At 42.2% G+C, this 72,089-nt stretch overlaps 2 protein-coding genes and 1 long non-coding RNA gene across 3 annotated transcripts; 2 read left to right on the plus strand and 1 right to left on the minus strand.

The window, feature by feature from the left end:
* The first annotated feature begins 24,252 nt into the window (after positions 1-24,252).
* On the plus strand, positions 24,253-29,048 carry LOC116195540 (subtilisin-like protease SBT4.14). Its single transcript, XM_031524794.1, has 11 exons — positions 24,253-24,404; positions 24,549-24,643; positions 24,936-25,033; positions 25,151-25,294; positions 25,427-25,532; positions 26,485-26,998; positions 27,330-27,424; positions 27,564-27,788; positions 27,950-28,058; positions 28,152-28,365; positions 28,459-29,048. The coding sequence occupies exons 1-11, from the start codon at positions 24,291-24,293 to the stop codon at positions 28,986-28,988; spliced, it is 2,244 nt and encodes a 747-aa protein (XP_031380654.1). The 5' UTR covers positions 24,253-24,290; the 3' UTR covers positions 28,989-29,048.
* Positions 29,049-29,406: 358 nt separating this feature from the next.
* On the minus strand, positions 29,407-30,006 carry LOC116206063 (glycine-rich cell wall structural protein 2-like). Its single transcript, XM_031538804.1, has one exon. The coding sequence runs from the start codon at positions 30,004-30,006 to the stop codon at positions 29,407-29,409; it is 600 nt and encodes a 199-aa protein (XP_031394664.1).
* A 3,715-nt stretch (positions 30,007-33,721) lies between these two features.
* On the plus strand, positions 33,722-34,766 carry LOC116192618. The gene is made up of 3 exons (XR_004154113.1): positions 33,722-33,994; positions 34,309-34,405; positions 34,521-34,766. It is a non-coding gene; the product is annotated as an uncharacterized LOC116192618 (long non-coding RNA).
* The last annotated feature ends 37,323 nt before the right edge of the window (positions 34,767-72,089 follow it).

A 72,089-nucleotide genomic window follows, 5' to 3' on the forward strand; every position in this document is an offset into this window, starting at 1 on the left:
TGTTTCTGTTATTCTAACCCTAGGGGTGTCGCTAAGTTGCAAATAGACAATTTTGCCCTTGAGGTGAAAATTATTTTCGAAAAAAAGAAACTACACGGTGCGGGCCACCTCGGCCTGTGACCGGTGCTAACCGATCCCCTGGACCTTCCGGGATTGTCAAAAACCCTGAAAAGCCAAAAGATCGGTTAATCTATCCGGAAGTGATCTAAGAAGAACTTCCACGTCCCGACCTGAGTTTCATGACATCAGGTGAGGCCTCGAGTCAAGACGCGCAAGTCCTCCCTAGACATCCATGTCACATCGAACCACGTGTCTCGGGTTTTATAAAATTTGCAAGTTTTGAGAAGGACACCAATGCATGTTTGCTACCTATCGACGCGTGTTACCGGTTTATTACCAATTCGTGCAAAATTATTAGGGCAAGTGAATTAATTAATCGCATGAACGTCCCAATTACCCCGTTAGTAGAATTATTGATTAAATTAATTAATATTTTGCTAAATCCTCTAAATATGAGGGTTTTAAACCGTCGAGCCGATCATTGATGGACCGTCCGATGAGGATCCTAATTCCCGACCACCTTGGGATTTAAAAAATTAATTTTAGGTCGAGTTTGCATGATTAAACCGATTCGTGTGAGGTTTCGATTAAAACGAGAAAATAAAGAGTTTAAACACGAATCAAGAGCACATTATCACGTCAAGCACGACAAACATACATATTTTACACAATCGGTGCCGCCATGATCATGATAAACACATACAAACATACACAAACATAACATTAACGGAATCGATAAAACGACACCGACTCATGAAAGCGGAAAATCATGCAAAGAGCATGTATTATCATGTTGTATACATATAATTACAGAAAACAAAATATTTAAACGGGGCACACACGTTGTCGATCGGGGATCCAAGTAGGAAAGGGTTAGGTATCTTTAGAAAATGTCCAGGGACTGATTAGAACAGTTTTAAAAAGAATAGGGACTGATTTGAAAATTCGGATAAAGTTTCAAGGGACTGATTTGAAAATTATGGAAAACTTGGGGACTGTGTAAGAATTACTGAAAATATCCCAGGACTTGTTTGAAACAAATTTGAAAATTCGGGCTGATCTGAAAAGTGAAAAAATGCCCGAGGACCAAACTAAAATAACTTTAAAAGTTTCCGGAACTGGTTTAAAAATCCTGAAAAATTCAGGGACTGATTGGAACGAGATAAAAATGGCCGGGACTCGACTGAAACGAATTTTAAAATTCGGGGCAGATCTGAAAAGGGTGGAAAATAGCCCCGGGACTAAACTGAAACAACTTGAAAAGTTCCTTGGAGTGGTTGGAAAATTCTGAAAAATTCAAGGACGGATTGGAAAATGGTAAAAATGGCTGGGACTTGGCTGAAACGAATTATAAAATTAGGGGCAGATCTGAAAAGGGTGGAAAATAGCTCCGGGACTAAACTAAAACAGCTTGAAAAGTTCCTTGGAGTGGTTGGAAAATTTTGAAACATTCAAGGACTGATTGTTAAATGATAAAAATGGCTGGGACTTGAATGAAACGAATTTTAAAATTCGGGGCAGATCTAAAAATAATAATAATAAAAATGCATCCTCAGGACTGAAATGAGACAAAGCGGAAAGTTCGTTAAATCGAATTCGGAACAAATCCGACCACCCACACAACTCAAGAACGCTCATTTCACATCATATCCATCCAAGTAAACATTAATATTCAGAAATGGAGCCCTAAACATTCCACTAAGTCGGGAATTTACCTAGTTCGGGAAGTGGAGTGGTGATTCTGTAAATAAAAAAAAGATAAAAATGCTGGACTAGTTGGGCTGGGCCGAGATCCGGTGGGATGGGCCGAACTCGGCAGAGTGGGCCGGACTGGCTATTGGGCTGAATGAATTCGGACGGGCGCATGGCTGCTGGGCCGCGGCTGCTGGACCCAACTGGGCCTCTACTGGACGGACCGGACCGAGGCTAGTGGGCCGGTGGACGGACTGGGCTGGGCCGCGGAGATCTGGACTAGGCCACTGGATCCGGACCGGGCTGCTACCTGCGCTGGCCCGGAGAGGAGGAGTTGACTCGGTTAGCAAAAAAAAAAAAAACGAAACAAAGGAGAAGAAGGGAGACGGTTTGAGGCGGCCAAGCGGCTCGGGTGGCGGTGGTGACTGGTCGCGGTGACTCCCGGCTCCCGAGAGGCTTGGTGGTCCACTGGAGGAGGCTCACTTGATCGGGGGGTGCTCGGGTCTGCCCGCGTGACGGAGGAACCGGGATGAGTAGTCGGATCCTGTGGTTCTATCCGAGATCCGAACCGAGGGAGGCAAATGATTTTCGGAGTCTGAGCTGGGGATACCGCGAGTTCGGCTGAAGAAAAAAAGTGGGTTCCGAGCTGGGGGTGTCTGGACCGTGGAAGCTGAGGGCGAATGGGAGCTGCGGACCCGAAAAACTCGAGCTGAGGGTCGTGATTTTTTTGAAAGAAAATGTCGGAGCTAACGGCTCAAAATCGTCAGAGCTGAGGGTCGCGGGTGAGCTGAGGGGCGAGAGAATCGTGAGGGAGAGAGAGCATGGGGGGGCCGAGAGGTTTGAGAGTGAGCTGACGGTTTTTTTTTTTTTCGAGTGTCCAAGAGCTGAGGGATCCCCACAAAATCGAGCTGCCGGTCCCCTTGTAAATCGTGTGAGCTGCGGGTATTTTCGAAAAAATCGAGAGAGAGAGCAAGTTGCGCGGACGATTCCATTGACGTGTGCAGAGGAAGACGTCCTTGCAAGGAGGAAGAAGAAGAAGAAAAAAGAAAATAAAAGAAAACAGGGAAGAAAAGAGGAAGAAGAAGAACAGGGAAAAAGAAAAGAAAAGTCAAGCCACGGTCAGAACTCAGACGACTTCTGACCGGTTCTGAATTATTTTTTTCAAATTCGAATTCGACGCGCGTACAAATTAAAAATTTCGTCTTCTTGATCGGACGTCAAAAAAATAATTTGAGACCGCTATCGTGCTCAGAAAAATTCTTTGATCGATATTATGCGATAAAATTGTTTTCAATCTCGAATTTTGTCCCGGATTTTGAAAATTGACGTCTATATACGCGAAATTCGAAAACGTCCCAAATAGTATTATTTTTTGAAAAATCATAAAATTGGTGTTAAATTAGGAAAATGTGCAATTTCCGAAATGTCGTGAATACTCGAGTAATTAATTGGAAATACTTCCCTCGCGGGTGACGAAATGACGATTTTGACCATGTGGAGCCGGTAGACCAAAATTGGGTGCTGACAGTGCTAATCACTGGATTAATTATGGGTACGTTTTTTATTCTTTCTCACCACATCATTATGAGATATAATCATTTAAAATTTTCTTGCTATGAAGAGTCTAGAAATCTTTTTGTATTTTACACAGTAGAAGGTTTATTAATGGAAAAAAGAGGATAAAAACTCTCGAGAGATAAATGAGGCATATAATTTTGTACTTGACATCAAAATTTTAAAAGGAGTGAAAATTGGGTATAGCATACGCACTCGCCCGTTGATCTAAACGTCGTATATTCAATACATAATAGGACTATCGTGCCGCATTATTAGTCAACTTTGTTTATTTTTTTGGATAATAATCTAAATCTACCAGATTAACTCTATTATTTCCCAAATTTAATAATATAATAATTATTATTTTGTCTTTTTCTTTCATTTATTGATATTTTCTCACTCATACTTTTTTCTGATCATTTTTACACTTCCATTTAATAATTCTTTCTCACTCATACTTTTTTCTAATCATTTTTAAAATTATTTTTTAATAATATATTTTTCCATCTACTTTTGCATGCATACATACATACACATATATATATATATATATATATTCTCATGTTTCGATACATTTGTCAACACTTATAATCATTATACAAAATTAAGTTGCGTTGGATTACTTATCTAACTCGAAAACCAAACGCAAACTTAGGATTTCTCTTTTATTATACTATACTTTGGACCTCCTTTATAATCGAAAAATTTAAAAGGAAAAATTTAAAAGGAGTGAGAGGACTAGTGAAGTCCAATATTTATTTTACACCGTATTTATTTGAAGTACTAATTGAAGGGTCACGTACAAGCAATTAAAATTAATATTTCAAATGGAATTTTTTTCAAGGCTCTGGAATTTAGAAGTTCGATTTATTCCAATTAATTTAGTTGAACCAGGTCGGTCACTAATGAGTAAATATATCATAAGGTATTTGACACGTAGTACTCAAAGATGACATCTATTACAGTATACGGCTTAATATGAATAGACAGACTATCTCTTACATAAGAAGCACGTCTTTTATTGAGTCGACTTTATGGAAGACTGGATAGAAATAGAAAATTAAATTAAATTAGAGAAAATTGTTGTCTGATGAACAATCTTCACAAAGATCACTCGGTACGTAATATTGTTGCTTATATTGTACTATTGAGCTCTCAAGGTCCTCCATTGTTTTTGGTTTACGGATAGCAATAATACAAATAACAAAACAATTTCCGAAAGGTGAAATATCATGCAGTGTCATTTGTAATATTGGAAGTGCACAATTTGCTAGAAAGCCAATTTGCACTATACAATGTAAAGTTATAAGTTTTAACTAATTCGGAAGTGCTTAGCAAAAAAAACTAATTGGGAAGTGGGTAATGTGAAACCTAAAGATGAGATCAGCTATTACCCATAAAAAGTAAGAAAAGAAATGAAATAAGTAGCACATTTATGACTAATATTATTTTATAGTGCCTCCCACAATGCATGAGGTGGCACAAAGAGACGACAGCAACAAAAGTCTCTATAATAAGAACAAACAAGTTGTATGCAAAAGATCGAGCAAGTAAATCCTGGGATGAACAACAAAAGAAAGTGGAATTGCAACAAAGAAGACCAACTTAAACCTGGATCCCAAGAGGATGGTTCCAAAACAACAACCTACAAGCATACCCGATAATCAAGTATGCAGAAGAAATCTCCGAAAGGGAACTCTCTTGTTTCCTTTTCATTTTTTTTTTAAATTTGGGTAAGTAGTGGACACTTTCAATGATACTGAAGAGATTTAAATCAGTTTTACCCACTAATCTAAGTACAAGGCGAAGGCGCCATTAATTTAGAAAAGAAAAATCTTGCCAGAGAGAGAGAGACTCTTGCTTGCGTTCGGGATTAGGGTTTCCCTTTCCCGCGGATTCTCCGGCTCCATGCAGAGTTCTCTATCGGGATCTGGTGGGATGACGAAAGAAGAGAAGGATCTGTTAGATCGAAGCGTCAAATGTCAAATGAAACTGGAGATGAGGGGAAGCTCTGTAGAAATGGAGATCGAGCAGGTTGAGAAGCCTGAGGAAACTTCCGCAAGTCCTGCGATAGGGGCAGGTCCTCAGATTGCACAATACAGTGAGGCGTTGTTGGAGAATTCAACGGCTCCACCGGTGGAATTAGGTGATGTGTTTTTTAGCAAATGGGAGGAGGACTTAGCGATGATTGATTTCTCCAACGACATCCGGCCCAAGATCCTCACAACAGAGGAGGAAATATCTGCATGGAGTAGGGCTGTCAATATTTCACACGACACGATAACACGACACGGAGTTAAACGGGTTTGGGTTGGACATTTTTTATAATCGGTCTAAACGGTTTCAACCCGTTTAAACACGGTTAATAAGCATGTCTTACTGGGTTGAACCCGTATAACCCGATTATACACAATTAAACATGTTTATTTAGACATGTTTAATCGTGTTACTATAATCATGTAACCCGTTTATGTATTTGGATTTACCAAAATATCCTTATGTAATCCTAACTTCCTAAGTCCCTAACCTAATTTCATTTCCTTTCTTTCACCCAATCCAACACAGCACAACCGCACTTTCACTTCTACTTCTACTTCTCTACTACCCTCCCTCAGATCTCATCTACGATTTGATTTCATTCTTCTCATCCATCAATGACGAAATTCTGCTTCTTCGCTCTCATTACTCTCCTCTCTGTGCACCTCGCATTGTCTGCAGATCAGCCTCAGATCTCGCCCTCCCCTGCTCCCAAGCTCGCCGCCGACTCCACTCCCACCATCTCCCCTTCGAAGCCCACCACTTCGCTGGCTCTTGCTCTAGCCAATGCACCTCATGGCTCGATCTCATCCTCGTCGTCACTGCCTCCCTCGGATGCGGCTTCCGCCTCTTCCTCGTCCACATCCCCCTCCCCTCCATCTCAATCTCCGTGTTAACGTGTAAACATGTCATGTTAACGTGTTCGGGTAAACGAGTAAATCGGATAAACATGTCGTGTTAATGTATCCGGGTAATTGAGTTGATTGGATAAACAAGTTGTGTTAACGTGTCCGGATAGCGTTTATAATCGTGTCGTGTATACGTGTACCTATTATGACACGTTTCGATAAACGGATTTAAACGTGTCTAAACGGGTTGACACGGATATAAACGTGTCGTGTATGGGTTTCCAAAACCTGACCCGTTTAATAATCGTGTCGTGTACGAGTTATGACTTCGATAACACGAACCCATTTAGACATGACACGTATAAACACGACACGACACGACACGAATTGCCACCCCTAACATGGAGTTCCAATTGGAAGGGATGCTTGGTACTCCTAGGGAAGAGAGTGTCTTTCACGATTCCGAAGCAACGACTTAACCAGTTATGGAGCTCCGGTAGATCATACTCCATCACGGATCTCCCCAACGACCATTATCTCGCCCAGTTCTCCTCGGCAGAGGACAGGGAATGGGCCCTTACTGGAGGTCCTTGGTGATCCAGGGCTACTATCTCACCATACGCGAGTGGACACCGGACTTTGATCCATGGGCATCCAAAGTTGAGCGGACAGCGGTCTGGATTTGCATCCCCTCACTTCCCTTGCAGTACCATTGTGGATCCATGCTTCGAAGGATTGGCACTGCATTGGGACAACCATTGCAAGCCAATAAGTACACACAGACTGTAACAAGGGGGCATTCGCGAGAATTTGTGTTGAAATTGACTTGACCAAGTCTCTAAGGCCGAAATTTGAACTAAGGAGTCGGGTTTACGGGGTGGAGTATGAGGGGCTACACCTAATTTGCTTTGATTGTGGCCGATTTGGGCATTGGAAGGAGGAATGCTGTGTTGGCAATGAGTCGGTAGTGGTGGAAGGACAAGCGGGGGTGGCGCTTTTGGAGGAAGGAGTTAAGCAGGTTGAAAGGGTGCGGCCTAGCAGTGGGCAGCAAGAGGCCAGTGAGGAGCCTGCTCCGACAGGTGGCGAGATTTTCGGTCCTTGGATGCAGGTCCATAACCGACACCGAAATTTGCGCTCGCATCCAGCTATTCGTGGAGATAATGGAGGGAAGAAAGACATTATGGGTGCCCAAAAAGGAAGGAGTAGATTTGCGTTTACAATTCTCGGGGAGCTCGAGGGTGAGAACATCTCTGAGGAAATTGTGCCTGTGGGGGTAGAATTCAAGCCGTTAATGTAGGGCAAGCTGGTGGGCCGGCTGTGGTATTTTAAGCCCAGGTCCAGAAGGAACTAGGGGAGAGTTCAACGACTCGTTCCAATCCTCGACCTAAATCGTCAGCCACGCTAATCCGGGCTATGGATAGTAGTTCAGCTAAGAAGTCTACTGGGGACTAAACCCTCAAAGGCCTAAGCACATCCAATGTGAAGAAGGTCCCTGTGCCTAAGTTAATTAAAATCCTGAAGAGGCCAGATACTGCCCCAACGCGGACATCGGTCACCTCCATCAAATATCCCATCTCATCAGTAGGAGAAGGACCAAAGGTCCCACAGACCCAGGCTCTGATCTCGACGCGAGTCGAAGTGGCGCCCACTATCTCGGGAGCTGTAACCCATGAGGATAAATGACCACCTGAAGTAGTGCTGGCGTCACCTGTCAAGATAGCTGATAATTCTGAGCTCCCCAACATGGAGATCTCATCTGAGGTCAGCGTGACTCTACCAGGCAATGGGGGTGATGACATGCAATGTGAATCCAAGATTCTTGATGATACCGTAAATTCGGTACCCGGTCAACATGATATTTCCTCCCTCTATACTTAATTGGTTTATCAATGAAGTTATTCTCGTGGAATTGTCATGGTGTCGGTAGCATTAATTTTCTAGGATCGTTGAGAGATTACTTACGTCTGCATAGTTCGAATATTGTAGCCATTGTTGAACCTCGTATTTGTGATGCGCGAGCTAATAAGGTTTACAGGAAGTTTCGGGAGTTTGAGGTTGTCCGGGTGGAGGCTGAAGGATTCTCAGGCGGTGTCTGGGTATTTTGGAGGCCGGACCGTCTCAGGCTCACTATTCTACAACATCATAGGCAAGCTATCCATGTACAGGTGGAGAGGGAAGCCGCTCATGGCTCTTCACCACGGTTTACGAAAGCCCCAGTGCCGCAATCCGGGAGGATCTATGGGGCTTTCTTCACTGGGTAGCCCCAACAGGTGATGATGCGTGGTTACTTATGGGGGATTTCATTGCGATTGCCTCGGAGGTTGAAAAGTCTAGCGGAGCACCCTTCAATCCAAATGAGGCCTCTAAGTTCAATGAGGTGCTCCATCGGTGTGGCTTGTTGGACGTGGGTAGCACGGGGCCTTCGTTCACATGGAGGGGGTCGATCTATCGGGGACGCGAGATGATCTTTTGTCACTTGGACCGAGCTGTGTGTAATGCCCAGTGGCGGGTACTCTTCCCGGATGCTTCGGTGATAGTCTTGCCGTTTTCGAAATCGGACCACCATCCTTTGTTCACTTACTGCCAGAGTCGCCAGTCTTCGTCGCCCCATCGACGGCAGTTTCGCTACATGGCAGCGTGGCACACACACCTCAGGCAGCTCTTGGTGAAAATCTCAATGTGTTTCGATTTCGGGTACAACAATGGAATAAGAATATCTTCGAGAACATTCACTTCCGTAAGACCATGGCCCTATTGAGATTAGGGGCATCCAAAGGGCCTTGCAAATGGGACCGAATCTTTTCCTTGATCAACTGGAGAAGAAGATCAGAAGTGAGTTAGAGGAAATCCAAGTGCAGGAGGAATTGTTTTGGTATCAAAAATCGAGGAGCACTTGGGTTAAAGTCGGCGATTGCAATACTAAGTACTTCCATGCTCGAGCGGTTATTAGGAGGAAGAGATTGAAGGTAGAAGCGCTGCGAGGAGAGGATGGTGCGTGGGTGGATGACGATGCCTGTCTAAGCGAGATCGCGGTAAAGCACTTCCTGGCCTTGTACACCACTGTTGACATACCAGACGAGTTCCAAACAAATCATTGCTTTTCAGAGCTACCCAATGGGGCGGACAGCTTGCTCAGCGCAACTCCTACGACAGAGGAGATTTGTCGGGCTCTCTTCAGTATGTCTCCGCTTCGGGCGTCGGGACCCGATGGGTTCCAGGCCTTCTTTTATCAAAAGAATTGGGAGACTGTGCATTCCTCGTTGTTTGAATACGTTAAGGAAGTCTTTGAAGAAGGGAAGTTTGTGGCAGAGATGAACTCTACCTTACTTGTCCTAATTCCGAAAGTTTCGCTTCTGGAGACGATTCACCAATTTTGCCCGATTAGCTTGTGTAATGTCTTGTACAAGCTAATCACGAAGCTAGTGACAAACCGGCTTCAGCCTACATGCTCATCTCCCCGTATCAGTTGAGTTTTGTCCCGGGACGACACATTCAGGACAATGTGATCATTGCTTAGGAATTAATGCACTCCATACGAAAGATGAAGCGGCAGAAGAGTTTCATGGCCATCAAGATTGATTTGGAGAAAGCATATGATCGTGTGAATTGAGATTTTCTCTCGAGTACACTATCGTTGGCCAGGATTCCATTACGATTGAAGCAGATCATTATGGATTCTGTGTCTACCCCGTCTATGCAGGTGTTGTGGAACGGCGAACTCACTGAACCATTCTTTTCGAGGAGGGGTATCCGGCAAGGCTTTCCTTTGTCACCCTACTTGTTCGTCTTGTGCATCGAATGACTTGCTCACTTAATCTTTGATTCTGTCGAGGCGGGACGGTGGAAACCGATTCGCATTGGGGCTCGAGGCCCACCTATTTCCCAAATAATGTTCTCCGATGATCTCCTTCTATTTGCGGAGGCCTTGGTAGATCGGATTAAGGAGGTGATGTGTGTTCTAGAGACATTTTGTCAAGGTTCGGGACAGAAGGTGAGCATGGCTAAATCCATAATCCACTTTTCTGGCAATGTTTCAGGGAGCATTCGAGATCGCATTTGTGAGATCAACTCGCTCACACAGACAGAGGACTTGGGGAAGTATTTAGGGATCTCAATTGTTCATGGTCGAGTGCAGAGGACGCTCTTCCACAGCATGCTGGAACGAGTGAGGAATCGTCTTAACGGCTGGTCAGCTTCTTCTCTTACAATGGCGGGCCCAGTTACCTTAGTCCAGTCGGTTCTACAGTCCATCCCTACGTACCAAATGCAGGTTGTAAATCTTCCCCGTAGCATCTGTATGGAGCTCGAGAGACTATGTCGAAATTTCCTCTGTGGCCACTCAGAGAACTAGAGACGGCTTCATATGGTTCAGTGGGATGCAATCACTCGTCCGAAAGAGGAAGCGGGGCTGGGACTTCGATGCATGAGCGAGTTTAATTGCGCTCTGCTCGGAAAGATCGTGTGGGGAGTTGTCACTCGTCCTTCGGAGCTATGGGTGCAATTATTGACGAACAAGTACCCAAATCGAATGGGACCTGACTTGTCTTTATTGGCAAAGCTAGGAGATTCGTGGCTATGAAGAGGTATTACCTCCTCTTGGAACAGAGTCAAACAAGGCTTAGGCTGGCATATTCAATCGGGGTTTCGTGCTCGATTCTAGAATGATCAGTGGGTGCCGGGAAGCGGCCCTTTGGCTGACTATGCTGTGATTTTGTTGTCCGACGAGGAGGTGCAGGCCACGGTTCATAGCTATGTCACCGAATCGAGGAGATGGGATTGGGAACGGATTGCTCCCCGGCTGGACAATTCATCGCTGCTGCGCATTGCTAGTGTGATGGCCCCGACCTCGGGTGCCCAAGGAAATGACATTCCATTTTGGCGGTTGGCATTGTCTGGGAATTATACGGTCGCATCGGCATACGAACATTTAATTGAGGGCTCGGGGACTGATCACTTCTCCAAGCTATGGAAGAATATTTGGAGATGGGAGGGTCCGCAACGTATTCGATTCTTCCTTTGGTGCACAGCCCGGGAGAGCTTGCTCACGAACGAAGCTCGTTATCGAAGGAGCTTGTGCGACACCCCTAGTTGCCCCTACCGTGAGAGTGGGGCTGAATCTGCTTTACATGTTCTACGGGATTGTGCTCTGGCGAAGCAAGTTTGGTCGAGGCTTGTCCCCATCGATGCTCAACCGGAATTCTTCACTCTTGACCTATTGGATTGGCTTTGGCAAAATTTGTTTTACCCGCATCATCAACACCGGTCGACTACCTTTGTTACAGGTTGCTAGTTGTTGTGGACGTGGAGGAACAAGGAGCTTTTTGAGTCGGATTTCAGCTGTCCCACCTCGGCACGTCGAACTATCTTACAGACCGCTCGATCTTTCCGGGATGGGCGGGCATTGGTGGAAAATGCGATAGATACTATCTCCAAATGCTAGTTCAACATTAGTTGGATTCGGCCCCCCGAGGACTTCTTCAAATTTAACACGGACGGCTCTTCTAGAGGCAATCTCGGGGCAGTCGGAGCTGGTGGCCTCCTTCGCGATGTAGATGGCAGGTGGATCGTGGGATTTGCTCAAAACATTGGCATTGCTACGGTCACCATGGCGGAGCTTTGGGGGTACTCACGGGGATGGAGTTGGCTTGGAACGTGGGATGCCGAAGGTTAATTCTTGAAGTGGACTCATTAGCGGTCTTGCGGATTATTTAAGGGGACGGTCCTACTGCTCCTTGGCTACAGACTCTTCGAGGTCGAATTCTTGACCTTTGTCGTCGAGATTAGGAGGTCCGGATGCAACACACATATCGAGAGGGTAACTATTGTGCGGAAAAGTTTGCAAATATGGCTCTGGAGTACCCGCTCGGCACGCATATTTTTCACTTAGTTCCTAATGGGGTGTTGCAGCTGCTATTAGGCGACATTGTAGGGACCACCATGCCCCTGCCTTATTTTTGTTTCGTTGTAATTTGGGCTATGCCCCCGACTTTACCCAAAAAAAAAAGTACAAGGCAGAAGCTAACTCCCAAAAACCAAATGACAACCCAGCTAATATTTACATCACACCTGCCTAGTACATGTGCCTAGCTATAGAAGAATATACAAGTTTAAATGAGACACCGGGGAGAACAGGTATTTTCAATCTAACTTCATCAAAAATTCTCTGTATCAAAGCTACATCACACATATGGTATTTCTTGAAAATACTGGTGTTGCAATTCTTCCATATTCAATAAATGTAATTTGTCCAGAATAACTTCAAGAAAACATCATCCAACTTTCTACCTTTAAGGGAGGAAATCCAGCAAAGCTTTGATCTCCATTCTGCATTTTATCTGCACTTAATCTCTGTGCACATATTCGAGCCATTAAACTCTTCTACATACCTTGAATAACCAAGGTAGCATGCAGGTGAAAAATATGTGGTCTAAAGTTTCCATATAGGAGCTAAAAATCTCGCCTGAAAAGAAAGAAAACTTGCCTGCTTCAAAAATTTGATCAAATTGCAGAGAAGTCCCTGCATCCTGTTGGGAAGGGATATGCTCAACCAAACAACAACACAACGATTAATCTTCCTCCCCTACTAGTGTAATCGAGATAAGAACCAATCAAATCAACCAACAAGCAGTAAAGTAAAAGAACACCAAGAATTTTACGTGGAAAACCCCGATGTGGGGAAAAACCACGGGACCAACTCCGAATCAACGATCCACTATGAATAAGGTTATACAATGTCTTTCATCAAGGGTAAACCCTTGGATCACCAAACTCAAGAGAAACACTCTTTTGGATCACCTAAATACTAAATTCGTCACCCACACCGGGTGGTTCACAAAGTCAGCTGAAACAGCACCTACAGAGCTCGAATAGAAATTATGACCGTTCAGAACTTAGCTCCACACGTCATGAAGCTTCTGTCAAAATTTCGTCCCAATCGGAGTTCGTTTACGCTTCCGATCGAGATTTGATCTCCAGCTGCGCGCTGCTCTCTGTAACCCGAATTTCAGCTATGTTCCTCTCTATTATGTACTGCCTTTTGCTGATCTGATATCCTATTAGCTGCCGCCTCTTACCCAGCTAATTTAGCTGAAAATTAACCCTAACAAAAGTGGGTCATTGGGCCTATTAAAGTCCGATAAAAACCCAACACAATTTGAGTTCAACTTCCTCCAAATTGGAGGGATACCCAACACATCCTTTCCTCTGCGCATTGAAAGATCAGTTTCATATTGCATGATAAAATATGAAATAATAACCAACCAGTGATAGGCATCGCTCCACATCATTGCCAATATTCTCGACCCACATTTGCTCACTACAAGCAAAACAAGGAGAAATATCAGTTCTATTCTGCCAACTTTGATGTTGCCAGAAACTAAATCGACAGAAGCAACCAATTAATTACACATTCCCTATTGAAAGAAGAGAGAGAAAGTAGAAGTTCTAATTGATCTTTGCGCTTTCTTTTTCTGTATGGGAGCTCTCTGTAAGATGAGTGCTTCCTCTTCTTCTTGCACAACTCTCCTCGATGCTTCTGAAGCTCGACTATCTTCCTTAGGCCCAAAAAAGAGCTGTTACTCCTATTTCTACAAGACCAATTTGTAGAGGAAAAATAAGCCTCAGACTTCAAATCTTTTATAATAGCACTAAGTCAACAAAGCAAATATACGAGGATTACAAAATTGTACCCTAAGATTCACACCGCTAACAGTAATGACATCAATAAGTTGTTCAATATGCTGATCTGCAAAGGCTCTAGATACTTTTTGCTTCTTACTGAGCAAGTTGAAGATTATATTGAAATGCACTAATTATTACATTATAGAATCAGATCAAACTAATCAACTACAACGCAGCAAAGTAATCACCATGAGGGTGGTGAAGAACTAAGTGATTTAGGTGGCTTTTTTTGGCTAATAGAAGCCTTTTTTGGAAGGTGTTCTCCAATTTCCTCTGGGTGAAGATGTTAACTGGGACCCTACTTAACAGAACAAAGACAAGTAACCACTTAATGGAGAGAGGATTGTGCGCACCCGAATTTCGTCTCGTCGGGGCACGCATGCGCGCGCCTAAATGCAACGCGGCTTGGGAGTGTCCACCTTCCCGGGGACGCGCGACGGACGCACGTGAAAAGGAGTCGCCACTACCTGTTTACGACCAGAAGGTCGAGGGCCGGTGAGTTGCCCGGGTCTAGGAGTACGGGGTACACCTAATTGCTAAGGCATATGGTCTGCGAAACCCGAGGTTCCGAATTCGGGGGTTCTGTTACATGCGAGCCTATATCTCGCATGCCCTATTGGTACTCTAGCTTGTCTAGGCTTGCCATTTTTATTTAATTACCGCTTAATTAAGTTTCGCTCATTTTACGCGTTTTGACACCGTAAATTCGAATAGACACTTGAACCGTACACTCTCCAACCGGGATTATTACATGAATAAATATGCATCATAAAACCCTTACATTGTTCTCTCAAATAAAAGATAAATTACAATGACTGAATCCCGGTCGGTTCGCGTTCGGCCGTTATTTCACTCATGCTCATCGTATGATTTTGGAAAAGACCGGAAATTAAATTAAATACGCACTCGGTGTATGGGGGCATTGGACCCCGTGATCGAAGGTTATGGGCATTGGACCCGGTGAATCGTATCCTAAAGGACCGGGCTCGACTCGCATAATAAATAAGTGTAAAAATGTAACAAGTAAGCGCAAATAAACAAACAATGAGATTTTGTTATCGCCAAATTTACGTGAGTTAATCAATTATTATCCGGGGTATCTTAACATACAAATCCTACCTTAAAACAAACAAATAGGATGATGGATAGCGTATGTAGCATTCGGCATCATTTAACGGACCCGACAGACATGATGTCCATAGTCAAGTCTTGAATGAGTGGGTTATTTTTAGATTATTCTGTATCGCGACAATATGGCTTTTACAGATTAAAAGTATTTTCACCTAAAATACCCAAAACCTAACCCTCTATTCGACTATTGCCCATGTTTGATTTAAGCCGAGTTTGTGATTAATTTGTTTTCCTGTTTTGACCAATTCTATGCACAAACCTACGCTAGGATCACGGCAGGACAAGAACCGGTAATCATGCCCTTGAATCGGTAAATATGTGTGTGCATGAAAATCAAGATTACGTTGTACGTATCTCGGTGCTTTTGAAATTGTGAATTTTGAAAAGGGCATGACTAATAGTTCTTGAACTGTCGACGCGATTACAAATTATTAATCAATTCGTGCAATCCAATTAAAGAAATCAAGTGATTTAATTTAGCCAAATTTAATGTCCCGATTATCCCGTGTGTAAAATTTTAGGTTAATTAAAAAAACTTGCCGAATGCTTTAGTCTACGGATTTCGAGCCGTCGAGATAGCCATTAGTTGACCGCCCGATAAACTCTAATTTCCGACATGGTCACATAATTACAAAAATGAAATATTTAAATGGGGCACATACATTGTCGGTGGGTGATCCAAGTAGAAAAGGGCCTGATATTTTTAGAAAATGTCCAGGGGACTGAATTGAACGATTTTAAAAGAGCAGGGACTGATTTGAAAATTTTGAAAAAAAATTGGGGACTGATCTGAAAATTCTAACAAATTGGGGACTGATCTGAAAATTCTAAAAAAATGGGGACTGTGTAAAAAAAATACTGAAAATGTCCAAGGACTTATTTGAAATGAATTTGAAAATCTGGACTGATCTGAAAAAAAAGGCCCCAGGACTAAACTGAAACAACTTGAAAAGTTTCTAGGGATGCTTGAAAAATTCTGGAAAATCCAAGGACTGATTGGAAAATAGTAAAATGACCGAGACTTGATTGAAAATAATTTTTAGAATTCGGGGCAGATCTGAAAAAAATAAAATGGGTCCTCTGGACTGAAATGTGACAAAATGGATAGTTCGTAAAATAGAGTTTGGGACAAATCCGATCACTCACGCGACCCAGGAACACTCATTTCACATTATATCCATCAAGCAAGCAATAATATTCAGGAAAGGAGCCCTAATCATGCCACTAAGTCGAGAATTTACCTAGTTCGGAAAGTTGAGGGGCTTCTTTGTAAAAATAAAAAAAATCACCGGACAATCGGGTCGGACCGGATTGGATCGGACTGCCCACCCGAGGGAAGAAACCGCCCGGAAAAGCGCTGGGCCGGACTGAAGCGTGTTGGGCCTGAATGGGCTAGACCTGCGAAGAAAGGGAAATGGGCCGAGGCCCGTCAGCCGGCGGCGGTCGGGATCGCCGGGGACGGCAGCGATTCGCGCCTCTGGACGCCGCGACGACGGCACGAGAGGGTGCGGGAGATAGCTCTGGGCGCCACTTGGGCCACGCGGTGTCCGGTTTGGACTTCACCGAGGTCGAAACGGCCGGAATCGAGGGAGTTTTCGCGATTTTCCGGCGATGGTCCCGAATCGCACCGATCTCCAAATTCTCTCAAACGAGAGCCAATTTTTCCTTTTTTCCCTCTGGGTCGTGTCCCTCCTGAGCCGAATCCTCGTTCTGTTTATTTTGATTTCAATTTTATCCGCTTTCCGTTGAGATTTCGGCCGATTTGGCGGAAATCGCGAAAATCGCGATTTTGGGGGATCCTAGGTTGGCGGCGTCGCGGGCAGCCGGCGAGCGCTGCCCGGCCCTGCCCGAATCGTTTTTTTTTTTTTTTTAAAAAAAAGGCCGGCGGTCACGGGCAGCCGGTCAACGCTGCCTGTGACCTGCCCGAATGTTTTCTTTTCTTTTCTCTTTTTTTTATACATATATATATATAATTTAATTTAAATTAAAAATTTTATTCTCTTTTTTTTTTAAAGAAAAGGTAATAAATTGGAATAAAATGACGATTTTGCCCCTTGGAGCCGATGGACCGAAATGGGGTGCTGACAAGGATCACATATTATTCAAGGAAGCATAACCTCCATAACCCAAGCTTAAATTCAAGGAGAAGATGATAGGGAGATTAAAATCCTGTAATTCATTAAACCACCAGATTTAATAAGATAGATAATAGATAATACTAAGAGGAAAGAAGAAATAAAAGCACAAAGGAATATGAGGAATAATGAAGAATGAAGAATGTGATGGCTAATTAGAACCTATCAGCTCCTATTCTAGTGATACGTTAAATGGCATACTCAATTATTCAAAGCTAACCAAGTATAAGCAAATGAAGTAATGAAAAGATATTTATACTATAATTTGTAATTTTCCTTGGTGCTTCATCTTTTCTTTTAAGGATCCTTTGAACACTTTCCAAGGCATAATGACTTAATGCAAGAAGCTGTAATGACAAAAATGAATACATAAAGATATGTTTGAAATCGAAAATTGGCTGCTAAGGAAGATAAGAGTGAACCCTTGGGCATACGTCCAGGGTACCGTGCCAACTATATCCCTTTCACAATATACTGACTGCTCAGTACGGAGGAAGTCTACTTAGTTTTAAGGCAGTAATGCACAACATAAGAGCATCATAAATAATGCAACACATGTAATGCCTCCATATACTAAAGGGGAATTTACCCCAAATGACCCGTGATTTACCCGTTTTGTCAAATCTATCATATGTTTTTTTTTGTCAAATATATCTCATGATTTACTTTTTGCATCAAATCTATCCCGGCGTTATCTTTTCCGTCGACATCAAATGGCCGTGCTGGCGTGACGCCCACGTGGTAAGTGTGGCCCACTATCGCTCCACGTGGGCGCCACGTTAGCACGGCTGTTAGATGTCGAGGGAAAAGATAACGCCGTGATAGATTTGATGCAAAAAGTAAACCATGAGATATATCTAACAAAAAAAAACATAAGATAAATTTGACAAAACGGATAAATCATGGGTCATTTAGAGTAAAAACCCCTATACTAAAGTATCCTCGATATATGAACATCTCTCAAACAATTTAAAATGCTAATCAATTTCCACTGGATTATATAGAACCGCTGACAAATACTGCATCATGGGGTGCCTCTGAACACATTTATTTAAATAAGCCAAACGGCATGAGCATGTATCCCTCTAACAATGGGCATGCCATCGAATTATTAGGCCCAATTACCTTAATGGAGAAACAGAGGGAAAGATCGGGATGCTGTCGAACATGTGGTGGGCGCAAAAGACATGGAGGCAAAGAGGACGCAAGGGAACTGTTCAAGTATTCGAGTGTAATTGACAAACGAAAATGGAATATGGACAACCCCAATGGTCAATGGAAAAACAAAAGTTTAGTGGCCGGTTGGATAGGGGATCAACAATGGAGAGAACAAAGCGTGGGTGGCTGGAAAGTGTACCTTAAAATCCGTCAAACAGGTCCAGAAAGAGGCTCCAATTGGAAGAATTGAGTTCGAGAGCAATCCCTAAGGGAAAGCCCAACGTCCGTGTGAGAAAATAGGTAGGAAGCAGTGGCACGGACAGGTTAAGCTAGCTGCTAAAGGAAGTAAGAGAGACTGAGGGACAATCACAGAGACTACATATGGAGAAGGCGAAATAGTGGACAAATTGAAGAGATATATATAGAGATAGACAGAAAAAGAGAGAGCTCGTGGTGACTTTTGGTAGAAGGAGGGGCATGCACATTAGGACGTCATCAGAGAGGAGCGAAAGTAATTTTGGAATAACAGAACACAGTTGACAGGATTCGTTCGAATAGTTGCGGCACAATTAGAGAGAAGGGGCTCCATTGGAGTCCCTACGTGTGAAAATACACTATTGAGCTTTACATTTTTTATATAGAGTATAGAAGTATAGATTTATAAAACTACACCAAATTATGAAATATTCATAAATTTGATACGTGAATGAAATTTTGTGAAAGCGAAGCGGACTTTACTGACTCAACTATAATTAAACAAAGGCCACCGCTTCCCATCAGATTTCGATTGTCTAAAGAAAATTTAATATGTTATGAAGGTCTCATTAATTAGAAACCATTTTAAATTCAAGGAAATATTTCAGTTTTAATTCTCAAACCCTTAAATATTTTAGATGAAAATTTACATTATACTAAACATGTCAAAGGAGTTTTTTTTTGGTACGGACAAAAGCTAGTGAAAGTGAAAAAGGGGTGGGTTAATGCGTTCGGAGAATATATAACCCCATTTTATTTATAGGAGAAACTCCATATTATCGAAGACAGAAAATTACAAATACTCATGGTTATATGCATCCCACAAGATCTATAGCCGATCCACTCAGGATTACGTAATATTTCTTCTGTGTCATAATGGTCATGGACTGTGAACGTACTATGATAGATCTGCGGCAGAAATAAAGAGGTATGGAAAATTTTATATTGAAAAAGGAACTCGGATGCTCTTGCTTCTAGTTGTTCTAGAACATGCGCCGCATCATTAAATTTCCTTTTCGACTATATTATTCTCAGGAAAAAAGACACTTTGGCCATGCATGGACATTTACGTTAAGTATCTCTTTGGTCATTAACATTTACTGTGTATTGTTCTAGCCATATAGAATGTTAATATTGGCTATCAAGGAGGATGTAGTATAGTAGTGCACGATTTCGCCTGGTAATTAAGAGATTCTAGGTTCAATACTTACTAGAGAATTACTCGTATCGCTTTATTAATTATTAGAATTTATATTTTATTTTAATAGATTTATAAGCTTTTTTTTGTAAAAATAAATAAATAAATAATATTGACTCAATTTGGGCACTCGACATGGCAGGAACTATTAATTTAGATGGACTATTTACTTATTCTAGTAAGTGCTTAAAATTTCATCATTTAATTTTCAGCACTTAATTTTAAGTTGAAACATACACACACTAAGAGTCATGTTACCACCATCCAAATAAATAGGATGTTATCTCGAGTGGCCAAGACATTTATGTAACGCAAGCCTCATATAACTAGAGGTGCACCTTTAACTACCTCGAAACTGGATTGGGCCACTGGCCTGACTAACATGTGTAAGCCCCACAAGTGCGCGCGAAATCGTAACTCATTTTGATAGTATGTAAAATGTAAAATTTCACTGATGTATAAATGACTGGGCTAATCTTCAATCCAAAAGCTCAAACCAGTGGGTTGTGGTACCCAATTTATAAACCCGTTGATTTCTTTTTAATATTTTCATATGAGACAATCTCTTTCAACACCTGCCATCACGTGGCACCGTATAGTCTTTCTCACCCTTTACCTACACGTACCACATGAACACTTAAACACTGGTCCTCAATAAATTACCTCGAGTTGAACTCTCCTCTCTTCCTGAACTCATTCCTCAACTGCCTTGAGGTAGGCTTCCTCTTCCGCACTCGGGCGAATGGGAGTCAAACCAACTACAAGTCTATTTTAAAATCTTGAGTAGTTAAAAGGACACGAAGTAAATGTTAATAGCGAAACTGATACTTAATATAAACTTTAATGGCTAAATAATCTTTATCCTTAGTTTTCACCAGAATCGGTTTTTTTTTTTCTTTTTTTCTTTCTGAATTAAGGTGCCCAAGCTCAAAAGCAGAACTGGTCAATTAATTAACCTTGTATGCAACAAACAAGAAGTGAAGCGGAAAGAGTTGAACAAAAGCCCCCCCTATAGAAGCAATCGCAATTTCTCTTTTGTTAATTTTCAATAGGAAGCAATCCCAAATAAGTCAATTATATATAGAGAGGGAGATGACAGTGACTGTGACATTTGAGAATTATAATTGGTTCTCTTCCTTTAAAGTTTCCCCTAAAGCAAAAACATGACTATTGAAAAGGCAGAAAACTTGTTCTTTTTAAGAGCAACCAAAAATAAAATTTAAAATGTCATCCATGATTATGAAACTCTCGAGTTTACGATTTTAACGATGCGTTTGGTTTCAGAGTTAAAGTAACTTTGATTTTGATTGTGAAAAAGGACAAATGTTGTACAGTGCGTTGAGTTAAAGTTAAAGTTAAAATTTTTGACTTGGGAAATGTGTATTTTTATTGTGTAGTGGGTTGAGTTAAAGTTAAAGTTAAAATTTTTGTGATTTTAACCCTGAAAATAAACTAGCCATAAGAGTCTAGGGATGGAAATGAGTAGACTCTGTTCAAACTCTAAATTGGAAGTAAACTCAGTAAATTCGCAAATAGACTCTTTAGATTCGGTAAACTCTACGATTACGAGCCTACCACGTTTACTTTTTTGAGGGAAAAAAACAAGAAAGATTGAGCTCACTGAATGGCAAGATGCAAGTGAACTTCATCCGCACTTATAACATTTTATAATTGAAAAATCATAACATAATTACATATAATGTCTTAATTCTTCCTTTTTCAGTTCAGTTCTCCGAAAGTCTTCTCCCTTCTTCAGTGTTTTATTCTCATTTATTTTGGTTATGTATAAGCATAATTTGCGTTGGGCTGGATGAATTCGAAATTTAGTTCATTCGGAGTTTTAATTAAGTGTTTAAAATTAAAACTATTTTTTTCCTTGAGATTTTGATATTTGGAGTTGCATGGTTTCTAAACTCTACGAGTATACTGATCGAGTTTTAGGAGACCAGTCTATGGGACTCTCACCGAATCTAGTTAAACCTGATAATCTTGATAGCCTATTGACGGAAAACTTGTATATGACTCTATAGCTAGCTATAGACCTTGAGAAATACGTATAATTAATGTAGATAAGGAGCTCCCTTTGTATTGTTTTAGCCATATAGAATGTCAATATTGGCTATCAGGGAGGATGTAGTATAGTAGTGCACGATTTCGCCTATTAAGAGTTTTAGGTTCGATATTCGTTAGGGAATTACTCGTATCGCTTTATTAGTTATTAAAATTTCTATTTTATTTTAATAGATGGATTAGCTTTTCTTTTGTAATAATAAATAAATAAATAATATTAACTCATCTTGGAGCACTTGTTCTAGGGCATTAAAGGCATAATTTCAGCATTAAAATAAGCTAAAAGTAATTCACCTTCTCACAATCAAACAAGATTTACTTATTCTAGGAAGTGCCTAAAATTTCAGCATTTAATTTTTCGCACTTAATTTTAAGTTGAAATATACACATACTAAGAGTTATGTTACATTTTCCATCCAAATAAATAGTCTGTAATCACGAGTGGTCAAGACATACCCATAACACAAGCCTCATATAACTAGAGGTGCACATTTACTTACCTTGGAACTGAACTGGACCTCTGGCCTGACTAACGCGTGTAAGCCCTACACGTGCGTGCGAAAGCGTAATCTATTATGATACCATGTAAAATATAAAATTCCATTGGGCCTATTAATGATTTGCCTCATCTCCAATTCAAAAGTTCAAGCCAGTAAGTTGCGGTACCTAATTTCTTATAAACCTGTGGATTTCTCTTTAATTTTTTCGTGTGGGACAATCTCTCTCAACACCCACCCTCACGTAGCACCATATAGTCTTTCTCACCCTTTACCTACACGTGTCACGTGAATACTTAAACACCTGCCCTCAACAATTTACCTAAAACCGGACTGTCATCTCTTCTCGAACTGAAGACTCAACTTCCTCAAGGTGGGCATCCTCTTCTGCACTTGGGCGAGGGAGGTCAAACCAACTATGAGTCTATTTTAGAATCTGGAGTAGCTAAAATGACACAAAGTAAATGTTGATGGCGAAACTGATACTTAATATAAACTTTAATGGCTAAATAGTCTTTATCCTTAGTTTTCACCAGAATCGGTTTCCTTCTTCTTCTTCTTCCTTTTTATTTTTATTTTTTGTGAATTAGGGTGCCGGAGCTCAAAAGCAGAACTAGTCAATTAATTAACCTTGTATGCAACAAACAAGAAGTGAAGCGGAAAGAGTTGAACGAAAGCGCCCGCCCACCCCCCCAATAGACGCAATCGCAATTTTCAATAGGAAGCAATCCCAAATAAGTCAATTATATATAGAGAGGGAGATGATAGGGACTGTGATATTGAGAACTATAATGGGTTCTCTTCCCTTAAAGTTTCCCCTAAAGCAAAAACATGACTATTGAAAGGCAGAAAACTTGTTCTTTTTAACAGCAACCAAAAATAAAATTTAAAGAATGTCATCCATGATTATGAAACTCTTGAGTTTACGCTGCCTTGTTTGGGATTAGCTCAACTTTTGTATATATATATATATATATATATATATATATATTAATTGGGTTATAATGATTGTGTTGTTAAATTATGAGAAAAAAATATAAAAATGTAATGAATAGTTGAGAGAAAATAATGATTGTGTTCTTGAATTGTAGAAAAGTAATAAATAGTTGAGAGAATTTAACATTAAAAATTGAATTGAATAGTTAAAAAAATTGAAGAAAAAATGAAAAATAATAATTATATTGTTAAATTGAAGATAAGCGGAGTTAAGTGGAGTATAGTTAAAAATAAACTCTAAACCCAAACAAAGTAGGAGTCTACGGATGGAAATGAGTAGACTCTGTTCAAACTCTAAATTGGAAGTAAACTCAGTAAATTCTCAAATGGACTCTTTAGATTCGGTAAACTCTACGAGTACGAGCCAACCGAGTTTACTTTTTGGAGGGGAAAAAGCAAGAAAGATTGAGCTCACTGAATGGCAAGATACAAGTGAACTCCATCCGCACATATAACATTTTATAATTGAAAAATCATGACATAATTACATATAATGTCTTAATTCTTCCATTTTCAGTTCAGTTCTCCGAAAGTCTTCTCCCTCCTTCAGTGTTTTATTCTCATTTATTTTGGTTATGTATAAGCATAATTTGCGTTGGGCTGGATGAATTCGAAATTTAGTTCATTTGGAGTTTTAAGTAAGTGTTTAAAATTAAAACTTTTTTTCCCAGAGATTTTGATATCTAGAGTTGCATGGTTTCTAAACTCTACGAGTATACTGATCGAGTTTAGGAGACCAGTCTAGGGGAATCTCGCCGAATCTAGTTAAACTTTGATAATCCTGATAACCTATTGACCGAAAACTTGTATGTGACTCTATAGCTAGCTATAGACCTTGAGCAACACGTTTAAATTAATGCAGATAAGGAACTTCCTTTGCATGAACTGCCCATATATATATGAGAGGGAGACAGAACTTAATTAGGACAGATTGGAAACCCAACTAATTATTAGCCTTCTCCTTATGTGAAGAACAATGTCTTCAAAGGAAACCAAGTTCGCCTTCTTGTCCTGTGGTCGCCACATTACTTTGTTCATATTGATGATCAGTTCTTTTGCCATTGCTGCTGTAACTGGGGAAGAAGATAAGGTGAGCAGAAAGTTCCAATATTCTTGAATCCATACATGCAGACACATATATATGGCTTAATTTCTCAAGTTTGGCCATGTACATGTCGATCTTATTTCCCCATAAAGTATAAATGAGTTTCTTGCAATTTATTTGGTTAAGCAGAGGTTTTTCATTGTGTACCTGGGGGAAGCTACCCGGGAGACGAGGGAATTAGCAGCTCAAGCTCACCTTGACGTCCTCTCAACTTTGAAGGGAAGGTTTAGACATCTCTCCCCTCTCCCCTTCATTACATCTCATTGATCAACAATCGCGGAAAACGGGAACGTTTTTATCATAAACATATATGGCATAACAATTTCTGTTTTGTTTTTCCAGTTTTCTCGGAGAATGCAATGGTATCGGATGTTGTTTTGCTTTATCCCGTTTGAAACGAGGCCAACCAACATATTCATATTCACCATCTTATTTTGCGAGATTCGACCTATTCATATATACCATCTATGCTGTAAAACATCCTAAGATATACTTTCATCTATTTTGGCCTCTCAGGGAAGACGAAGCAAGAGAATCATTAGTCTACAGCTACACGAAAAGCTTCAATGCATTTGCAGCGAAACTGTCCGAGGATGAGGCTGAAGAGTTATCAAGTACGCTAGTTCCTTATAATTAATTCATCAAATATGTAATTAAGGAAAGCAAATTATTTCAGTTTCCATATATATACCGCGTCTTAATTCCATTACGTGGCGTGTCAATTTTGCTAGACATGGACGAGGTTGTCTCGGTTTTTCCCAATCAGTACCACCAGCTCCACACCACAAAATCGTGGGACTTCATTGGGTTTCCTCAAAATGCAAGGAGGAAACTGGAAGTCGAGAACGAAATCATCGTGGGTCTACTTGACACAGGTTCTTGACTGATCATCAATACCTTTCATTCCAAATTTTCCGGTTCGACAAACGATTTTATTCACCATATTAAGAAGTAAAACTGAATTTAGTGTAAGGAAAGAGAGGAAAATTGCAATATCATTTTGGCAGGGATTACTCCACAATCTGAGAGCTTCTCAGACAAGGGATTTGGTCCTCCTCCTTCCAAATGGAAAGGAACTTGCGACCACTATGCAAATTTTTCTGGATGCAACAAGTAAGTTATGGTTGCAATCCCTACAATAACGTCTATATATTAATTATCATCTCGACGCGGTTATGCTTTCTTGTATTAACATGTAATGAATCCAGTTCATATATTCATCAGTTCTAATTCTTCTTAGAACTTATCGATTTCAATTGTCTCATAGAAATTATTCCGCGGATATAATCCAATAGTGCCTCCTCTCAAATAATCCCTATTACAACTTCTCAATCATTTTCATCAAGCCCTTTCCTCATAGGATTTAATGTAGTATTTCTTATTTATGCGGCGTTTATAATTAAACGTGATGTGGTGGTGTTGTAGGTATATATTTGGTGGGCATGTTACTGTTGTACCAGATACTCTGCTCTATTGTTACCAAACGTCGCTAGCAATATAATAAGAGAATAAGAGAATAAGAGCCCAATTGTAAAGAAAACACAACTAGGGGCTCAAATTGCTATTGAAATAAAATTATAAACATTTTCAAAATAAGAACAAATTTCATAAACTATTTTATAGTTTCCTAAAAGAATAATGACATCCCCTCCTTTTAAGGGGTTCAAAGTAAAATATTATTTCAATTGCAAGTAAGCAGGAAGTGTAACCCTCCTTTTACAAAATAATATTTCAATTACAATTAAAGTCATTTTGCAAAATTACGAGGGTGGTTTGCAGAATTTACCCGAAACTTAATATCCCGAGTTGTGATAATAGTTAATTCTCTTGTTTGTAGAATTTATCCCAGAAATAAACATTTGACTTACAGGATCTCAATCTTAACTTAATCTCTTGTATGGGGAGATTGTTTAATTTGGGTGGAGTATATAAGTACTTAAACCAGTTAGGGGTATATCTGAAAATAAATAGTTTGTTTATGGGATTAAAACATAGATGTCCCCGGTTTGACTTTTTAGCAGCTTCAGTTTGACCGGTCAACTTCGTCTGTTTACTCTCCTTGCAGCAAGATCATCGGAGCAAGATACTTCAAGCTAGACGGAGGCCCAGCCCCCGGTGACATCCTCTCCCCCGTCGACGTCAACGGCCATGGCACCCACACCTCCTCCACCCTGGCTGGGAACGTCGTCCCCGATGCCGACCTATTCGGCCTCGCGAAAGGCACCGCTAGGGGGGCCGTCCCATCCGCCCGGGTGGCCGTATACAAGGTCTGCTGGGCCGGCGTCGGCTGTGCCGACATGGACATCCTGGCCGCATTTGAGGCCGCCATCCACGACGGAGTCGATGTCATCTCTATATCCATCGGAGGCGCTGCCCCTAGCTACCTTAAGGACACCATAGCGATAGGTTCGTTCCACGCCATGAGGAAGGGCATCGTGACGGTGGCGTCGGCCGGGAACAAAGGGCCCGACCTCGGGAGCGTGGCTAACCACGCGCCTTGGCTGGTGACGGTGGCTGCGAGTGGGATTGATCGGCAGTTCCAGAGTAAAGTGGAGTTGGGTAATGGGAAGACGGTCATCGTACGATCCTGCTCCTATTTTTTCCAAAAACATATATTCAGTAAATGACGTCGAACGGGATTAGTCTCAGCTAGATACCTAAAAACACAATGCATTAAATGTGATCTGATATTTAGACCACCAGACACTCTTAGGAACAACATTAACATTGTTTAACTAATCAAACATGCATTGATGCGGTCCGCTTGAACGGAAGGAGACCAGGAGGGAGTAGTTCTGTTAGATTTTATTATTATGATTAGCTAAGACAGTGTGAAGATTTCAGCTTAGTTCAAGTGAGCAACGATCCGTACTTTTGGTATGGATTGATTACCATGAATCCTCTATGCAGGGTGTCGGAATAAATGCATTCGAGCCGAAGCAGAAACTGTTTCTTCTTGTTAGTGGGGCAGATGTGGGCCGAAATTCAAGTGTTATCGATGCAAGGTACTTCTACTCAAATTCATGAGACCAAGTTGATCCATCGGACTACAAGTATCTCATGCACCCGTAAAATCTCACTATAACTAAAAACCGTTAAAATTTTTTGACTTTTAAGAAACAGCATTGGAGTTTAACGTTACAGGTACTGTTCAGAGAACTCGATGGACTCTGCTAAAGTAAAGGGGAAGCTTGTATACTGCAGATTATCGACGTGGGGTGCCGATTCTGTAGTTAAAGGGATTGGCGGGGTTGGGGCCATCATCGAGAGCCCTGAGTACCTAGATACTGCCGAGATTTTCATGGCTCCAGCCACTATAGTGAATGCCAGCGTTGGCGACTCGATTGATGAATACATTCACACCACAAGGTAATGCCAGCGACCAGCATTCTCCAGTAGTACTGATTCTCAGGATTTCTTTCAGGGAAAATCCCGAGCAAGGGTGTATCGCAGGAGGTTTTTGATAAACATATGAAATGATAAAGACGCATCTGAGATGAAATTTGTGCAAATGTATTTGCATGATGCAGATCTCCGTCAGCAGTCATTTATAGGACTGAGGAAGTTCAAGCTCCGGCTCCTTTCATCGCTTCGTTTTCATCTAGAGGCCCGAACCCTGGATCTCAACGCCTGCTCAAGGTCTGAGCCTTATCATCACCGTGATACCAAAGACTATAAAAACACTTTCGTCGAATTTATTTTGTTTAAACTTTGCTTTTGTAATTGAATCAGCCGGACATAGCTGCACCTGGTGTTGACATTTTGGCATCGTACACCCCGATGAAGACACTGACAGGGTTAAAAGGGGACACCCAGTACGCAAAGTTCACTCTCATGTCGGGAACTTCGATGGCGTGCCCTCATGTTGCTGGGATTGCTGCTTATGTTAAGTCATTCCACCCGAGTTGGTCTCCTGCTGCGATCAAATCGGCTATAATCACCACAGGTAATATACGCTGGGATCCAGAATACCTTACTGTAAGGTGGGTTTCTCTCGCCTGGCTTATGCTTGTCTAATGTGGGATTTTTTTGGGTGAAGCAAAACCGATGAGCCGAAGAATGAACAGCGAGGGAGAGTTTGCCTTTGGAGCAGGCCAAGTGAACCCCACGCGGGCACTTAGCCCCGGCCTAGTCTACGACATGGATGAGATGAACTACATCCAGTTCCTCTGCCACGAGGGCTACAGAGGGTCCTCCCTGTCAGTCCTCGTTGGCCCCACACCCATAAACTGTTCATCCCTCCTTCCGGGGCTCGGATACGACACCCTCAACTATCCGACAATGCAGATGAGCGTGACAACAGATGGCCAGGTAGGCGTGTTCCGGAGGACAGTCACGAATGTAGGCCCAGCACAGGCCGTGTACAATGCCACCATTCGGGGTCCCAAGGGAGTGAGCATCAATGTGAAGCCCATGAGCCTGTCCTTCTCGAGGGCACACCAGAAGAGGAGCTTTAAGGTTGTCGTGAGGGCTGGACCTCTGAGAAGCTCACAGATGGTGTCTGGTTCAATCATTTGGAAGAGCCCAAGACATGTTGTGAGGAGTCCTGTTGTTATTTATGGAGAGTGATAAATAATAAATATACATATACACGTTATTACATCTTTTTATTGTTCATTATTATTATTATTATTTCGGTGGATGGATTGACATTATTAAGTTTAACAGTACGGAGCTTACACAGTCGGCCCGAGCATGTTAATGCTCGAAACATCTCGAACATGGTCAGAACTTAGCTCCCGACGATCTAACCGAGTTTGGACGTAAGAAAGGCTAATACGATTATTAGTCATATATAGAACAGGACACGAGACAAGCAAACAACAAACGAAACACCTCCCGCGACAAGACAACATCATTTGGATACTGGTTAGAGTATCCTTTCCTTATTCTTGTTTCAACTTTGAACACTAAACCATGAAGTCAACTGAGGAAAAGTCAATGCTCAGTTGTGCATGAATGCATCATCCATGCTGGTCCTGGCCCCTCAATGGCCTTCACCATATTCCTTCTTACCATAGCCAAAACCTTCTCCTCCGCCTTGCCCGTACCCTCCGCTGGCCCCGCTGCCGCTGCCGCTGCCACTGCCTCCGCCACCTCTACCCCTACCATTATCATATCCCGAGCCATACCCGCTGCCAAAGCCTCCTCCTCCTCCTCCTCCGCCACCAGATCCATACCTGCCGTTGCCCCATGCACCACCGCTGCCACCACCTGCACCATACCCATCCCCTTGGCCCATACCACCGCCATATCCTGGACCTCCACTGCCTCCAAAGCTGCCCCCTCCTCCACCACTACCGCCACCTATACCACCTCCATTTCCGCCACCACCGTTGCCATAGCCTCCAGCTGCAATACCGCCGCCACCTCCACCACCGCCAGCGCCACCAATACTGCCATAGCCACCGCTGCCACCAACACCTATCCCACCGCCGCCTTTGCCACCTTGGTAGCCTCCTATTAAACCTCCGGAAAGGCCCTGATCATCGGTCAGAAACCTCTTTCCCCTGCTACCCTCTACACAAAAGAGCCCCGACAACAAGAAGTACCCAACCAGCTGCATGAGATTCCTTAGGACAAACATTGTTGATTGTTGCACTCTTTCCTATCACTAGAGCTGCCAAGCTCGCCCTAAGGAGAGTTAAGACACCAAACCAGCACCGATATATTTATAGTCAAAAGGCTAGCAGAGCCTAGAGTTAAAAACCTAGTATAGTACTATAAGAGTACTGAAAAACTCTTTAATCAATATATAATTGTTTATAATATTATGTTGGGCTACAGAAATATAAGATTTTGATTCTTGGGAAGGTGACATGATATTAATTATATACATATTTATAGGAGTTGAGGCTGTTGAGCAGAGAATGCATGGAAGGGGGAGAGGGGAAGGGAATCAAATGGCACTGAAAGCGTGGAGTTGGAGATAAGGCGTGCGAGCGGGTGATTCTGTTGGGGAAACCGATGTGCATGATCGCCCCACCACCCCCCAACCATGCAGATTGAACGGCTACACAAGATTTATGCGTCGGTCCTATGCTCCCTTTGGCGAATAAAAATTGTAGAGAAAAATGTTCGTAATTTTGGTGATGGCAATGGAAAATCCAACCACGAGGTGTGATATATATATATATGGGGTTGGTAGATTGTGCTCTATGTGATTGAACTTTACTTATGGAGTGTGTTTCATATACCCGAAGCACCACACGACCGGGACCAAGACGACATCTGATTTCAAAAATTAAAACTCGAATTATTGGTAAGCGATTCCCCCGAAATGGAACGGACAACAAATCCAATCCACACGACGTGTGTGGGACTTTACGTCTATTTACACTTCCCACACCGTTTGCGGTTTTTGAATGTAATAGGAGGTTGGGCATCTCATGTAATTTTGATCAAATTTGTAAACACTGGCGAGTAGACTAGCTGCTGGGGTCCAAGGGTAAGGGAACGTGATGTAAATTGCGGGAACAATGTTATTTTAGTGGAGTCGCTTAGGTGGTGAGCTCGAGTGGCGTGAATGTGTGTACTCCCAAATTTAGAAGAAGATTACACACCGACTAGGCCTGGCTGATCCCGCGAGAAAGTCATGCATCTGAAGTCAAATGAGGCGTGTGCAACTCCCATGAGATAGTGTAGTTGAATAAATGAGTAGAGATAGGCTAAAACTCAGTCGGGGTGAATAAAATCGTAAAAAACCGTCAAAAGAAGCACATAGAGTAAAATTGCATGAATAAATAATACGCTAGGTTAGAAGTAGTATAGCCATGACAGGGAAAAATTGAAAAGATGAATATAACTTAAATCATTCTGCCTAAAAAAAGGTTAGATTAAGGAAAAGGGGAAAATACAAAATCACTTAAGCTAGGTCCATTAGTAGGCCCACCAGCATCTCTAGGCCCAGCTCATTTAGCATAGGCCCAATAGTGCCCCACTTTCACTGGCCCACCTAAGGCCTATCCATCTAGGCCTTATAGGAGGCCACTTGCATCGTCGGCTCATCTCTTGCATATCGTTGCACGCACAATCCTAGTTTTCGGAACTGTGCCAATTGTGAGACCCGAATGCATCAGTGGCGCAAGGACGGTGGAGTAGCAATAATCAAACTCGACAGTTTATTTAAAATCGGCAAACCCTTGTACAAGCTGAGCACCATTTTTGTGCAAACTAGAGAGCCTTAGTCGTGAGAAAATCCCTGAACTCAAGCTCTATTCGAAGATCGATCAAGGGGGACAGAAATCTCGCTCCCTAGTAATCAGGAGACTAAATAGCCTTAGCTTTCCGGACCAAGAATAGGTAGTGGCAACTACTTTCTCTCAGCTGAGTCCTAGGCATGCTTGATCATCGAGAAATGCGAATATGATGTACTCACAGTATTCACCTACGCAAAATTGTTTTTTTTTTTTTAAATATCTCTTAACTCCTTATGATAAATGAAGAAAAAAAAATCTTACTCTAGAAACCCAAATCCCTTATGTTTAATGTTCCATTACTAAGGATGCTAGAAAAAAAATACAGAATCGAATCTTCATACTCAAACGAAATTATTTTCATGAGGAAACAAAACGAGATCACCTAAATTTGATTAATAAAAAGCCCCCAACGAGATCTCAAACAGAATTTGGGACAAAGTGCGAGAATAAGAAAAATTGATAATGTCGGCCATATTGTATAAAATTGATGATCCTTACTATGCATATTGATTCAAATCAAAATACCTACGATTTATTCTGACATGCGTTTAAATTAAAAGTTCGTAATCCAGACTTGGAATCCCAATCTTTTTTTTTTTCCATTTTGGGGAGTTGTAAAAAAAACATATTTTAGAATATGAAAATCAGAAAACAAATTCCTATTGGTCAAGTGATACATAAGACTACTGGTCACATATGAGAAAATTTTCAGTTCATTATATTACCTATTATCCAATGACTTTAACTTGTTTCTTTCATATATGTATATATATATATATATATATATGTATGAATTTTCAATTAACTTTAGAAATGGATTCGTATTTTGATAACAAAATAGGTAGCTACAGTTTTCTTACTTACCATAGAGACTGTATCCTCATATTGCCAAGAAGGATTTTTGTAATCATATAATTAGTATAGCATCTAACATAATTTGGTATAGCATTTAGTATGATGACGTATATGGATACCAAGCGGGTGAAAAAAGATACCAAATTTGACCGGTCTCGTCATTTTAATGTTAGGTTATCAATGCAAGTCATTAATCACCTCCTTGGTGAAATTTAATTAGATTTGCCATTCAATTCAATACCAAAATATCTGAAGGCGTTTCACAATGAACCCCAACTTTTCCTTAAATTGCATATTTTGAACCACATTTTACACAAAATCAAACTCGAGCCTCCAATAAATATTTCTTGTTACCACTCCCTTATACCTTTCTTTTAAATGCTTATGTGCATGAAAAGATGTCGCACTTTAGTACTTCTTACTTGAGAAGATTGTTTCTTTAACTTTGATAAACAACTGAATATACGTAAATAGTTATAATATCTAATCCAAATTTGTTATGAAAAAAAAAAGTTCCGAGACGCCGCGTCTATATTTTTTTGTAGGAAAGTGGTGGCTACCAAATTCGCTCGTATTCCTTATGCATATACCAATTGAGCTAACTATAATCAATGCACAGATTGTTCAATATTGATTGCTCTAATAGCTCGTGCTGCATATTGTTCAAGTAGATCAACAGTTAAACTAATTGTAAACCATTGTAACTATATTGGGGATTAATGAATAGTGGACCGTTATTGTATCTGCTTTGTTGGTTGCGCTAGGTGATAATTCAACAGAATAAACCCCATATTCACAGCTTATTGAAACAAAAAGACTACATTACAATCAATAAAATATGTAACTACTCGAACATCGAGCACCTTCTATTGTAAGTCATTTTTCTTAATAATGTTGCACCATGATCATTCATCAAGTATAAAATGAGAGATGATAAGGATCAACAAGTGTGTTTATATAGTTGGAAGTTATGAAAGCAGTATTCTGCAACTACATAGATATTGTATACTATTTAGATTCTTATACAAAATTTACCGCAAAATAAAATGATTCAAAGCAAAACCCACAATCCCTTTAAACTACGAGAAGGCAAAAACATTTTACTTTTTAGGGCAGAATGAAAATCTCTATAGTTTTGGGTAAAAATATAATAAAACAATGAGAGTTGGCCTTACGCGTAAATCTAATACTTTGTGGCAATTATAAATATAGAACCAGCGTAGAAAAGCCCCTCTCTTCACTCTTATTTGAAAAGCCGCAATTGGTCACATAGGAGCCATGGAGCAAGGTGGTTCTAGCAGTAGTGCCACTAACAAAGGCAATGATAGGGATAAGCATGAAATCGATATTGACATCTCACCTCTTAGCATGGAGACGCTATTAAAGATAAGGAAAAATAGATCACGTAAAAGATCCAGCCCATCGAGGTCGTTCTTTGACAATACTTCACCTGACTATGGGTGGTTATTGCCTGGGTGGCTGGTAGAGGTGCGCCGTGTGCAATCTGGTCGATTCTACAAGGTGCGTAATCGATTTTTACAATTTTATGAGTATAGTTTTAGTTACGTTTATATATGAATAGATCTTGAATTTTGAGGCATGAGATCTACATGCATGGCGATTTTCTCGGGTAATCGCCATAATCGCCATGAGGAACTCATTCCTTAGTGGCTTTCCCTTTCTTTTATGAAGTGAAAGTAAGAGCTATATATGTAGTATACTAATCAAGATTAGTTGTGCAATTTCGTCCCCCCAATGTAGTTGTGCTGATGAATATGATCTACCAATTGGTTAAATCTCACGAGTTAGATTTCTTGGCATATATATTATCATAGTACTACTATGATCCATCGGGACGGCCATACAGGACCCGTCAGGAAGTCCTTGCTGTATGGAAGCAGTTCGGGCTCATAGTTATAGATGATTGATCAAGTAAGTAGTTTGATTGCTTCTTCTTTTTTATCCCCCATTATATATATATATATATATATTTTTTATTTATTTATGTATGCCTATCACTTTCATTGATAACCTCCATTATTAACAGGTTCTCAATGAAACTACATGGACAAACGTGGTGCTTAATGAGGAAGAGATATTTGGATTTCGACTGTGTAGAACCAAGTGACTGTTTGTTGCCGCTCTAGTATGTCCTCTAGTTTGGATTGTTCATGTTTTGTCAACTTGTCAGGATGTTCATCAAACACTTTTGTGGTTGTGGTTGCTATAATCCACTCCAATCGACTTTATAAGTAGTAAATGTTATCTAATGGGCATATCAATTTGTTATGAATCTATAATTTTCATGATTATAGTCATAAATATAATCATATGTCATAAATATAATGAAGATGATCTCTTGTTTTGTCATTAAAAAAAAGAAGAAATTATTTGAAAAAGAAAAGGAAATGGCATACTTAATAAGGTAAACAAAAGGAATAAGTTCAACTTTTGCCCTCAACCTTTTTTTTAATTCAATTCGTCTTCCACCTCTCAAGAAAGGGAATGATACGATCCTTCTGTTCAATTTCACTTGACACTGTCTACATATATATTCATTCTATATATATATATTAAGAATAGGGATTTAATTTAAAATCACACGGAAATAAATAAATAGATTTACAATGAAATCTTGGGTTCAAATATAAGCTTGACTTAGTTTATATTTACCTATTGTTGAGTCCTTTCAATTAGATTATATCACGCTAAAAGTACAACGTAACATTTTACAACAATTTGACCGCACCACATGAATCATGATGCATTTGTAGCGTATAAAAATAGTTAGTTCAACTTTTTATGACGAGGAGCCATTCCATGTGCATTATAATCATTAATTTAGAAAATAACATTGCGACTATCATGTTAGATAATCTCACGACAAAATAAATGGTCTAAATTAGCCGCTGCTATATCATTGAGATTTCACATTTAATTTATCTTGTCTTGACATGAAATAGTAATTAGTCAGTTGCAACAGAAAACCCCTCCATAGTTGACATGTGGAGTATATTTATTGCTTGAAATTTTGAAATGGTCACAATGCTAGATATTGGTCAATTGTTCATCTGCTTCAATCAATTTTACTTCCCGAAATGGGAAGTACTTTTATTGGGAAAATTGCACAAAAAAGCCATAATTTCACGTTTGTGTCAGATGAATTTAGGCTTGTTGCCTAAAAGTGTCAGTTTTTATTTTTGTATCAAATATGACCTACCGTCTAACTTCAATAACGTTTTCCATTTATTTACTGACATTAACTTGACAATGTCAACGTGGCCCCGTAGCTGCACAAATGGCACTACTCATCACATGCCATATTGTAAAAATTCAGAAAAATTAATGGAAAATTAAAGAAAAGTAAAAAAGTTCAAGGAAAAATTACAAAAAAATTCAAAATATGATTTTAAAATTAGAAAATTCATAAAATTTTCAGAAAATTTGTGGAAACTAGAAAAATAACAAACTAATGAAATTTTTGAAAAATAAAACAAAATAAATTCAAAAAAAGAAATTAAAAAAACTCATAAATTCAGGAAATTCACAAAAATAGAAAAATTTAAAAATTACAAAAATTTAGAAATATCTAAAAACCAAAGAAAATTAAAAATATTTATAAAAATGATTGAAAATCCAAAATAGTTGAAAAATTAACGAAAATTAATAAAAATTGAAAATTCGAAAACAAATAGAATAACTAAATAATTTATGAAAATTAAGAAAATTAAAAATAAAGGTTAGTATAAAAAATACAAAAATTAAATTTGAAAGAAAATAAAAAAAATTAAATAGAAAATTAAACCAATTCTAGGCCTCGCCACTATAGTATTGGAGGAGAAATCTCGCCCACGGTTGCCCTCACTAAAGTCATCAACCTCAAGCTACTCGATAATAATGTCACTGATAAAACTAACCTGGAATCAGAAACTTAATTAACCTATGGCAACTTGAACTCTATAACAATAGTTTTAATAGGAAGCTTCAAATCGAGTTGTGGAATGATGCCATAAACTTGAAATTCTTCAATGCTTCAATATATTACGTGACTTGTTTGATCGAGGCATTTAACTTTGTTTTAAAATTTTTTCTGAATTTTATTTTTTAAAATTTGTACAAATATTATGTAATTTTATAAATTTTCTTTGATTTTTAAACTTGTTCAGAATTTTCAGAATTTTTAAAATTTTTCTATATGTTTATGAATTTACCGTGTTTTTTTATGACTTTTCTTTAATTTTAAATTTTCTAAATTTTCCTGTTCTTAATTTTTTTAATTTATATAAATTTGTTTCTTTTTCTATTTGTCCAAAATTTGTGAAAATTTTTAAGAGTTTTCTCTAATTTTTAAAAATTTTAAAAATTTTATTTTTCTTCAATTTTCTTTGACTTTCTCTTAAGTTTCACTCAAATGTTGTGATGTAGCATGTATTGAGTGGTGCCATGTCCTGCTTGTATTTTATGAGACGACTTAAATTTGATAAAATCTGAGACAAACGTGAAACTTTGACTTTTTTTGTGTAATTTTCTTCCTTTTATCTTATTTAATTGACTCCTCAGTTAATAGAACTTGCTCGCAAATAGAAAAAAAAAAATAGTGTAAGTTCCGAAGTGGGTTACAATACCTAGCGTAATCTCAAAGCTCAACTTCATTTATCTTTGTATATGATTATTAAACTGTGATGATATCAAAATCCAATTTGACCGCATGAAACCGAATAGCAACCCATCAAACAAAATTTAAAACTTCTTCGCTAAGAACCTAAAAGATAAAGACAAAGCTTACAATCATGGTTTTCAGAATCGTAATTCGAATCGTAAAATCGTACGATTCTACGATTCAAGGAGGGACATGCGATTCCGAGTCAGGGGGTTGAATCGGAAAATATATAATCGCATGTGAATCGGGAGTTGAATCGTGGAATCGGGCCGATTCTGCAATTCCGGATTCAGTCCAGATTCGGACGAAGTCCAAGCTTGAGCCCAACAGCCTTTTTTTTTTTCCCCTTCCCCTTCCTTTTCCCTTTCTTCTCTAGCACTCCCTTTCTCCCCTCTGTTATGTGCCCTAGCCTCCCCGTCTCCGATATTTCTGCAGCAATTAAGAAATTTGAAGCTTGAAGCTCCGTGGGTCTGACGAGCTTGAAGTTGGATTTTAAGCTTTCAACGAACTTGAAGCTCCGTGACTGTGGGTCCGTGGTTCCGCGCTGCTGCTCTGCTCTGCCCTGCGCCTCTGCTCTGCCTAGTGACCGACTCTGCGTCGACGAGCTTCAACGGTTTGACCGTTGTCACCGACTCACCGCCCAGCGACATCACCTTTCTCGACGGCTCGACCCCCCGATAGTCTACTACGGCCTTCTCACACGGTGTGAGTCACAGCAATGAGATTCTCCACGGTGTGTGAATTTCTTACTTCTGATTGATTTATGAATTTCTTGCTTCTAATCTCCAAAAAACAACTTTCTTGAACTTGTATCAAATTGATTTCTGATTGATACTATCAATTGATAACAGGTGATTTTTGTTTATGGGTAATCTTGAATCTTGATAGTTCCAGACTTCCAATGGCCAATACTGAAATTGTTTTTCTCTTGGAAATTGGAATTGCGCTATAATTGTGCTGATGAAATTACCCTGTATGTAATAATGCTGATGGAATTGCTGATGTAATTGTACTGAAATTATGCTAATTTTTTTTCCCGCATTGTGCTATAATTTTCTATTGAGTTAGATTTGTTAAGTGAGTGATTATTGAGTTTGGATTGAACAAAGATGGCTTCTGCAAGTGGATCTAGGAGTGTATCGGCTAGTAATACCGGAGCATGGCACGGTTGATGACTTAGAACTTGCTGAAAAAGATGAGTTTGATATTTTATATGATGATGATGTTGGTGATGATGAAGATTTGGATGAGATTTGATCTGTTTGTTCATTTTATGTTATGAGTTATGACTTATGTTGTTAACCTTTTTATTTCGGGAGTTTGAGTTATGATTTGGAATTTTGGACCTTGAATTTCGATAATTTGTAATGATATTTTGTGTTTTTATCATCTTATGACTTATTGTTGATTTGTTGGTTGGTGGTTTTTATTTGAATGAACAAGAATTGATTTTTTTTGCTAAGGAAAGTATGCTACATATATATATATATATATATATGCTATTCTTGTAATTACAAGTAGAATCTTACGATTCACGATTCTACGACCCTCGACCGATTCTAGGTAAAATCACGATTCTGAAAACCTTGCTTACAATATATATTTACTAATTCCTTCCCCACACCCCCCCTCCCAAAAAAAAAAGAGGAAACAAAGGCTTTCAGTATTCCCAAATGGACATGATGTAGCGTATTAGGGATATGTGGACACTGTCGCAAATGTCGATTCGAATTGTGATTCACGATTCTACGACCCTCGACCGATTCTAGGTAGAATCACGATTCTGAAAACCTTGCTTACAATATATATTTACTAATTCCTCCCCCCCTCGAAAAAAAAAGGAAAAAAAAGGCTTTCAGTATTCCCAAATGGACATGATGTAGCGTATTAGGGATATGTGGACACTGTCATAAATGTTAGTGTAATAATTTTAGTCTGTTCCATGGCAAGTAAATCTTATGAAACAAATTGCATATTTTTGGCATGTAATGCCTTTTAAAGAAAGAAAAATCTTTTCTCATATAAAACATATTTATTTTTCAAAATCTAGGTATATGTTATGTTTTTCTGGGTGGTTCCACTTTCCAAAAGCATCAAAATGGGCTATAATTGATATAATAAAGCTTAGGGCTATTTCCACCTCTTTCTGGATAATTGACCATGTTTGTTCTTGTTAGGATCACGAAAATTGAGTCCAAATCACAAGTTATTCTCGTACATTTCGTCGATGAAGAGACTTGATCAACAACCCACGTTTAGCCTCGAACACCTGCACAAAGGGGAGATCATGGGTGGTGTCCGATTTCCCTCTCCAACGCTCAAGTCAGTGTAAGCCAATATGGGAAAAAATAATGAATTATTGATCAACCCTAAAAACTGTAAATTGCATTTATTTATTAAGGGTTTAAAGATATATTACGTTACTACCATGACGAGATATTCAGTATATTTCCGTATCTCATACCTTGATATACTAAGAAGTGTATCTTGTCGTTATAAAAAATTCCTTATTATAACTCTTGTTGACAGGCCTTCGCTCATGGGCCTCACTCGTGCGATGAATAGACTTGCCTCATGAATAACAGGATTGGGCCTCGTTGGGCCTCGCTCGGGTCGTTGGACCTTATGGGCTGCCATCAGGTCGGAGCCTGAAATCTTATCCCCACCCTTGCCTCCTACTTGAGCTCGCACGACGCGTGTGGTCGAGGAAGTTATTGATACCTTCGACCCAATGGTTCGCGGAACATACCCCACTAGAAGCACACTACAAGCGTCCGCGCACTGTTAGATTGGTGTTGATCCAATAGTAGATAGGGGTTAATCCAAGTCAGTTCCTCTCGTGCCACCTAGTCGTCAGATTGTTTTAACCCTACTAACCCTCAACCTTCAAATTAGGCATCATTTCGCCTTTGCGGCCGTGTCAGATCAAATAATGGCGGGAACACTCCCAAGGTCGCGACTTTTGGCTTTCGTGTGTGATTATGACGTCTATAAAAGAAGTCATTTTGAGAAAATTTTCCCATTTCGACTTGTGCTGAAACTCTGCTCGTTCTCTCTCCCTCTCTCTCCTCTTAAGCATTTCTGATCTTCTTCTCCTATTACTCTGATCTCCAAGCAATGGCTTCTAAGAGGAACTAGAAGGCAACATCAAGTAGTAAGGATGAACCCTCTACGCATAGGTTGCGTGAAGATCACAAGGTCTTTGCCTGAAACCATATCACTTTCGATGCGTGTAAAGATGCGGTAATGCTATGTTGCATCTCTAACTCAGAGAATCCATATTTCCCCCACTCCAATCGCCGGCTAGACTATCCGAGGGACGTTGGGCGAATTCCCATGTGGCTAGCGCTAATTGAGGCAGGGCTTTACTGGCCTTTCCACAATGACGTCGTGGAGCTATGTAGGCGACTCACCATTGCCCCTTCACAAATACCTCTAAATTCATGGAGGTTGTGGTTCACGTTTCACATGCGCTGCAGACTCCATGGAATAGTATACTTTCTCGATGCTTTCCTCCACTTCTTCCGTCTTTAGGAGAACCCTTGCGAACTGGCCTATGAGTACTTTTTCATGCCTCGCTACGGGAGGATGAGGATAGGCTCGGTGTCACTTAGCCCCTACTCACACTGGAGCTTCTGCGAGGGCCAACGCTTCGATACCATCCAATGCACCCGCTGCTACTGCCTCAACTGCCCTTAGTGCCCCTGTTATGAGGTCCTCGAGCCAAAGTGAGGAGTGTGAATCCTTTGTCGCGAGGCAGAAGAAAAAGAAGGCGAGGACAGAGGATGTCCCATGTCTAAGTCGATGGCTCGGAAGATTCAGATACTCTGTCACGGGGCCACAGGACGGTTTGACTTTGCGGGGCAAGATGGTCATTGCCTCAAAAAGGCCACGCGAGGAGGCTCCCTGCCCTCGCAGCCTGTACATGCCCCTGTTGAACTAGACGGTGATGGAGGACTCCTAAATCGAGGAGTTCAAAGTTCCCTCGCAGCTGCTGGAGTTCATTATTCTTCCAAATGATAAACAGGAAAAGGGGGACTTCGTTAGGATGCCTTGCATGGAGGCAGTTGATACTCTCCTAAGGGAGGAGATGCGTGTAAGTTCTTCGCTTTACACTTTAATTGGTTGCTCGTATTTCCCTTAGCTAATTTCCTATGTTCATTGCATGCAAGTCCTCCACGGTCGCTATGAAGTCATGAATGGCGTCCTACGCGATGTGGCCAAGTTCAAGAAGACCAATGGTAACAAGGACCACCTGGTGAAGGAGGATGAAACTTCACGCCAGGCTACTAAGGAAGAGTTTAGCCAGCTGAAGGAACACATCACTGAGCTGGAGGGCGAGCTAAATGAGCTCAAAAGAGAGTCCGAGAAGTCCCAACAGAAAATTGAACAGAGGAGTCACGATCATGCGAAGGTAATCAAGCCTGCTGTGAATGAGAAGAAAGTTGCTCTCACTGAGGCGAAGAGAGAGAAAAAGGAGGCAGTGGCGGAGGCTGGTGCTCAGGCCGTCGTTAAGTACAAGGCTGGGCTCGAGTATACTGTAGATTTGGGCTAGGCCTTGTTCAAGCTGGCTCGTGACATCAGGGAAGAACTCAAGAAAAAGGATCCTCAAGTGGATATGCGAAGGTATGATACCTTCTCGCACTACTATAGCAGTCGGGCTGCCCTAGGGGAGCCCGAATCCCCAATCGAGGACACCCTAGCCCATACTTCACCTCCCTACACTCAAGAAGTGGAAGTAGAGATAGCATATGTAGCTCCTACGAGTAAAGCAGTGGAGGTTCCTTGCTACGGGACAGTGGAGGCTTCCGTTGAAGTCAAGGCTGCCCAGGAAGCCCCTCAGCCTGAAGCTGAATTACCCTAGAATAGGCCTTCCGTCGTTGTATTCAGGGCTTCATGCCCTTGTCAAACGCTTTTTTATTAATGAAGATACTCTTTTCCTTATATTTGCATATGCTTGCTTTTTTCTTAATTATCATGATGCATGTTAAGATCCTGATAAATGGGACGCTGCAAAGGACCTAAAAATTTATGGAATGTTAATCATCCTTCGTTGAATTAACAAACAACATCTCGTAGATCAGAAAATAAATCACTCCCCGCTTTAAGATAGCTTACGTGGTGACTGATACAACTAAGGTTCTTCAACGAGCAATACATCCATCGAGTTAGTAGAAGCGAGGGTGTGTGATCATTGATATCACTCTCGAGTGATAACTGATATTGCTTGAGCACCCAATTGAGCGAAGCGCGCAAGGGTGTGCGGTTACTGATACCATTCTCGAGTGATTACTGACATTACTCAAGCACCCCATTAAGCAAAGCGAGCGAGGGTGTGTGGTCACTAATACCACTATTGAGTGATAATTGACGTCACTCGAGCACCCTATTGACCAAAGCGAGTGGGGGTGTGTGATCACTGATACCACTCTCGAGTGATAACTGACATCACTCGAGCAACTTGTTGAGCGAAGCGAGTGAGGGTGTGTGGTCACTAATACTACTTTTGAGCGATAACTGACATCACTCGAGCACCCTATTGAGCGAAGTGACTATTCCCTTACATGTCAGCAAAAGGACTTATCAATTGCCTCGCCATAAGGTATCCTAACACAAGCTCAAAGTACAGGAGTGACATCATTTAGGAAAAATTCGTCAGACATTTTGATAGTGATAAAATCCTTCTCATAACAAGCATAATTCACAAAAATTTACTTCTATATAGCGAACAATCAAATGTAAGAAAGAAATACTTGCGGAGATGAACTTCGTTGAACGTGTGAAGAAGTTTCTTTCCCTCTAAATCCTGCAAGATGTAGGCATTTGGCTATGGAACCTTATCATATGGTACGGAGCTTCTCACTTCGAAGTGAGCTTGTTATGTCGCGGCAGCCCCTTCAATTCACTCTTCCTTAAGACATAGTCTCCAATCGTGAACTACCTGACCTTACCTTCCTATTGAAGTACTTCGAGGCTGAGTCTCTTGCACGGGCCATAGAGTCCGCTGCCTCGAGTCGCAAGTCCTCCAAATTATCCAACTCCTCAGCTCGCATCTTGTCGTTCAAATCTTCATTGTAGACTTCCACCCCGTAAGTGTGCAGTACAATTTTCGCTGGTAGAACTACCTCAAACCCTGAAAGGGGTTTTGTTGGTTGCCTCCCTAGGCATGATATGATAGGACCAAAGCACATTATACAACTAGTCCACCTAACTTCCTCCTAGCTTAGCGAACCCGGTGCGTATCCAATGGAAAACTATCTGATTAGTCCTGTCCACCAAACCATTGATCTCGGGATGTCCTAGAGATGCAAATCTTTGCTCGATCTGCAGCTAACTACAAAACTTCTCGAACTCCTTCCCAGCGAACTACATCCCATGTTGGACGATAGGGCATGTGGGACTCCAAAGCGACTGATCAAGTTAGTGAAAAACTTGATAATCGCCTTCTTAGAAATAGAGGTCACTATTTTTGCTTCGACCCATTTGGAGGAGTATTTCACATCCACAATGAGAAATTTTCACCCATCAGAAGCTAGCGGGAACGGTCCACAATGTCAATGCCCCAAGTTTAGAATGATCATGTAGCTGGGATTGGTGTAAGCTCCGTTGGAGGTCCTCTGGCACTCTTCGCATAATGCTGGCAACTCTGGCACTTTCGAACTAGCTCCTGAGCATCAACCCTCATGGTATGCCGGTAGTATTCTTCCCTGAGCGCTTTATGGGCAATGGTTTTGCTCTCTCGTGGGCTCTAACAATTCTTTCATGGAGTTTGTGAATGATGTAATTCACATCCGTAGGTGACTGGTAGCACAACATGGGCTTTGAATATCCGAGCTTATAGAGTACCCCATTTAGCAGAGTATAGTGAATTGCCTTTTTCTTTAGGCACTTAGCTTCTTGGGGGTTGCTTGGGAGAACATCCTTGTCAAGGTACTCCCTGATGGGAGTCATCCAACACTTTTCTTCTTCCACATTCATCACAATCTCCTTAGAATGACTTTCATCCTTCTTAAGTAACTCCACGAAATGGACCCCCTTCGCTTCTACGACCCCCAACGCTTTTAAGCCTTCCATGGCCACTTTGTTAAGAGAATCCGCTATTAAGTTTTCTTCGCGCGACACCTGCTCCACGACCACATTAGGGAATCTAGAGAGGAGAGCCTTTGCTTTATCCGTGTACCTACCCATCATGTCTTCTTTGGCTTCGCACTAACATAGGACTTGTTGTACCACGAGCTAAAAGTCATATTTGACGTGGAGGTTCATAATTCCGACCCCCTTTGCAATTAAGAGTCCTGTGATTAGAGTTTCATATTCTGCCTCATTATTAGTAACTGGAAAGGTAAGCACTGAAGCATACTTCAAGAGTTCCCCTTCTGGGGGAATGAGGACACATCTAGCGCCTGAAGCCTTTATTGTGGAGGACTTATCCATCATGAGAATCCGAGGTTTGTCCTCAGCGCATGCGAGGCCATCCTCTATCTCCAACTTCGTGGATCCTATCGTCTCACTGATGAAATCTGCTAAAGCTTAGGCCTTGATTGTTGTTCTTGGGGCAGAGTCTAGGTCGAATTGCCCAAGCTCGACTGCCCACTTGATTATTCGCCCAAAAGGGTCAGGACATTTAAAGACCTGTTTCAGTGGTTGATCAATCCTGACGATTATAGTGTGTACTATGATGTATGGCCTGAGTTTCCTGGAGGCCACTATTAAAGAGAAACCCCACTTCTCAATGGCGGAGTAATTCTTCTCTGGGAGTAGAATGACCTTTCTCATGTAATAGACCGGCTGCTGCAGTATACCTTCTTCGCAAGCCAAGACTGAGCTCACTGCCGTCTTGGAGACCCCCAGGTAAATGTGTAAAGCCTCTCCTAAGTGAGGCTTAACTAGTGCAAGTAGCGAATGGAAGTGCTCTTTGATGGCCTGAAAAGTTGTTTCGCAATCGTTTGTCCATTCAAAATTCATTGCCCCCTTCAAGGCCATGAAGAATACATAGCACTTGTCTCTAGATTGGGCCAGAAAGTGACTAAGTGTTGCGAACCACCCAGTTAGTCGCTGAACATCATGGGGGGATTTCGGTGAGTGTCGAGGATAGCTTGGACTTCCTTCGGATTGGCCTCAATGCTTCACTGCATGATCATAAACCCCAAAAAATTCCTAGATTGGACCCCAAAGGCACACTTTTCAGGGTTTAGCTTCATTTGGTACTTTCGAAGCGTCGTGAACGTTTTTTTTAGGTCTGCACGGTGTTGAACGACAAGGGGGATTTGACAATCATCTCGTCCACATAGGCTTCAACATTCTTGCCTAGCTATTTCGCGAACATTCTATTGACCGGTCTCTGATAGGTTGCCCCAGCATTCTACAGTCCGAAGGGCATTACCTTATATAGTAGACCCCGTTGTGGGTGTAGAACGTCGTGTGCTCTGCATCTAGAAGGTGCATCATGATCTGATTGTACCAGACTAAGCATCCATGAATGTTAACAGCTTATCGCCCATAGTGGAGTCCACTAGTTGGTCAATGCGTGGTAGTGGGTAAGCGCCTTTTGGGCAGCTTGTTCAAATCGATGTAGTCCAAGCACATCCTCCATTTGCCGTTATTCTTCTTGACGAGCACGGTATTCGCGACCAAGGTCTGGAATCTGACTTCGTGAATAAACCCTGCGTTCTCGAGCTTCTCGACCTCCGCCTTCACTGCTTTGAGACTTCCCCCACGAAGGGTCTGATTTTTTGCACCATGGGCCTTACTCCCTCCTTGATGCCTAAGCGATGGTTTATGATGCTTGAGTCTATTCATTGCATATCCGAGGCTTGCCAGGCGAAGCAGTCTAGGTTAGAGGATAAAAAGTCTAGCAACGACTCTTGAACGTGTAGAGCCAACCTAGTTCCCACTTTCAACTTTTTTCCATCAGGGCCTATTTCAACTTCTTCAAGTTCCTTCACCGGGACAGGCCTAAAGGTGCCATCGCGTGGATCTAATTCGACTGTCATTATTTGCTTCACTTGCTTCCTTTTCAGCGATGCTATGTAGCAGCTTCGCACTGTAGGGATGATCTCTCCTACTCCGTTGCTGGTGGGGAAATTCAACTTTAAGTAGAAAGTAGAGGCCGTGATCCGGATGGCATTGAGCGTTGATCTGTCTATAATGGCATTGTATCCTAAAAGGAGGTCCACCACTAAGAAGTTTACTATCCTGTTGACCCTATGGGGTTCGTTACCAAACACTATAGGCAGGCTGATAGAACCCAATGGCTTTGCCATGTTTCCAGTGAAGTTAACCAAGGGAGTATTGACTTGCCTGAGGCATTCCTTCGCTAGCCCCATTTAATTAAACGCATCCAGAAAGAGTATGTTTGCAGAGCTCCCTATGTCCACTAGGATTCGCTTCACAATATAAGCCCCAACCTGGGTTGATATCACGAGCGCGTCATCATGGGGGTAGAGTACATGCTCTGAGTCCTTCTCAGATAAGCTAAGGATGGGATCCTCAGGTCCTTTGTCCTTGACTCGTTTTCATGTTGAGGACGCGTGACGCAGCGTACAATGCGAGTAACCATCACAGACCCATTGATTCGCGCACGAATACCGGAATTACGACCTTTTATATCTGTTGATTCTATGAATACCAGGAAATAGGCATCAAACTCGAATCGATCCGAGATTAGACAAAGCACGAAAGCTCTGAATTTTATTGATAATCCAAAAGACGACTCCTTCAGCCCTAGGGCATACATAAAACATAAATAGGGTTTAAGAAAACCTAAATTGCATAAAAAGAACTAAACTTTCCTAAAATTGCAAAAACACTCTAATTAACATTAATTGCTTGTTTAAGGCCATAAATGATGGAATTTGCCTTAAATATTGAAAAATCACGGCAAAGCGGTGAGTTTTGCTCCGGAGGCCATTTCCTTCAAAATAGGGTCATCAGAACCTAATTTTCTCCAGGTACCGACTTGCCAGGTCTTCTGCCGCATCATTTTCCCCTGGATGGAGAGAATTCGCCCTCGAATCGTCATCGTCCGAGCTATCACCTGTGTAAGGAATCAGGTGCTTAATATTAAACACATCGGTAGTACGAATGTGGTTGGGAAGTTTAAGCCGATAGGCGTTCGAATTGATCTTCTCAATGACCTCCATAAGACCAATCTTTCTAACAGCAAGCTTGTGGTAGTCACCAGCAGAAAATCGATCCTTCGTAAGGACAGTCCAAACAAAATCGCAAACTTCAAATTCCACGTGCCTTCTCCTTCGGTTAGCAACAGTCTTGTATTTCATGGCAGCATTCTTCAAATTATTTTGCACAGCTTCATGAATCTCTTGTAGCCCATGAACGAAGTCAGCCGCCTTACCATGAACCCTGGTCTTATCCGGCACAGGTAACAAATCAAGGGGACCTCGGGGAGTAACGGAATATTCCACTTGGAAGGGACTAAAACCAGTGCTGCGATTAACAGCGTGGTTGTGCGCAAACTCCGCCGAACTTAACTTCTGATCCCAGCTCTTCACGTGCTCCCCTACTAAACCTTTCAACAGATTGCCTAATGACCTGTTAACCACTTCTGTTTGTCTGTCTTTCTGCGGGTGATACGCCGTACTGAAGTTCAACTGGGTGTTTACCATCTTCCAAAGGCTCTGCCATAAATGAGTCAAGGAGCGGGTGTCCCTATCGGACACAATAGAGACTGGCAGACCATGCAGACGGTATACCTCCCGAAAATACAATTGAGCAACTCGCAAAGCATCAGTGGTCTTCTTGCACGGAATAAAGTGTGTCATCTTGGAAAACCTGTCAACAACCACATATATAGAATCATTTCCTCTTTAGGTACGGGGCAGGCCGAGGACGATATCCATATTGATATCCACCCATGGCTGCGAGGGAATCGGCAGGAGCATGAACAACCCCGCGTTAGTTGCTGTACCTTTGGACACTTGACAAACCTTACAGCGCTGCACGTACTTCTCCACTTCTTTACGAATTGTAGGCCAGAAATACGATGACTGGACTAGTTGCAAGGTCCTGTCTCTCCCCACATGACCCTCGCTGTGTAGTTGCTGAATAATGTGGGCTAACAAACTACAATAAGGAATACAAAGCTGATTTCCCCTGAAAAGAAAACCATCCTGCAACACGTATTATGTTCTTTCTCCTGCCCGAACTTTAGCTAGCGTCACAGAAAAATAGGGGTCGACTTCAAGCAACTCAGCAAAAGAACTAAAACCAGGTACCTCAACCGTCATCCTGCTTAGAATGCTACGCCTCCGACTAAGAGCATCTGCAACGCGATTAGTGACTCCGCTCTTGTGCTTTACCACGAAAGTAAAACGCTCCAAGTAAGCCACCCATGATGCATGATGAGCTGACACCTTATCTTGGCTATGGAGGTGCTTCAGGGCCTCGTGGTCGGTATACAAAATAAACTCCTTGTGAAAAAGGTAATGTCGCCAATGCTTCAACGCTTGCACTACAGCATAGAATTCCATGTCGTAGATGTTGTATCTCACCTTTGCACCCGTCAGCTTCTCGTTGAAGAAAGCAATTGGCTTGCTATTTTGGCTCAAGACTGCTCCAATCCCCACCATCGATGCATCAGAATGCAACTCAAAGGGCTCCTGAAAATCAGGCAGGACAAGAATCGGGGTGGTCGTCAAACACTCCTTAATCTTTTGGAATGTTGTTTCTGCCCTGTACGGACCCGAATGTGGACTCTCATCGGGGCCATATGCGCACGACCTGAAATCGCTCGGCTTGAGAGTGTCCACCTTCCCGTGGGGACGCGTGACGGATAGGCGTGAGAAGGAGTCGCCACTTATCATTTTACGACCCGAAGGTCGAGGGCGGATAAGTTACCCGAGTCTAGGGTTACGAAACACCTAGTTGTTGTTAAGGCATTGGTCTGTGTGGAACCGGAAAGTTCGTGTTCGGGGGTTCGTGTTACGTGCGAGCCTATATCCTGCACGCCCTTTCGGTACTCTGGTTTGCTAGGCTTGCATGTTTTATTATTTACCGCATGGATTAAGTTGTGCTCAGCTCGCACGTTTTGACACCGGAGATTCGGTGAACCCAACGATGTCTGTTGAGAAGCCGAGAGAGAAGTAAACCCGTATGTCGGGGAGTTGGTTCACAATCTTGCGTTACAGTTCATCGAACCATGGAGGTTGAATCTCTGCGTGAACCAGAACCGCGAATTCTCGGATTTACTTTCCTTTGGGCAAGCATTAAACCGATTCGATTAATTCAACTCTCGAACCGTTCGCTTACCGACTGGAATTCTTACAGAATGAATGTACAAAATAAAAATCCTTACAATGCTCTCGAAAACAATAAATACAAATTACAAATGGCCGAATTCTAATCGACTCGCGTTCGGTTATTATTCCACTCTAACTCACTGTGAGTTTAGGGAAAAGACCGAAGAACTGAAATTCAATGCACGCTCTCACTGAATAGGGCGTTGGACCATGTGAGTGTTGATTAGGGCGTTGAACCCTGTGATCGATGATCAGGGCATTAAACCCTAATATTATTCGGCCTAGGGATCAGGCTCGACCCGCATGGCAAACAGGTGCGGAAAGATAACAAGCAGCAGGTAAATAACAGACAATGTGTTTGTATTCACCGAATGTACGTGGATTAGCAAGTTTATTAATCCAGGGTATTTTGGCATGGAAATCCTACCCTAGACAAACAAACGCGTGCCAATGTTTTAGCATTCGGCTTTGGTTTGAGAACCTGACATGTCGGGTGTCCGTAGTCAAGTTTCGTGTGTGTGGATTGCTTTTACAGTGATTCGGTGTTGTGACACTGAATTACCACTGAATTAACCCAACTTGTATTTTGACCCTAGATTTGGAACTTAGAGTTCCACCTAACCATTTTCTAGCATTTGGTTAAGTCGAGTGAAATCATTAGTCAGATAATTGTATTTTTGATACAGAATACCCAACTGACACCTTAAACTGCGCTAGGATGTCGGCAAATCACAAAATGATGTTCTTGCCCTTGATTTGAAATTTTGTTTTCAGAAAATGAGAATAACACAATACGGATTTGAAAGTATGAGGGTTTTTGAAAAGGGCATTAACACCGTTTTGTAATTCGTCGACACGAGTTACAAATTAATGTCCAGTTCGTGCAGAGTTATTTAAATTGAATGAATTAATAGTGTGAGCATTCCAATTAACCCGTTCATGGAATTAATGCTTAAGGTTGTTGCCGAATGCATTAATTATGAAAACGATTCGTGATTCGATGACCAAAACGATTCCATAATGATCAAGGATAATTCGGTTAAATAACCGATAATACCCTTATAACCGAATGGATCCGAATGAGTCCTCGATACACAAACCCATGCATATTTGTTTTTTTTTAAAGGGTTTTAAAACGATGTTTTAACATGAGAATCGTGAAGATATCGAATTTGCAACTTCACATAATTCGAGAAAACAAAATAAAATCGAGATAAGGAAATCATTCTTGATTCGAGAAAAGCCAAGAAGCTCTCGGCCTCATCTCTCAAGGATGGCCGAAAGTTCCTATGGCTCGATTCGAGTCACAAGTGATTTCCTTGCCTCGGTTTTAATTGTTTTTCACATGCTCAAGCATCAAACACGATGAATAACATGTTTATAACAAAAGCCGGTATTACCATGATTTGATTAACTCATTTAAACATACAAACATTCACAAACATTCCTGTACAGGACGGATATGAACCCTGGAAGATGTCTCCTCAGTGACAGCATATATGGCTGGCAAAGCCAAAAACGCTTCCGCTGCATCCGAAGAGAAGTCATTTGATTCAGTGATTGGGCTATCGGAGGTGCCTCCCATGATCTGCAATGGTGCGGCAAAAAACTGTGAGAGCAGTGGAACCGGAATGCCCCTGAAAAGCTTTTCGTAGTGTGCAGCGAGACGATGAAGATGTTTTCCATGACGAGCATGCACAATCTCATGGCAGGAGGGGTGAAAACCGAGTCCCCTCTTATTGCGGTATTCCTCCACTTCAACAGGTCGGAGGATTCCTTGTGCACGTGCCCCGAGTCCAGTTCCGGGGACGTAATTGTTCTTCAAGAGAACCTTTCCAATCATGCGATCGGTCCGTAATGGACCGACTTCTCCGTAGTCTCGAATTACGGAGATCGTGTCGAAAGAATGAAAGGGAAGATTCTGGTCTTCGCCAATGCTGATATAAAGGACGGCTGTCTCCTTGTAGACTGCATAATCTTCCTCGCCGTTGACAGTGATGAGTTTGCCTTCGACAAAGAATTTCAACTTCTGGTGCAATTATGAAGGAACAGCGTCGGCGGCATGAATCCATGGCCTCCCGAGCAGGAGACTAAAAGCATTGGGTCTCTCGAGAATCTGAAAGGTGACCGAGAATGAGCATGGTCCCACGTCGATAAGAAGGTCGATTTCCCCGTTTACATCTCTTTTTGAGCCATCGAAGGCTCGAACCGTCGTCTTGCTTGCACGGATGCGGCTCATGTCCACGTTCATCTGTTTCAACGTGGAGACGGGACACACGTTAAGAGCTGAACCGTTATCGATCATAACTCGACCGACGACGTGATTGTTGCACTTGCAGACAATGTGTAATGCCTGCAAGTGTCCTTGTCCCTCCGAGGGAATTTTGTCTTCCGAAAAGGAAATCTGATTTGAGAAGATAGAGCTCACAATCTCCTCGATCCTCTCTGGTGTAGTCTTCTTCAGCACTTGTGCCGCGGTGAGAACCTTCAGAAGAGCGTCCCGATGCGGTTCGGAACTTAGAAGCAGTGATAGCAGCGAGATACGGGCCGGCGACTTACTCATTTGCTCGACCACTTTATATTCGCTTGCTTTGATCACCTTCATGAAAGCTTCGGCTTCCTGATCGGTGACCTTCTTTGTAGGGAGTGACACAACTTCTGGAACGGTTGTGAACGCGGTAGCAGGAGCCTTCCCTTTGTCAACAGGTTCTGGACCCTGATAAACTCGTCCTGAGCGTGTGATTCCCATCGCGCTCATTTCTAGTTCTGCACTGGCAACCTCACCCTCATATGTCTAGGGAACTCGGCTATCCTGGTATGGCTCCTTTACAGGAACCTCAATAACGAACGGGACGGAAGCAAATGCAACTTCTGCCGGAGCATAGTTAATAACAAATGGAATTGAAGTCTTCTGCAAGTCTTCTTCCTCTTCAATAGCAGCGATGCTAATCATGTTGACAGAAGGTCCTGGACCTGATCCATGATCGGGAAAAGGGTTTGCGCGGACATTCGACGGCTTCGCCTCATTAAAGGAGATCTGACTTGTGTCAATCATCTCCTGAATTTTGTCCCGAAGTCTCCAACAAGTATCCAGAGTGTGACCAGGAGCACCCTGGTGAAACTCACAGCGCAAATTTTGGTTCTGCATGGAATGATCGAAATGGGGACCGAGTGCTTCTGTTCTGATCTTGTTGCCTGCAAGAAGCTGCCTGAATATGTGAGAGGGAGGAGCTGGTAAAGTGGTGTACTACTTGCGTGGACGCGGTTGAGCAACATTGCCTTGTTGAGTTCTAGGAGCTGGAACACGTTGAGCCGGCTAAGGAGATCTCGAAGCCAGAGGTCTAGCTTGTTGAACCTGAGTAGGAGCGTACTGTTGTGGAGGTTGCGACTGGATAACAGTTGGCAGGGCCGGGAAATAAGCCTGCGGCGTTTGATAGGGTTGCACATAATGTACGGGATGTGCATATGCCTGAGAAATCGGTAATGCAGGGGTGTAGTCCACCGAAATCGGCTGTGAAGCCTGATGTCCAGAATTGACGATGCCTATAGTGGCGTCTTTGCCTCTTCTGGAGGTTCCAGCAATCTGCTTCTTCGATATCTCTCCGTCCTTCTTCCTCGACGGGCCTTCAATTCTTCCTAGCTTAACACCCATTTCAAGCTTCTTTCCTGCCTCGATTAGGTTCGAGAAAGAGGAGGTATGAGCCAGGAGATGTGAGCAATATGCGCCTCTGAGCGTGGAGTGAAACAGCTGAACTTGCTGTAGCTCAGTGATTGGAGGAATGTGCTTTGCCGCTTTTCCCCTCCATTCCGTTGCGTATGCTTCAAAAGTTTGACTTTCTCTCATCTCTGTCATGCTGAGATCGAGAAGAGTAGGGGGTGTCTCTGCACAAAATCGATACTGGTCAAGGAATTTCTGAGAAAAGTCTGTCCATGTAGGGATGTCGCCGGCTTTCAAGGTCATAAACCAATCTAGCGCCGATCCCGTAAGACTGTCTTCCAAAGTCTGAATGACGAATTCCTCGTAATCCCAATACGAGAGCATTTAGCTATGATAGTGATGGAGATGATGCCGAGGGTCTTTGGTCCCGTCGTATCTCTTGAAATCTGGAATCTTGATCTTAGGGGGCAGCAGCATGCCCGGAAAGAGATTCCAGTCACTGTCACCGAAGTCAAGACGGGACGTGCCTGCTTGGAGGGCTCGAATGGTTTCCTCCATTCTCTTCATTCTTTTCTCCTGCTCATTTTTAGGAGGAATATTTATCGGTAGAGCTATAGGAACGGCATGAGTAGGCGTGCCTGGTTCAGTGGAGGGACTGTTTAGAGGTGGTGGAACTTGGTAAGGGAAGCTCATTTGGGGTTGTGGAGCTTGAAAGGGGAAATGGTCCGCTGTAGGAGCAGGAGCTTGTGGACGCACGACTGGAGGGACCATTGGCGGTGGAATAGTGTAAATTGGAGGTTGAGTAGGTATGGTGAGCGGCAGCAAAGTGAGCATTGCAGAATCCGTTGATAGGAACGCTGCGGGTGGCGAAGGCACCGATGTAGGAGCGGGTGGCGGTGGCATAGGATCATTGACTGGATTGACTGTCGGCACATATGTCATTGCTGAAAAAAATATATCCTCGCTATCCATCACATAAATAGGCGGGTCGACCGGATTCAGGTGCACGGTTGTCCTGCGTTCAGGAGGTGGAGTGTGGCTCGAGGAAGCTCGGTTTTGATCCCGAAGCATAGCCATGAGCTCTGTCATATTGGTATTCATGTTGGCGGCCAACTGATTAACTATCCCTTCGAGCGCGGTGAAACGCACGAGATCGATAACATTGGATGGCGCCTATGCAGGAGGAGGGAAGTGCATTGGAAGAGCACCGAAATACGCCATAGATGCAGCGAGAGGCGACATCAAATGCTTGTCTTGCGGAAGGGAGTGTGCCGGCATTGGTGGCGTGTCTTGCTCCGAGATAACGGGTTGTTGCTCTTCGGCCATTCTTCCGCGTGCACGAGTAGGATATCGATGCGACGCCAGTTGTTAGTACCTGTATGTACAAGTGTATGAGTGTAATTGTTGTGTGTTGGCTATCTTCAAAATATAAATGACAGTGTATGAATGCATGAGATGCATGAGTTTGAAAACACTAATGCCATCACATCAGTTTGATTCATGTTCCATAATTTACAAAGACAGTCTGTTTGAAAAGGAAACATAAACATTAAACCGACAACTATTACAACCCATAGCTGAGTGAGCGCTACGCGGGTCTTGTACTGGCAAAAACGCTCAGCAACTGAACCTAAGGATGGGAGATCCTGCGCGCTCTTGCCCGCGCTCGGTCCAACGTAGCGCTCAAATGCGCTATCTCCTTATCTTGGCTCACTATGCATGCACGAGTCTGAGCCAACTTGCTTTGAAGCTCTCTGTGATCAGTGAGTTCTGCACGAATATCCACAAGCTCGCAGCGGAGTCGATCTTGCTCTGCTCTGATGACTTGCAGCTCTGTGTGCATGGCTCCTTGGACTGAGCTCTCTGCGTCTGGAATGTCTGCTTGCGGTGTCTGCAGCATCTGTGGTATGCGTAGTCGACGAACAGGTGCGAATCCATACGGATGGAACTGCATCACATACGCTACAATAGCTGAGAAAGCTCGCTCCTCGTTAGTGGGATGCTCCGGGAAGTAAAACTCCTGAACGATGCGCGTGCCCCATAAACATCGGACCTCTCTAACCCGTAGAACCCTATCCGGGAGTGAAGCTGTAGTGTCTACCCACCTGAAGCGGTGTGGACTGCGATCTGCCTCTATAGGAATATCCTGTATTCCTGTAGGCCACCGAGTTGTCTGATGACTCGGGCGGGAAAGATAGGTGTGCTCCCTAAATGACTGATCAAGGGAAGTCCTATAACTGAAGGACATCCAATGATCATAGGACCGCCGGGATTCCAACGTGTGGTCCATAAAAACTGTGCTGGGGTGAGCTCTTCCATAAACTGCGTCCAGTCGGTGTAGTTATGGTTGGACGGTCGAAACACATGGAGTAGACGAGCGATAAGTGAACGCTCGTCGGTGATACATGGAAAAGGATGGGACAAGCCGAACGGCCTGATGTGTGCTAGAAGCCAAATCTGAAGCAGATGTGGGGATCCTCTCATCCTGCCCTGTCGAATCTCTCGTACATAGTCAAGAGACCGAATGGTCTCAGCCACGACGGCTTCCACATAACTTTGGCCTCCTACCACTTGGAGGATGACTTGAGCAAGTGCCCCGTCTATGAGGTTCGACGAGTACGGGAATAGCATAGTCCCGAAGATGAGCAAAAGAAACCCGTGACAAGCGTCACGCTGATAGGAATCTCCCGTGGCATTCAGAGCACGGGCCTGTATGAAGTCTATGAGCCATGTAGTCCTAATGCCGTGCTCCCCTCCATACTGAAGTTCGCGACGAATTTCTTCATTGCGGAGACCTAAAAGGATGGCTAGTCTACTATGTATCGTGGCAAACTGGTTGGGTACCACGATGTCGTGAGTTGGCATAGACCGCTGAAGGAGTACCGCGTATTCCTCTACTGTAGGAACTAGCTCTGTCCCTTGAAAGTTGAAAATGGTCCGCCGAGTGTCCCAAAAACTAATGGCAGTTCTGAGCAGGGTCCAATCGATGGGAGAATCATCGAGTAATGGCAAGTCTCCTATGATGAGCCGGAGGAATGCGCGGTCGACAGGGCGAAATGTGTTCCAAAGGCGAGTAATGTCCGCAGATGGCGTGATGATGATGTCAAGCCTAAGACAGGGACGCGATCGATCCATTCTCACCTAAATGGAAAAGATGTTGGTTTAATGTTTATAAACAAACTGATGCGATGTCCTAGTTTGTTTTGAAAATGTGCAGGCAATGCAGAAAAATAAACTATAACACGAGTTCTTTACATTGTACCACACTCATTCAATGAAAACAACAAAAGGCTCGCCTAAAAGAAAAACTACGAGCCGACTCAAAGACTCAACTTTTGGGTCGGTTGGCGACGTGAAGGTTATTTTTGGTCCAGCATGACGGTCCCTGTTTATGCATGGTTTCATTGTTCTACTGGGAAAACCACTAACTAGGGATGGGGGCTCACGATTCAAGGGTGTCAATTCCTTGAAATCGAGCGAGGATCTTTGGGGGCCGGTTCGGTGGCAGAGCCGACTCTATCCGTTCCCTTACTCGGAACCTCTGACTAACCTAGCTTCCTAAATCGACGCCCGTGGGATTTCAGGCGAGGTACTTAGAATTCCGCTAGGATGATGCAATGCAAGTACAAAAAAAAAATGAATGTGCGAAAAATAAATGTGCGGAAAGCGATAAATAAACATGCAAGCAAGCAAACGAATCGAGCCTGAACCCACTAAGTGTATCCCCAATGGAGTCGCCAAGCTGTACGGACCCAAATGTGGACTCTCGTAGAGGCCCGCATGCGCGCGACCTTAAATCGCGCGGCTTGGGACTGTCCACCTTCCCGTGGGGAAGCGTGACGGACACGCGTGAGAAGGAGTCGCCACTTATTATTTTACGACCCGAAGGTCGAGGGCGGATAAGTTACCCGGGTCTAGGGTTACGAAACACCTAGTTGTTGTTAAGGCATTGGTCTGTGCGGAACCGGAAAGTCCGTGTTCGGGGGTTCATGTTACGTGCGGGCCTATATCTCACACGCCCTTTCGGTACTCTGGTTTGCTAGGCTAGCATGTTTTATTATTTACCGCATGGATTAAGTTGCGCTCGACTCGCACGTTTTGACACCGGAGATTCGGTGAACCAAACGATGTTGGTTGAGAAGTCGAGAGAGAAGTAAACCCGTATGTCGGGGAGTTGGTTCACAATCTTGCGTTACAGTTCATCGAACCATGGAGGTTGAATCCCTGCGTGAACCAGAATCGCGAATTCTCGGATTTACTTTCTTTTGGGTAAGCATTAAACCGATTCGATTAATTCAACTCTCGGGCTGTTCGCTTACCGACTGGAATTCTTACAGAATGAATGTACAAAATAAAAATCCTTACAATGCTCTCGAAAACAATAAATACAAATTACAAATGGCCGAATTCCAGTCGACTCGCGTTCGGTTATTATTCCACTCTAACTCACTGTGAGTTTAAGGAAAAGACCAAAGAACTGAAATTCAATGCACGCTTTCACTGAATAGGGCGTTGGACCCTGTGAGTGTTGATTAGAGCGTTGAACCCTGTGATCGATGATTAGGGCATTCCTTACAATGCTCTCGAAAACAATAAATACAAATTACAAATGGCCGAATTCCAGTCGACTCGCGTTCGGTTATTATTCCACTCTAACTCACTATGAGTTTAGGGAAAAGACCGAAGAACTGAAATTCAATGCACGCTCTCACTGAATAGGGCGTTGGACCCTGTGAGTGTTGATTAGAGCGTTGAACCCTATGGTCGATGATTAGGGCATTGAACCCTAATATTATTCAGCCTAGGGATCAGGCTCGATCCGCATGTCAAATAGGTGCGGAAAGATAACAAGCAGCAGGTAAATAACAGACAATGTGTTTGTATTCACCGAATGTACGTGGATTAGCAAGTTTATTAATCCGGAGTATTTTGGCATGCAAATCCTACCCTAGACAAACAAACGCGTGCCAATGTTTTAGCATTCGGCTTTGGTTTGAGAACCTGACATGTCGGGTGTTCGTAGTCAAGTTTCGTGTGTGTGAATTGCTTTTACAGTGATTCGGTGTTGTGACACTGAATTACCACTGAATTAACCCAACTTGTATTTTGACCATAGATTTGGAACCTAGAGTTCCACCTAACCATTTTCTAGCATTTGGTTAAGTCGAGTGAAATGATTAGTCAGGTAATTGTATTTTTGATACAGAATACCCAACTGACACCTTAAACTGCGCTAGGATGTCGGCAAATCACAAAATGATGTTTTTGCCCTTGATTTGAAAATTTGTTTTCAGAAAAGGAGAATAACACAATACGAATTTGAAAGTATGAGGGTTTTTGAAAAAGGCATTAACACCGTTTTGTAATTCGTCGACACGAGTTACAAATTAATGTCAAGTTCGTGCAGAGTTATTTAAATTGAATGAATTAATCGTGTGAGCTTCCCGATTAACCCCGTTCGTGGAATTAATGCTTAAGGTTGTTGCCGAATGCATTAATTATGAAAACGATTCGTGATTCGATGACCAAAACGATTCCATAATGATCAAGGATAATTCGGTTAAATAACTGACAATACCCTTATAACCGAATGGATCCGAATGAGTCATCGATACACAAACCCATGCATATATATATATATATATATTTTAAAAGAGTTTTAAAACGATGTTTTAACATGAGAATCGTGAAGATATCGAATTTGCAACTTCACATAATTCGAGAAAACAAAATAAAATCGAGATAAGGAAATCATTCTTGATTCGAGAAAAGCCAAGAAGCTCTCGGCCTCATCTCTCAAGGATGGCCGAAAGTTCCTATGGCTCGATTCGAGTCACAAGTGATTTCCTTGCCTCGGTTTTAATTGTTTTTCGCTTGCTCAAGCATCAAACACGATGAATAACACGTTTATGACAAAAGCCGGTATTACCATGATTTGATTAACTCATTTAAACATACAAACATTCATAAACATGTTATTTAAGGAATCGATCCAGCTTCATGCATGCAAGAACAACAAAGTAAACTCGGAAACTAACTTGGATCGGCTAAGGAGACTAATCTTAACCCGAAAAGAGCTAATTAGGTCTCGGCCATTTCATTTGGAGACTTGGCCGAGAGCTTGCTTGCCTTTTCCGGGTCGGGATAGTCTTCCGAACGACGATCCAAATCTTTTTCCGACATGCTAGCAAGTTATAATGTAATAAACAAGCATAACATAACATGAAAGTGCATAAAAATTAAATCTTGCAAGTTAAACGTGTATGAAATGCCATAATACTCCATAGCCATGCAAAAAATATGAAAAGCCCTAACTCCTCTAAGTTGAGAATATTTTACCTAGCCTCGGGATGCGAGGAAAGAGTCGGGCAAGTGTTAGAGAGTCGGGTGACTCGATGGAGTCCTTGGATGGACGATAGTGGGCACGGGAGGGCTTGGAATGCACGACTAGGCTCGCGGTGACGGTGTCTGGCGCTCGGGGAGGCGTCGGGCGTGCGGGCAGGCGCTCTGTCGCGTGGTGACGGGCGCTTGGACGCGCGGTGACGAGCGCGCGGATGCGCGGGCAGACGTTCGGCGCGTCACGAGCGTATGCATGCATGCATGCACGCGGAAGAAATTGCGGGGCGCTCGGTGGGCGCACGGACACTAGCGGTGACGGGAGCAGGAACTCCCGCGCGGTGACTGGCTCTGCACGAACGCGCGCACGGGCACGCGCACGGTGACGGACGCTCGGATGAGCGCGCGGGTTGGTGACAGGTGCACAGTTCACCCGAGAGTGACGATTTCGCCCGAAATGCACTAATTGACCTGAAACAATAATTTAAAGACTTCAAATGGAAAAACTAACTTCACCAATGAACTCCATGGGTCCAAAATGAGTGGGATATGGAGTTTGGGAATTTTTGAAGTTAAGTCGGGATGATGAACATCGGCTTCCGACTTAAGAACTTCGGGTTTGATCGATGTTTTCTTTTTTGTTTTTTCCAAAGCTGAAGCTTGCTGGTTCTTGGCTGCTATTAGCTATGGAGTTTGAGAGGTTTTCTAGAGGGAGAATGCTTGGAGAGAGTGTGCAAGAGGAGAAGTGATTAGCTTATTCACTTTGGGGCTATTTATAGGCCAAGCTAATGACACAATTAGCAAAAGCAAGCACACTTAAGCCTCTCATTAGCAAATTTCGGTTTGCCTAATGAGGATGAGGATGAATGTGAGCCAAGTATTCTTGATGAAGAAGAGTTAAAAACATTAAAGGCATGGAGGTGAAGCTTGAGTGTTGAAGTGAATGACTAAGGATATTTTGAAGGCAAGAGTGCAAGAGAGCATGAAGAGGACGGCAAGGGCAAGTCATGGCTGCCCTTGGGCAACCCGTGGGTCCCATGGCCAAAGAGGAGAAACCGGGAGAAAGCTCGGGTCTCGATTGGTCGCGCATTCGAAGTTCGTGGTTCGAATTGAACGTTGAATTGTCGATATACGCGAGAAAACGGATTAAATGAGCCCAAGATTAGCATTTTTCGTGGAGAAGTGCCTCGGGTCCATATGAGGCTCGGAAGCCGGTTTTGCTCATTATAAGTGACCAGAGCGAAGTTGTCCACTTCTGACAGCATATCTTGTGTCTGCATCTCACATTGGTCATTTTGACGTAAATTGTCAGACACCGTAAACAATTGTCCCTTAAGCCAGTAATGCAAATATGGAGCCGGAGATGTCCTAGGAGGCCGAAACTGGATTTCTCATATTGCTTTCTGAGTTGCTTGGGTAATCCGGAGATCACTGTGATATCTGTTTGTCGAGATTGGGCCTCTAAGGACATAAAAAGTGCATATGAGATCCTTAAAGCACTGCTCGGGGGGTCTAGATGAGTTGTGTGATTTATTCCGACAATTCCACATTGAGCCTTGAGAAGGCTAGCACTGTGTAAGGTAGGCATCCGGCGTCAAGTTTCCCTAAAGAGGACCTCCGGATATGGATTTCCACTGAAAATGGCCTTTTGTGCTCCTCAGAGGTTACTCAGGAAACCGAAAAGGGTTTTGCTGTCTGTTTTGCCCAATTGCAAATGTCCGCTGGAGTTTTCAGGGCAATGCAGTATGAATTTCGTTTGCCGTAATTCCGTCAGACCCGTCTCCAGTTATGCATTTCCGAAGAGTGGCATGCCCGTTTTGTCACTCGGAAGTCATTTGAAGTGTCTGTGTGGCTTCCAAGAGATAATCCGAAGCACTGCTCATGCTCTGTATGCTTGTGGGACATGGCCGCATTTGATATTTGGAATTAACTTTTCTCCGAAAAACCGGCATTTTTGGATTTCCACTGAAAAGTTGTCTGTATACAGAAAGTTGTTCTGTATAGAGCAGATGATTTGCAAAATGCCTTTGGGGACATTTTTCATCTGTTTGGCATTGGAGTGGATTTTTGGAGTCCAATATTGGCTATCTTCCGATGATCGAGCGAACAATCGAAAAATAGTTACTTCCGTGTGATGTACTGAAAATGTCGGTTTTGGACATTGTTGAGCTCTCTAGTCACTCTATTGCTCCTTGATGACTCCTGGAGTCCTTCTGTCATATGCATGTGTCATTTGGTCGATTTCGCCGACTTGAGGATGAATAGTAATTTCTTGCTCTGCCGAGCCGTTTTCTGTATTCTGCTCAAGTCGTGGCTTGGATCATTGCTAATAACGTAATTTGAATCGGTGAGCCAAAATGGGGTGCTGACATGCCCCCTCAATCCACTTGAATTTGCCTCCCTTTATGCAGTCAGTTAAGGAAACCATAATACTGCTGAAATGAGGAATAAACCGCCTGTAGAAGGAGGCTAACCCGTGGAAGCTTCTGACTTCAGTAATGCTCGTGGGTCTAGGCCACCGCCTGACTGCCTCGACCTTGGACGAGTCAACCCTCAAACCATCAGCAGCGACAACATAACCAAGAAAAATAACTTCTGAACTCATAAAAACACATTTCTTCAACGCCGCATATAGTTTCTCGCGTCGAATGACAGAGAGGACTTCTCGCAAGTGGGCCAGGTGTTGCTCGGGGTCGGCGCTATAGATCAAGATATCATCAAAATACACAACCACACACCAACCAAAGAAAGGCAGCAGAATCTGGCTTTGATACCAACTGACGCAGCGTACAACGCGAGTAACCGTCATAGACCCGTTGATTCGCGCACGAATATCGGAACTACGACCTTCTATACCCGTTGATTCTACGAATACCAGGAAATAGGCATCAAACTCGAATCGATCCGAGATTGGACAAAGCACGAAAGCTCTGAATTTTATTGATAATCCAAAAGACGACTCCTTCAGCCCTAGGGCTTACACAAAACTTAAATAGGGTTTAAGAAAACCTAAATTGCATAAAAAGAACTAAACTTTCCTAAAATTGCAAAAACACCCTATGATCTTTCTACGAAAAATTAAAGGATTGAAATTGCTAATGATGGTTTGTTATAGTAATTGAAGGATGAAACCTCAATCTCCACAATTGAAATTAACCTATCGAAATTCAGTCATTTTAAGAGGCAATAGAAATGTGAGGGCCCCTAGATTGGAATATAAGAAGCGTGAAAGATTATCGAAGAAAGATATGAGAGCGTAAGTCTTTGGCATATGGTGCAAGGTGAAAACTATAATAACTGAAAATTAACATTGAAAGGCAAATAGAAATGTGAGAGCCCCTAGATTGAAATATAAGAAGCATGAATGATTATCGAAGAAAGGTATGAGAGCGTAAGTCTTTGGCATATGGTTGATAAAGGCATATTATACTAATATTTTATTGTGTAATTCATATTAAATTATTATTAATTTTATCGAAATTATAAGAAGTTGGTGCTTAATTATATGTAGTTTGATATTGTAGGTCTTTGAGGACTTAGATGGAATTACGAGCAATATTGAGGAGTTTTGCACAATTTGAAGCCAACCTATATCTTTCGAAAATCTTTCTTTGTTTTGGATAAAAACACTCCTTACGACAAGATTGTGAGGACCCCTTTTTTAGCTATCTTTTACCATTCTTTTAACATAGAGAGTCCTTGAGAGAGTCTTGTTCTTGAGCCGTTACCTTTATCAATTGATTGGAAGCAAAACATTGTGGAAGATACTACTCCTTGAAGGTGTCAGAACCCCATTTTGGTCCACCGGCTCTAGGACAGGACATCAGCAAGGCTCTCGATTAGGACTCCAGAACTCTAATAAAAAATGGCGAGGACAACATATGGAATTTTGTGGTTGGTCCCGAAGAGTAAGACACGAATTATCAACATTCAAACCAAAGGCAGTGGACAAAGAGGAACTCACATCTCTGTATCGTATTCTTTGGTGAGTACGACTACCTTCATGGATCCCAGAGCCAAGTTCGGTATTTTTAGATCAAAATTTGGTGAGTCAGGGACATTTCAACACAAAAATCACATCAAGAGCCTATTCGAGCAAAGAGATAAAATCCGTGGGAACTGGGGTGCCCAAATAGTGAATACAGCAGCTTGTGCATGGGATTTGACACATCATATCATGATCAATCTTGAAATCTAAAAGGGCGACTCTCATATGCTTGAACTAAAAAATCGAGTTAGGTTCAATTTGATGGGTCGCTCATCCCAAGATTCAACACGAAAAAAGAGTTACGAATTTTTGAGCGCACCATGCCTGAAACTGCTAAATTGGGACAGACTTTGCCAATCGAGGAAGAAAATCCATAAAAAATTCAATTCTTCGTATTTTCAAGCATGGCCAGCATCTTTGGATTCCCAATTCACCAAAGATTTAGAAAATCAAGAAAAATGGGACATGTTTTATGCTAGATTAGTACAGAATTAAAGGTTTCCTCACAGATCAGGACCAAATTTCCCGGTTTTGGCCAGCTGTTGAAGAAAAATTTCTTCGAGCACTTCCCGAGGTCAAACGAACTTCAAATTTAATGAGGATGTGCCTAACTCGTGTAAGACTCAAGGAAAAATACCAGAGAGACCAAAAGGCTCATGAGAAGTTCAGAAAAATTTCGAATGTTCAGGTCATCCCCAGGAACCACTGGTCAGAGCTCTATTCCTTCTGCTTCAGCTGAACAAGATTGAGTACAAGCAATCCTTTCCCCTCTTTCTCTTCTCCCACACGCCATCTTCTTTCCCCGGGCAGCATTAGTCTGTCGCCATCATTACCTGCTCTCTCTTCTCTTCCTCCTCTCAATAGCTCCCTTCTCTCTGTAGCATGCCCCTCTGCTTCCACCGACTCGCCTGCAATCTACAACAACTAACTCCTCCTAACCAATAGCAACAGTCCGTGACCTCTGTAGCTAATCCCTATCACAAAACTTCACTTACCGCCACCTTCCATCTCTTGGCCATACATCAGCCCCTCCCTTCTCACTGAATGCAACAGTTGTTGCGTTCTACTTCCTTGTGACTGAGCCCCGAAGCTAAGTGATCTCTCCCTCCCTCTCTTTCTTTCCACCTCTGTGTTTATGTCTCTCTTTCTAACTGGACTCTCCATCATTATCTCCATCTAGACGTCTTTGTTTGTCACAAAGCCTTTGTCTTCGTATCAGTTGCTTTCCCTTTTGCAGCCCGAACTTGATGGTGTTGTTACGAGATTCCCCTGCCCGTTCCTACTACTAGGCCCCCCACTGCTTCCTGCTGCTTCGAACAACTACTTCCATGAGGTTCGAGTGTCTGCCATCGGCGGTTCCTTGAGCTCCAGAGCTGTTACTCCTTCCCTAAGCCTTCCCTGAGCCCCCTGAGCTGCTACCATTGTTACTCAACCCTTCTCCGAGCTAAGCCTCCTGCTTTTACTCTTTTCTCATTTTCTTTCTTTGTTGTTTGTCTCCCTTTTTCTTTTCTTGTTGCTTTATGTTTGTCGTTTCTGTGTTTTTTCAGCTATGGGGAGCCCTTTGAAAGCACGTTCCCATCACCGTTCGTGGATGACTCGAAACCTCACGCATTGCCTCTTGACAATAGCTCGGAAAGGTACAAAATTCTCGACCTTAACGGCATGTCTAGGATTCCACTTGATGTGTTTGTGGGATAATTCGGCGAATGAGTGGAAAAGTGGGTCTCACAAACCATGATGATGTCCAGGACTATTCTAAACTCGGGTGTAGGAACTTTTCAATCTGTCTCACTTCAGTCCCTAAGACTTTTTCCACTTTTTCCAAATCAGCCCTAAACTTTCAGATCTGTTTCAATCAAACCCTGAGCTGTTTTAAAAATTTTCAGTTCAGCCACTGTACTTTTTAGACGATTCAGATCGGTCCATAAAGCTTTTCAATCTGTTTCAGTTCAGTCCTTGCGACTCTTTTCACTTTTTTCAGATTAGTCAGAAACTTTTAGATCTGTTTCAACTGAACCTAAGGCTATTTTCAGCATTTTCAATTCAGCCACAGAACTTTCTAGGTAATTCAGATAAGTCCATAGAACTTTTCACCTATTTTCAGTTCAGTCCCTGACGTTCTTAATAAATCAAGAATGGCCCCTAGCCGACATTTCACATTTTCAAAGTTGTCCCTAACTTTTTGAGCTGTTCCAAATCAGTCCCTGGGATTTTAGCCGAATTTTCAAATCAGCCCCAGTTCTTTTGAAATTATTCAATTCAATCCTTGAACATTTTTTAAGTAAAATAAAATAATAAGGACTTCCAACCCGCCCTATTTGAGTCACCGATCGACGATATGCGCGTTCTTTTAATATGTTATTGTCTTGATTATTATGCGTATGTGACATGGCGATGCGTGTTTTTTACAGTGCGTTTGATTTCCCCAGTTTTGTTGTGTAGTGTATTGGGTAGTATATGTGATTATATATTGAATAATATATGGGGTCCATCAGTTTGACTTTGAAAAAGTATGTTTTGTTGTGTAGTGTATTGAGTTAAAGTTAAAGTTAAAATTTTAAACCGCGACTCTGAAACCAAATAGAGCGTTATATTTTCCCGTTCCATGAGTCGATACTGTTTTATCGATTCTGTTAATATTGTGTCTGTGTATGCTTACATGCTTGCATGCATTTTCTTGCAATCATGGCAGTACCGGCTTTGTAAAATATGTGTTACAATCGAGACTGATATATGATTGCATGCAACCGTACTATTTGTTTGGTATTGGTCGAGTGATAAATTATATGTTAAGATATTAGTTTTAATTAATGGGCATGAATTTGGGTATCGGTGACTATTTCGGGCCCACGAGGGTCCAAGAGTGCATCGGCTATCATTGACCGGACATTCTTGGCCTTCGGGGACCCGTGTTGGTCTTCGAGCCACAAATTGCTTCATAAAACCGTAGTATCCAAGGCGTAGGACGGTAATCACTAAAAGAATTTCGTATACGGGGAAAGGGACGTGTAACTCAATTAAATAAATTACTCGACTTTAAGCAAAGTGCATGAATTAATAAATTACCGGTAATCGTGTCGATAGAGCGGGTTCTTCTGTCAGAAAATGAAAAATTCGACTAATTGTGCACTCGGCCTAATCAAACATAGGCAAATAGGCAAAAAGGGATAGGTTTTAGATTTTCAGGTGAAAACACAAGCTCTTGGCCTAATTTGTAAAAAAATCGCATTGTCAAGCTGTGCGGACCCGAATTTGCATCTCGTCGAGGCCCGCATGCGTGCGCTATCACATGGCTTGGGAGTGTCCATCTTCCCGTGGGAACGTGTGATGGTCACGCGTGAGAAGTAGTCGGCACTTGCCATTTTACGACCCAAAAGTCGAGGGTCGGCAAGTTACCCTAGCCTAGGGGTATGGGGTACACCTAGTTACTAAGGCATTGGTCTTGCGAAACCGAAAATTCTAGATCCGGGGATTCTATTACGTGCGGGTCAGTATTTGTCTAGGGTTTGCCGTTTTACTTCATTTACCGTGTGAACTAGGCTGCACACTCCTCGCCCGTTTTGACACTGTAACTTTGATGAAACGCTCAGACCGTATGCTCACCGACCGGGGTCTTTGCAATGAAAATACAGAAAAATGTCCTTACAATGTGTTCTCGAACAAATACAAAATACAGACGCGATACAGTACATGGACCCTGTCAGTTTACATTAGGCCTAATATTCCACTCGTGCTCGCTACGTAAATTTGAATGACCGAAATCGAAATTAAGGCAACGTGGGCTTAGAGAGCCAAGGGTCGGGGCCAACCGAACCAACGGATAACAGAAAGAGTCATTTAACTCTCATGATAGCCATAAAATCGGTCGAGCTCCCAGGTCATGTCCGACCACGCCTTACCTACCCAATCCGAGTCGTCTTCCACATAGACACTACTAGGAGCGAAGTAGTAAGTCGAGGCAAGACCCGATTCCACACTCGAGTTGCACGCGCTCAGTGTGAATGGGCGTTGGACCCGTGATCGACGGATTTGGTGGCATTGGACCCTGTGCACAGCGTATCCTATGGGTTCGGGCTTGAACCGCGATAAAACAGATAGAAACAGATAAAAACAGACAAAAATAAATAATAATTAAAAGCAAGTGAATACAGACAAGTCATATTTTTAAGGCCGTGTTTACGTGGTTAGCCATTTATGAACCATGATTGTTTGGTAGACAATTTCCAAGCCTAAACAGATGAAAATACATGTTTGTGTACGGTGCTAATTCGACTAAAAATTTGTGGGTCTGTTTTAGATCATTTTTCATGGTGATAATGCGGTTTTTACTGATTGTGCCAAGAACATGTTTTTCACTTGAAAACCCGAAGCCTAACATCTTTTGCCTATTTGCCCACATTTGGTTATGCCGAGTGTATGATTAGTCTAATTTCACGTTTTATTCAACAGATAAACCCAATCTAAAAACAATCGACGCGATTATCGGTTATTTATCATTCATGCACTTTGCTTAAAGCCGAATGATTTATTTAGCCAAATTACACGTCCATTTTTCGATATGTGAAATTCTTTTAATGATTATTGTCCTATGTCTTGGGTACTATGGTTTTGTAAATTGACTTGTGACACGAAAACCGAGACGGGTCTCCGAAGACCAAGAATATTCGGTCGATGATGGCCGAAATACTCTTGTATCCACGTGGGCCCGAGACAGTCATTGATACACAAATCTATGCATATTATTTAAAATTAATGTGTTTAACCTACAATTTATCAACTGATTAAAGCCAAACAGACAAAGTAGGGCTGCACACAATCATATATTACTCACAATTACAATACGCATTTCACAAATTTGTTCGAGGACCGAATTAGAACAATTTCAAAAGGATCAGGCTTATTTGAAAATTCGGTCAAAATTCTAGGGACTAAACTAAAACAGATTGAAAAGTTCCTTGGGATGGTTGAAAAATTCTGGAAAATTCAGGGACTGATCGAAAAATGTTACAAATAGCTCAGGACTCATTTGAAACGAATTTAGAAATTCAGGGCTGATCTGAGAACTGAAAAATGTACCAAGGACTAAGCAGAGACAAATTGGAAAGTATTTGGGGATGATTGAAAAATTCTGGAAAATTCAGGGAGTGATTGGAAAATGCTAACAATGTCCCAGGACTTGTTTGAAACGGATTTGAAATCTTGGGGTGATTTGAAAAGTGAAAAATGTTCCACGGACTAAACTGAGACAGATTGGAAAGTTTCTCGGGATGATTGAAAAATTCTGGAAAATTCAGGGAGTGATCGGAAAATGTAAAAATGCCCCAGAACTTGTTTGAAACGAGTTTAAAAGCTTGGGGGTGATCTGAAAAGGCGAAAAATGCCACGGACTAACTGAGACAGAGGAAAAAGTTTCTCGGGATGATTTAAATTCTGGAAAAATTCAGGGAGTGATCGGAAAATGTAAAAATGCCCAGAACTTGTTTGAAACGAGTTTAAAAGCTTGGGGGTGATCTGAAAAGGCGAAAAATGCCCCAGGAACTGAACTGAGACAAATCAAAAAGTTTCCCAGACTGGTTTAAATTGTCTGAAAAATTCAGGACTGCATGGAAAATACTGGAACGGCCCGGGACTTAACTGAAATGCATGAGAAAGTTCAGGACTGATTTGGAAAAAAGCGAAAAATGCTCCAGGGGCTGATCTGAGACAAATCAAAAAGTTTCCAAGGGTTATTAGAACCGTCTGAAAAGTTCAGTACCTGATCGAAAAATGCTAAAATGGGCCGGGACTTGTTTGAAACGCATTTGAAAGTTCGAGGCTGCTCTGAAAAGGAGAAAAACTCCCCAGGGACTGAACTGAGACAGATTGAAAAGTTTACAAAAAATGGGGTCGGAACAATCCCACTCATCCACACGATCCACAAACGTTCATTTCAAGTTGTCATCATCTGAACAAGCATCAACATACGAAAATGAAGCCTTAAGCATGTTACTAAGTCGAGATTCGTACCTAGCAAACCGAAGTAAGGAGGAGCTCGTGAAGCTTCGGTGTTCCTTCAATCCTAAGCTGAAATAAGAGAGAAAAAACAACAAGATGCAAGTTTGAGATGTAGTAAATTAAAGAAGGAAAATGGAGAGCCAAGGGAAACTTAGCTTCAGGGCTAATGATGAGGTAACGGCTTGGTGAAGAGCGGGCGGTAATATTAAAGCACGATCAGGTGAGGTAGCCATAGAAGCGTCTCACGGGAGAGAGTAAGCGTGCTGTCTGCGTGTGTTGAAGGAGTGGGAGGATGGTGAACTAGTGAGGAGAGGGAGAGAGAGGGCACGTGAGTTGTGAGCTGTGGTGAAAGGCTCGAGCTGAGGGAAAAATCAGAGGGACATTGCTGTCAGCTGAGGGAAAAAAAACTCGAGCTGAGGGAGTCGGTTGTTTTGGAAAAAAAATGACTTGGTTGCTGTGCTGTCTAGAGAAACCGAGGGAGAGCAGGTGAGGTCAGTTTTAGAGGGTGACCGGAGGTCTGTGGCTTTCCCGACCGAAAAGAAACAAGAAGGTCCAAAGCATCAACGAGCCAAAGATTGAGAGAGTGTCGGAGTTCTGAGGGTTTTTCAGCCGAGGGAAAAAAAGAAAGTGAGCTGAAGGACATGAAAGAACAGGAAGGAGAGCCGCTGCTGAGGGTCCCCGACTGAAGGAGATGATGTGAGGGCTTTTTGCTGGGGGAGTCCCAGTGAGCTGTGAGCCTCGTCACTTTTTTTTTTTTCCCATTGTCCTGTAGGTTTCTTTTTCTTTCCTTCTCTATTTTCTTGTTTTTGTTTTTGCCCATGTCAATCCAATGGAGAAAGAGAGAGAGTCGTCGAGTTCTGAGAGTTACAGAAGAGGAGCAGCTATGGCGTGTGGGAGAAGAGGAAGAGGGGAAAGGGTTGCTTGTATTCAATTTGTTCAGCTGAAGCAGTGAGAACAGAACTGTGACCAGCAGTTCATGGGCTGACTTGAACATTCGAATTTTTCTTGAATTTCTCATGAACCTTTCGGTCTAGGTGATATTTTTCCTTGATCCCTACATGAGTTAGGCACCTCCTCGTAAAATTTGAAGATCGTTCGACTTTGGGAAGTACCCGAAATTTTTTTTCTCCAACAGATGGCCAAAACTAGGAGATTTGGTTCTGATCTGTGGGGAAATCTCCAATTCTGAATTAGTCTAGCCCAAAACGCGTCCCGTTTTTCTTAATTTTCTGAATCTTCAATGCATTGGGAATCCATTGACGTTGGCCGTACTTGAAAATACGAAGAATTGAAATTTTTATGGATTTTCTCCCACGAATGGCAGAATCTATCTCGGTTTAACAGTTTCGGGCATGGTGCGCTCAAAAATTCATAACTCTCTCTCCGTATAGAATCTTGGGATGAGTGACCCGTCAAATTGAACCTAACTCGATTTTCTCAAGGATATGAAATTCGCCCTTTTAGGTTCAGGATTGATCGTGATATGATGCGTCGAATCCCGTGCTCAAACTTCTGTATTCACTGTTTGGGCACCCTAGCTCCCACAAATTTGATCTCTCTGCTCGAATGGGCTCTCAATGTGATTTTTCTGTTGAAATGTCCCTGATTCATCGAATCTTGGTCTAGAAATACCGAACTTGGCTCTAGGATCCCTGAAGATAGTTGTTCTCACAGAAGAAAATGATATAGAGATGTGAGTTCTTTTTTGTCCACTACCTTCGGTTTGAATGTTGATAATTCGTATCTTACTCTTCGGGATCAACTGTGTGTGCCGCAAAATTTCACATGTTTCCCTTGCCATTTTTGTTAGAGTTCTGGAATCCTAGTCGGAAGCCTTGTTGATGTTTGGTCTTGGAGCCGGTGAACCAAAATGGGGTGCTGACAACTTGCCCTTCTTTGGTTGCATGCTCGGATAGAGGGTGTAGTCAAAGACTATGAGAAGCATCCCATTTGGTCCCGGTGACCATCACGGCATCTCCAGTGGAGATTCTCTACTGACCGTTCCCTCTTCTCCTCTTCGAACATGTTGGGATGTCGTGCTTAGAGTAAATGTGCTCGCGTAAAGAGGAATGGTTGCATAACGTAAGTGTGCCTGTATGAAGAGGAGTGCTTGCATGAAGTAAATGTGCTTCCATAAGAGAGAAGTGCTTGCATGATGAAAAGCAGTTGCGTAATTGAAAGGCGGTTGCATAACGAAAAGTGCATGCATGATTGAAAAAGCGGTTGCATAATGAAAAGTGCTTGCATAATTGAAATGCATGTTCATAATTGAAAGCGCATTGCATAATGGAAAAACGGTTGCATAATTGAAAGTGTATTGCATAATTGGAAAGCATGTTGCACAATTGAAAGTGCATTGCATAATTGAAAAACAGTTGCATAATTGAAAAGCAGGTGCATAATTGAAGGTGCATTGTATAATTGAAAAGCAGGTGCATAATTGAAAGTGCATTGTATAATTGAAAAGCAGGTTGCGTAATTGAAAGTGCATTGCATAATTGAAAAGCTGGTTGCATAATAGAAAGTGCATGCATGATTGAAAGGCAGTTGCATAATGAAAGGGTGCTTGCTTAACGAAAAGGGTGTGTGCATAAAGGGAATGCAGAATCAACGAGAAGCCTGGAAAGACGAGGAAAGAGTGCTTGCTTAAGGTTAATGCGGAATCAACAGGCAGGGCTCGGAAAGGTGGAGAAGAGAGTTTTGCAGAATCACAAGACGGACCC

The sequence above is a fragment of the Punica granatum genome, chromosome 1 (assembly GCF_007655135.1).
Source record: "Punica granatum isolate Tunisia-2019 chromosome 1, ASM765513v2, whole genome shotgun sequence".
Taxonomy (NCBI): domain Eukaryota; kingdom Viridiplantae; phylum Streptophyta; class Magnoliopsida; order Myrtales; family Lythraceae; genus Punica; species Punica granatum.

What these genes read in the sequence shown, in the direction of transcription:
- LOC116195540 (XM_031524794.1), top strand. Translation starts at nt 24,291, where the DNA reads ATGTCTTCAAAGGAAACCAAGTTCGCCTTCTTGTCCTGTGGTCGCCAC. An exon ending in TAACTGGGGAAGAAGATAAG is followed by an intron (nt 24,405 to 24,548) that starts GTGAGCAGAAAG and finishes TTGGTTAAGCAG; the next exon opens with AGGTTTTTCATTGTGTACCT. An exon ending in TCAAGTGTTATCGATGCAAG is followed by an intron (nt 27,425 to 27,563) that starts GTACTTCTACTC and finishes TTAACGTTACAG; the next exon opens with GTACTGTTCAGAGAACTCGA.
- LOC116206063 (XM_031538804.1), bottom strand. Translation starts at nt 30,006, where the DNA reads ATGTTTGTCCTAAGGAATCTCATGCAGCTGGTTGGGTACTTCTTGTTG.